At 34.9% G+C, this 72,089-nt stretch overlaps 1 protein-coding gene across 1 annotated transcript; it reads left to right on the forward strand.

Moving 5' to 3' along the window:
- The first annotated feature begins 12,318 nt into the window (after nucleotides 1–12,318).
- On the forward strand, nucleotides 12,319–32,275 carry RGS18 (regulator of G protein signaling 18). The gene is made up of 5 exons (XM_032422335.1): nucleotides 12,319–12,614; nucleotides 13,316–13,417; nucleotides 14,436–14,497; nucleotides 29,203–29,369; nucleotides 30,846–32,275. Exons 1-5 carry the CDS (start codon nucleotides 12,496–12,498, stop codon nucleotides 31,101–31,103), a joined length of 708 nt encoding a protein of 235 aa, XP_032278226.1. The 5' UTR covers nucleotides 12,319–12,495; the 3' UTR covers nucleotides 31,104–32,275.
- Nucleotides 32,276–72,089: the final 39,814 nt, after the last annotated feature.

Consider the following 72,089-nt stretch of genomic DNA (forward strand, 5'->3'; position numbering starts at 1 on the left):
GTATGAGTTCTAGTAATTTGGTGGTGGAGTCTTTTGGGTTTTCCACATAAAGCATCATGTCATCTGCGAAAAGAGAGTTTGACTTCTTCTTTGCCAATTTGAATACCTTTTATTTCTTTTTGTTGTCTGATTGCTGTTGCTAGGACTTCTAGTACTATGTTGAACAATAGTGGCGAGAGTGGGCGTCCTTGACGTGTTCCTGATCTTAAGGGAAAGGCTCTCAGCTTTTCCCCATTGAGGATGATATTTGCTGTGGGTTTTTCATAGATGGATTTTATGAACTTGAGGAATGTTCCCTCTATCCCTATACTCTGAAGAGTTTTAATCAGGAAACGATGTTGTATTTTGTCAAATGCTGACAACTGAGAAGACCATATGGTTCTTCTCCCTCCTCTTATTAATGTGTTCTATCACACTGATTGATTTGCGAATGTTGAACCACCCTTGCATCCCGGGGAAAAATCCCACTTGGTCGTGGTGGATGATCCTTTTAATGTATTGTTGGATCCTATTAGCTAGGATTTTGTTGAGGATTTTGGAATCCATATTCATCAGGGATATCAGTCTGAAATTCTTCTTTTTGATGGGGTCTTTGCCTAGTTTGGGGATTAAGGTAATGCTGGCCTCATAGAATGAGTTTGGAAGTTTTCCTTCTGTTTCTATTTTTTGAAACAGCTTCAGTAGAATAGGTATTATTTCTTCTTTGAATGTTTGGTAGAATTCCCCAGGGAATCCATCAGGCCCTGGACTCTTGTTTTTTGGGAGGCTTTTGATCACTGCTTCAATCTCGTTACTGGTTATTGGCCTATTCAGGTTGTCAATTTCTTCCTGTTTCAGTCTTGGCAGCTTATAGGTTTCCAGGAAGGCCTCCATTCCATCCAGATTGCTCAGTTTATTGGCATATAGTTGTTGATAATAATTTCTAATAATTGTTTCTATTTCCTTGGTGTTAGTCGTGATCTCTCCCCTTTCATTCATAATTTTATTAAGTTGGGTCCTTTCTTTTTTCTTTTGGATAAGTCTGGCCAGTGGTTTATCGATCTTATTAATTCTTTCAAAGAACCAACTTCTAGTTTCGTTGATCCAATCTTCTGTGTTTCTGGTTTCTAATTCATTGATTTCTGCTCTAATTTTAATTATTTCTCTTCTCATGTGTGGCTTAGGCATCATTTTTTTATTTTTCTGTAGTTCTTTAAGGTGTAGAGTTAGTTGGTGAATTCGGGATTTTTCTATTTTTTTGAGTGAACCTTGGATGGCTATGTATTTCCCCCTTAGGACCGCCTTTGCAGTATCCCACAGGTTTTGGACTGATGTGTTTTCGTTCTCATTGATTTCCATGAATTGTTTAAGTTCTTCTTTGATTTCCTGATTGACCCAAACATTCTTGAGCAGAGTGGTCTTTAGCTTCCAAGTGTTTGAATTTCTGCCAAATTTTTTCTTGTGCTTGAGTTCCAGTTTTAAAGCATTGTGGTCTGAGAATGTGCAGGCAATAATCTCAATCTTTTGGTATCGGTTGAGACCTGATTTGTGACCCAGTATGTGGTCTATTCTGGAGAAAGTTCCATGCGCGCTTGAGAAGAATGAGTATTCTGTTGTTTTAGGGTGGAATGTTCTGTATATATCTATGGGGTCCATCTGGTCCAATGTATCATTCAAAGCTCTTGTTTCCTTGTTGATTTTCTGCTTAGAATCTCTGTCCATTGCTGAGAGTGGAGTATTGAGGTCTCCTACAATTAACGTATTGTTATCAATATGACTCTTTTTTTTGGTTAACAGTTGGCTTATGTAGATGGCTGCTCCCATGTTGGGGGCATAGATATTTACAATTGTTAGATCTTCTTGTTGGATAAACCCTTTAAGAATGATACAGTGTCCTTCTGTGTCTCTAATTACAGACTTTAGTTTAAAATCTAATTTGTCTGATATAAGAATTGCTACCCCAGCTTTCTTTTCAGGTCCGCTGGCATGGAAGATGGATCTCCATCCCTTCACTTTCAGTCTGGATGTATCTTTAGGTTCAAAATGAGTCTCTTGTAGGCAGCATATGGATGGGTCCTGTCTTTTTATCCAATCTGCAACCCTGTGCCGTTTTATGGGAGCATTTAGGCCATTCACATTGATAGTGATTATTGAAAGATATGAATTAATTGTCATCATGTTGCCTGTGAAGACATTGTTTTTATAGATTATCCCTGTAAATTTCTGTTGTATATCACTCTTGGGGTCTTCCTCCTTTTATAGAACCCCCCTTAATATTTCTTGCAGGGCCGGCTTAGTGGTCACATATTCTTTCAGTTTCTGCCAGTCGTTGAAGCTCTGCATCTCTCCATCCATTCTAAATGACAGCCTTGCCGGATAAAGTATTCTTGGCTGCATGTTCTTCTCATTTAGTACCCTGAATATGTCTTTCCAGGCCTTTCTGGCTTTCCAGGTCTCTGTGGATAGGTCTGACGTTATTCTGATGTTCCTCCCTCTGTACGTAAGGAATCTCTTCCCCCTAACTGCCCTTAAGATGGTTTCCTTGGTTCTAAGATTTGCAAGTTTTACTCTTATATGCTGGGGTGTTGGCCTGTTTTCCTTGATCTTGGGAGGGGTCCTCTCTGCCTCTAGGATGCGAATGTTTGTTTCATTCCCCAGATTAGGGAAGTTCTCAGCTACAATTTGCTCAAATACATCTTCTAGTCCTCTCTCTCTCTCCACTCCCTCCGGGATTCCAATTATTCTGACATTGGAACGCTTCATGGTGACACTTATTTCTCTGGTTCTATTTTCATGGATTCTAAGTTGTTTTTCCCTGGCCTCCTCTTTTCCCTTTTTATCTATTATATTGTCTTCCAGGTTGCTTATTCTCTCTTCTTCCTCACTTACCCTAGCTGTTAGATTATCTAGATTGGATTGGATCTCATTGATAGCATTTTTAAGTTCTGCCAATTCACCTTTCATTTCTGCCCTTAGAGACTCTATGTTGCCATTAATTGATTTCTCCATTCTAGCCATTGTCTTCACAAATGCTAGCCTGAATTCCATCTCCGACATCTTTTTTTTCAAAATTTTATTTATTTATTTGAGAGAGAGAGAATGAGAGAGAGAGCACATGAGAGGGGGGAGGGTCAGAGGGAGGAGCAGACTCCCTGCAGAGCAGGGAGCCCGATGCGGGACTCGATTCCGGGACTCCAGGATCATGACCTGAGCGGAAGGCAGTCGCTTAACCAACTGAGCCACCCAGGCGCCCCCATCTCCGACATCTTGGTTATATCTGCATCCATTTGTAAATCTGCAGCATAAGTCATAATCTCTGAGTCTTTTCTATTTTAGGGGTTCCTCCTCCTCGTCATTCTGTTGATGGGTGTTTGAAGGAATGTATAGAGTCCAAATTATTGACCAGAACCCAAGCAAGATGCACCTGTTTTCTTGGGACCTTAGGGTTGCTGGCCTCTTGTTTTCCCAGCCTGTCTTCTGGGGGAGGGGCCTGCCACACTGTTACTCAGGCAACCCTGTTTGGGTGGAGTTGCCTTACCCCCCTGTGGTGGGGGATGGGCTCAGCGGGAATCAGTTTTGGGGGCTTTTGTTCTCTGGCAGCTTTCCCTGGCGGCTTTCCGCGTTTCTTCCACGAGTCAGAGCAGAAGAGACCGTTTCCAACCCTCTGCCTCAGAGCAGAGAGACCGCAGTCTGTTCTTCAGTGAGCTCTCCAGGCCACACCGTCTCCGTTTCTGTCCGTACTGCTATGAACTGCAGCGGCCTGGGTTGTGCGCCCCTCCACAGCGCTCCCAGTCCTGCCTCCAGGTCAGGGCACGTCTCTACCCTTTGTGCTTCTAAAACCACCAGCAATTCCCGGTACATGTGCGCATGACCCTGCCGCTCTGGGTTTCTGCCCTGGGGGCTGCCCTAAAGTCCTTTCCCCGCTGTTACCGGTCTGCGAGTCTGTGCCCGTCCCCAGCGCGCGAGGTGTTGCTCACCGGCGGTGTAGGATCCCCACGGCCAGGCACCCTCCTGCTGCCGTTTATCTTCCAATATCTGCCCGCGGAATCAGGGCTCCCCGCTTGTACCTCGAAACCAACCGCCTGCAATAATCTGTTTGTAGAGATCCAGATCTTCTTACATCTCAGGCTGGTTTCGTGGGTACTCAGAGTGGTCTGGTAGATATCCAGCTCAATTCCAGGGACCAGTTGAAATAGGGTCCCCTATTCCTCTGCCATCTTTCCTTCTCCAAAAATCTGTAATTCTATGAGCAATAATAACAATAATAGAATTCAGTAAGGTAACTGGACATATATATCTCAGGTAAAAGATGGCCACGATTATGATGGATTAGCTATTAAACACATTACTTTCTGCCATAAACAACTAGAAAACTGAAAAAAAAATGTAATACAACTGCATTTAGACACTGAAAAATCTGCAATCCATTAACAGATGAGAGACAGGTGAAGTGAGCCATACAACTTCAATCACTTAAAAGACTTCAGTGCAGGGGAGAAGTATCAGTCTCACTTAGAGACTGAGAAGTTTACAAGGTACTCCTTAAATAGAGAAAAAAATATACTATTTTAAATTGAGGAAATAGTGACAGCAAGAGGACTGAAATTTGCAAGACAAAGTATTAGAAAGAGTTAAAGAAATTTGTGCAAGGTTACCTTTGAGTCTGGCTTAATACCAAGCAGCTCATATGCATGATAAAACTCCATGAGTATTGGCAAAGAATACTTACCATAAGATATAAGTTAATAATTTTCAGAGCTCACACAGGGCTGAGGTACATTCAATATCTTAATATTCAAAATAGGAAAGTTTTAATGAACACCCTGGGAATTAATTATAAATTTAGGAGTCATCATACTTTAATAATTAAGGCTAATCAATGTCTACCATATCAAAGTTTAAATAAAAATCTTTAAAGACAAAGCTGATACTTAAATAACTGCTGGTCAATGTCAAATCCATCATCATTAAATGAAGACTAACAAAATCCTGATATTTCATATCATTAAATTCAAATGTCCAGCATCCAATAAATAATTTTTGGACATCTGATGGATTAGGAAAATGTGCTGTCATCAGGAAGAAAATCAATGTGAAAGCAGACCCAGATCACAGAGATGAAATTTTCAGAAAAGAACTTTAATGTAGGTATTTTCAATATGTTCAAGTAATACATAAAAAAATGAAGATAAAAAATTCAAATTATAAAGAAATCAAATCTCTGCAGCTGAAATAAAAACATTACTGGATAAGCTTAACAACAAATAAGGCACTGTGGCAAAAAAAGATCTGTGAATATTCCTGTGAAGACATTGCAATGAAAAATGTCTGAGAAATAGAGAGAAAAGAAGCAAAAAATTGAATATTTCCTAAGTGACCAGTGGGGCAGCATCAAGGGCTCAAACGTACCTGTAATTTGAGTCTCTGAAAATGAGAGAAATGGCAACAAAAAATGGAGAGCTGATACCTAAAAGTTTCCAACTTTGACAAAAACTATAAACCCACAAATCCAAAAAACTTAACAAATCCCAAGTAGAATTAGCAACTTTCATATCTTAACCAAATCTTTAAAAATCAGAGATAAAGAAAAAATCTGAAAAGTGGTCGCAGTCTTACATTAAAATGTAAGACTATTAAACAAATTACCAGTGACCTCTCAACAGGAATAATGGCGGCCAGAAGACAACAATGCAATGTCTTTAAAATTGCTGAAGAAAAAAAAAAAAAGCAACTGTCAACCTAGAATTCTATCCTGTGAAAATATCCTTCAAACTGAAGAGGAAAAAAAAAATTAAAAGAGATATTTTCAGAATATCAAGAGCTCATCAAATCTGTTTTCAGCAGACCCTCACTTCAGAAAATGTTGAAGGTCGTCAAGCTAAAGGACAATGTACCAGATGGACCTGTGCATTTCTGCACAAAATGAATAGAGCTGGAAATGGTAAATATGTACATAAATTTAAAAGACAATTTGTTCTCATTTAAAATATATATTTAAGAGATAATTGTGCCCAAGAGTGATTATTATCTGGTCACCCTGCAGCATCCACCAGTTTTCTTCCTCTCCTGCTTCCACCTCTTTGCATACACAAGAGTAAATACACACATCTTCTATTTCTTTCTCTTTTTCTTTTTTTTATTAACGTAAAATGTATTATTTGTTTCAGGGGTACAAGTCTGTGGTTCATCAGTCTTACACAATTCACAATGTTCACCATAGCACATACCCTCCCCAGTGTCCATCACCCAGCCACACCATCCCTTCCACTCCCCTCCACTCCAGCAACCCTCAGTTTGTTTCCTGAGATTAAGAGTCTCTTATTGTTTGTCTCCCTCTCTGGTTTCATCTTTCATTTTTCCCTCCCTTCCCCTATGATCTTGTTTCTCAAATTCTTCATTATCAGTGAGATCATATGATACTTGTCTTTCTCTGATTGACTTATTTCACTTAGCATAATACCTTCTAGTTCCATCCACGTCATTGCAAATGGCAAGATTTCTTTTTTTGATGGCTGCATAATATTCCAGTGTGTGTGTGTGTGTGTGTGTGTGTGTGTGTGTGTGTGTGTGTGTGTATACACTACATCTTCCTTATCCATTCATCTGTTAATGGACATCTTGGCTCTTTCAATAGTTTGGCTATTGTGGACATTGCTGCTATAAACATCAGGGTGCACTTGCCCCTTCGGATCACTACATTTGTATCTTTGGGGTAAATACCCAGTAATGCAGTTGCTGGGTCTAAGGGTAGCTCTATTTTCAACTTTTTGAGGAACCTCCATACTGTTTTCCAGAGTGGCTGCACCAGCTTGCACTCCCACCAACAGTGTAGGAGGGTTCCCCTTTCTCCACATCCTTGCCAACATCTGCCATTTCCTGACTTGTTAATTTTAGCCATTAACACCAATGACTGGTGTGAGGTGCTATCTCATTGATGTTTTGATTTGGATTTCCCTGATACTGAGTGATGCTGAGCACGTTTTCATATGTCTGTTGGCCATTTGGATGTCTTCTTCACAGAAATGTCTGTTCATGTCTTCTGCACATTTCTTGATTGGATTATTTGTTCTTTGGGTGTTGAGTTTGATAAGTTCTTTACAGATTTTGGATACTAGCCGTTTATCTGATATGTCATTTGCAAATATCTTCTCCCATTCTGTCGGTTGTCTTTAGGTTTTGTTGACTGTTTCTTTTGCTGTGCAAAAGCTTTTTATCTTGATGAAGTCCCAATAATTCATTTTTGCCCTTGCTTCCCTTGCTTTGGAGATGTTTCTAGGAAGAAGTTGCTGTGGCTGAGGTCGAAGGGGTTGCTGCCTGTGTTCTCCTAAAGGATTCTGATGGATTCCTGTCTCACATTGAGGTCTTTCATCCATTTTGAGTCTATTTTTGTGTGTGGTGTAAGGAAATGGTCCAGTTTCATTCTTCTGCATGTGGCCGTCTAATTTTCCCAACACCATTTGTTGAAAAGACTGTCTTTTTTCCATTGGACATTCTTTCCTGCTTTGTCAAAGATTAGTTGACCATAGAGTTGAGGGTCTGTTTCTGGACTCTTTATTCTCTTCCATTGATCTATGTGTCTGTTTTTGTGCCAGTACCATACTGTATTGATGATTACAGCTTTGTAAAAGAGCTTGAAGTCTGGAATTGTGATGCCACCAGCTTTGCTTTTCTTTTTCAACATTCCTCTGGCTATTCGGGGTCTTTTCTGGTTTCATACAAATTTTAGGATTATTTGTTCCATTTCTTTGAAAAAAGTTGATGGTATTTTGATAGGGATTGCATTAAATGTGTAGATTGCTCTAGGTAGCATAGACATTTTTACAATATTTGTTCTTCCAATCCATGAGTATAGAACGTTTTTCCATTTCTTTGTGTCTTCCTCAATTTCTTTCATGAGTATTCTATAGTTTTCTGAGTACAGATTCTTTGCCTCTTTGGTTAGATTTATTCCTAGGTATCTTACGGTTTTGGGTGCAATTGTAAATGGGATCAACTCCTTAATTTCTCTTTCTTCTGTCTTGTTGTTGGAGTATAGAAATGCAACTAATTTCTGTGCGTTGATTTTATATCCTGCCACTTTACTGAATTCCTATATGAGTTCTAGCAGTTTTGGGGTGGAGTCTTTTGGGTTTTCCACATAAAGTATCATATCATCTGCAAAGAGTGAGAGTTTGACTTCTTCTTTGCTGATTTGGATGCCTTTGATTTCTTTTTGTTGTCTGATTGCTGAGGCTAGGACTTCTAGTACTATGTTGAATAGCAGTGGTGATAGTGGACATTTTTGATTGCACCTCATTAATAGCCTTTTTGATTTCGACTTCGTTAGATTTTAGTTCTTTATTTCTCCGGAAAGGGATTCTCTAGTATCTTCTACGTTTTTTTCAAGCCCAGCTAGTCTTTATAATTGTCACTCTGAACTCTGGTTCTGACATCTTGCTAATGTCCATATTGATTAGGTCCCTGGCAGTTGGTACTCCCTCTTTTTCTTTTTTTTGAGGTGAGTTTTTCCATTTTGTCTTTTTGTCCCGAGAAGAATAGAGGAATAAGAGAACAAAATGCTAAAGGAATAACAACAACCCCAGAAAAATATACACTAAAGAAATCAGAAGAGACCCAAAACTGGGGGGGATAAGAAAAGGAAAAAAAAAGAAAAGAATATGATCAGGCTGGTGAATAGAACAGGGCCACACACTAGTTTTGGGTGTATTTTGGTTTGTTAGAAGAAACTGCCTGCCAAATTTTAAAGAAAGAAAAACATATACATATATACACATATGTATAATACAAAAAAAAATAAGGGTAAATACGATGAAGGGATGGAATATGACTGTAAAGATGAAAATTAAAAAAGATTTTTAAAAAGGAATTGATAAGAAGTTGGTTGAAAAAAGAAAGAAGAAAACTTAAAAAAAAAAAAAAAGAATGTGATCAGGTGGGAGACTAGAACAAAGCCATACACTAGATTTAGGGTATATTTTGGTCTGTTAGAAGAAACCGTATCCCAAAATTTTAAAGAAAGAAAAACTTATATATATACAAAAAATAAGGTTAAATACAATGAAGGGATAGAATATGACTGTAAAAGTGAAAATTAAAAAAGATTTTAAAAAAGCAATTGATAAAATAATATGTTGGTTGAAAAAGGAAAGACAAAAATTTCAAAAAAAAAATAGAAAAAAATAAAGAAAATTAAAAAAATTAACTTTGAAAGTTAATCATTGGAAAAAAGCCATGAATTCTATGTGCTGTATTCCCCTTGCACTGGAGTTTTGCAATTCTCATTGATGGGTAAACTTGGTCTTGGCTGTTCTTGCTGATCTTCTGAGGGAGGGGCCTGTTGCAGTGGTTCTCAAATGTCTTTGCCGGAGGTGGAATTGCCCCGCCCTTGTCAGGGGCCGGGCTAAGTAATCTGCTCGGGTTTGCTCTCGGTAGCTTTTGTTCCCTGCAAGCTTTCCATACAGCTTTGGAGGAGGAGAGTGAAAATGGCGGCCTCCCAATCTCTGCCCCAGAGGAGCCGAGATCTCGGGCCCCACTCCTCAGTGCACCCCCAGAGAAAAGCAGTCAATCACTCCTGTCTCCCTGGTCTCCGGCCGCACTCTGTGCTCACCTGGCCTGTGACCAGGCATTTCTAGCTCTGGCACCAGACCCCGTGTGTAGGCTCCAAACCCAGCAGATTCCTGTGGTGTGCTCCCATGCCGCTCCTCCCGGGGGAGGAAGGGGAGTCTCCCCAGATCTGCCACTTGTTGGGTCCCTGCTGGAGGAGAAGTGGCCCAACTGTGCCACGGATCACTGTTTATGGCAACCCCGAGCTGAGAGCCCACTCCTCTGCTCCCTCTCTGCAGCTGTCTTCCCCGCTCCGATACCTGGGAGCTCTGCTGCCCTCAGGCACCCCTGGTCTTTCTGTGACCCCAAGGGTCCTGAGACCACACTGTCCCAGCGAGGGTTCCACCCCCTGCTTAGCCACTGGAGCAATGTCCCTCAGTGGAGCCGACTTCTAAAGATTCCAATTTTGTGCTCCGCTGCCCTATCACTTGCCGGTAGCTGGCTGAGGAGGCTCCCTCCCCCCGCAGTCTGTCTTCCCAAATATCACCTCAGATTCACTTCTCCACACATCCTACCTTCCAGAAAGTGGCCACTTTTCTGTTTAGAGAGTTGCTGCTATTCTTTTCTTCGATCTCCTGTTGAGTTTGTAGGGGTTCAGAATGGTCTGATAGCAGCTCTCTAGCTGAATTCCTGGGACCAGACCAAAATTAGGTCTCCTACTCCTCCACCATCTTGCTCCTCCCCCCATTTCTTTTTCACACCATTATACAGGCCTTTATTGCAGTTTCCTTGTGTCCATATTTTCACAATACATCTCTCCATAGTTCTATCAGCTTGTAGATAGCACATCTTGCACACAATTTCAACCAATCTTATGAAAAGCATCAGTAAGTTTCTGTCTCTCCTCTGGATATGGTACTTCAAATATAGTCTTTTTACAGTCAATTTTCAGCCAAGGTGAATTTAAAAATATGTTCAGAGTGAAAGTTATAGAATCAGGAGGGAGTGTGTATAAATATATACTAAATATTCTGTAGGGGTGCCTGGGTGGCTCAGTTGTTGAACATCTGCCTTCAGCTCAGGTCATGGTCCCAGGGTCCTGGGATCCAGCCCCACATCGGGCTCCCTGCTCAGCAGGAAACCAGCTTCTCCCTCCCCAACTCCTCCTGCTTGTGTTTCCTCTCTCGCAGTGTCTCTCTCTGTCAAGTCAATGAATAAAATCTTTAAAAATATATATAAATAAATAAATATTCTTTGATTTCAATTCTGCAAATGTTTTGAGCTCCTAGGTGGTATCCCTGACAACTATTTTCTTGAAATCAATAACTGGAGCAGGCTAAAAATAAGACAGGTTTCCTTTACATTTGTTAACTTGTTTTTCAATATATACAATTTTAGAGGAATTAAAGTATTCACTCCTGCAGATCAAAGGCTCTTTTAGAAAGACTAAATAACATGCTCCTGGTTATCAAAGGCTCTGATAATTCCAGATCTTTTATTCTACTGGCCTCCCAGAATTTGCAAGAATAAATCACTTAATATCTATCATTCTTGGTTTCCTTTTCTACAAAATGTGAGTTATGGACTACATCAATATTTCTTAGATATTAGAGTTGTCAAGAAACAGTAAAAGAAGCAGAGGTTGAACCAAATTTGAATTGCCATTTCTTTTTCAATAAGATCATAAAATAACAAACATACAAACTGCTGTCTCTAGTTAAAATCTTTCCTCAAAAAGAACATTTTAACAATAAAAAAAATAGAAAGGCAAATTCAAAATAAGGACTTCCTTCATATTAAAATATGTGTAGTTTAAGAAGAAAATTTACAGGGCACCTGGGTGGCTCAGTCGGTTGGGTCTGACTCTTGATTTCAGCTCAGGTCATAATCTCAGGGTCCTGGGATGGAGCTCAAGGACGGGTCTGAAGGAATCTGAGGATTCTCTCTCTCCCCCTCTCCTTCTGCCCCCCCCCCCGCCTCCAGCTCACATGCACTCTCTCTCTCAAATAAATAAATCTTAAAAAAAAAAAGAAAAAATTTACATATTATCTTTTTTCCCCGTTTTCACCATGGACTGATAAAAATTTCTCAAATGTCTAAAATCATTCTATGAATCTGTGCTTAAAAAGTATTGAATGAAATGCTTTCTACTGTCTCTTTCAACTATAAAACTCCCTCTATATTCTTACTTTGATACAATCTGTTAAGCAAATGTAATTTACATTACATAGCAATATGTCAATTAAATGTAACTTACTTAATTCAATGTAATTAAAATAAGTAAAAAAAAATTAAAAAAAAAAAATTTAAGAACAATGGAAAATATCTCCTAGCATTCAATATACTACTTCACCACAACATATTTTAATACACACTATACACATTTAAAAACTTTTTTGGGGCACCTGGGTGGCTCAGTCAGTAAAGTGTCTGTCTTTGCCTCAGGTCATGATCCCAGGGTCCTGGGTTAAAGCCCTGTGTCCAGCTCCCTGCTCAGTGGTGAGTCTGCTTCTCCCTCTCCCTTTGCCCCTCCCCCTGCTCATTCTTGCTCTCTCTGTGTCTCTCTATCAAATAAATAAATAAAATCTTAAAAAAAAAGAAAACTTTTTAAAAAGTTCCTGTGGGAAATGACAGTGTCATTTGGGTCTATTAAAGCATCATTCTGGTTGCACAAACTAGAAAGAGAAGTTGCACTGTGGTAATACTCATCTTTATCTTAGAGACCAAGAGTCATTTTGCAAATTTGTAATATCATTTCCCTAAACAACTCAGGACCAAACTGTACTTCAGTTCCTCAGTTCTACTTTTTTGTGGAGACAGAAACACAGCTCTTGACTCCATTTTTACTTTATTTTTTTAAGCACTGCTGACAGAGTTAAGATAACTTTTTATTGTACCATGTATAACTATGAAATAGCATTAACAGGTGAAGGATGTAACAAATTAGACATCTCTTCATTTTAGAGAGAGAAGATGGAAACATCATTGGTTTTCTTTCCTCAATTAAATATGTGTGAATCAAAAGAAAAAACTTTTTTCAAGTTAATACATGGTTCAGGAAAAGAAGAAACAAGCAAAGAAGCCAAAATCAGGTAAAATCATAATTTTTAAAATTGGTTTTATACTTTTAAAAACATGATTAATGTTGAATATTTGTTAACACTTTTTAAAAAATATCTGGTTGAAACTATATTGAATGTAGTGTTATAATTGGGGAAAAATGTCTCTTTGTTTATTAGGAGTAAATACCTGTTAAATCTCAAGTGTTTTTATTTATTTTTTTAAGATTTTATTTATTTATTTGAGGGAGAGAGAGAGAGCTCGAGCAGGAAGAGGGGCAGAAGGAGGGGCAGAGGGAGAAGTAGACCCCCCCCCCCCCGAGCAGAGAGCCTGATGCAGGGCTCGATCCTACGACACTGAGATCATGACCTGAGCCCAAGGCAGATGCTTAACCAACTGAGCCACCCAGGCGCCCCTAAAGTGTTTTTATTTTTGAAAAAGTGCAACAATTTAACCACACAGAACAACTAGTGACAATCTTGATTGAAATATAATCTCAAATACATTAAAATCACTGAGGGAAAAAACAAAATATATTTCACATATGCTATCCTAATTCCTCCCCAAATTGAATGAAATTCACTAGGAAAACCATTGTGAGTGTGGGGGGGGTGGATGGTGGGTGAGAAGGGATGTTCAGGTGATGACCAATCCCAAATTTGTTTAACAGTCAGAAGGAAAGATTTTAATTGTCATCCAAATTGTCCTGAAGCTAATGCCTTTTCATTTTCAGAGCTAAGGAAAAAAGAAATAGGTTAAGTCTTCTCGTGCAGAAACCTGAGTTTCATGAAGAAACCCACTCCAGTAGATCTGGGCACTTGGCCAAAGAAACAAGGTGAATAACTTTTAATTATTTGAGGGAAGATTTTCTTATTCTATCATTAAAGGTTTAAGAAAGAGGAAATTAGGAATTTCCATTTTATTGGAAATTACACAGTAATATAAGGAAGGTTAGAGATCTCATTTCAAAAAACTAGGAATATTCCATAAAATTAAACTACTTTAATACCTTGAATTAAATAACCTTATAAAAATTTAAAAGTGCTCTTTTAAAATTATATACCTGTCAATTTTAAATGATGTATTTTACTCCTTATAAACTGATGAAATACTCATTAAGAGTTTCACAATATAATATTGTCATAGAGGAGAGCTATTCATCTCTTCCCTTAGTAGTTTGAAAAAAATGCCTGTAAGTATAAAAGCAAAAAAGCACGAAAAGGGATGTTTTGTCATTTTTAGCCATTTCTTTAATTCAAAGAGAAAATGAAGTGGCCTTATATAGTAGTATAATACAGATTTGTCCAAAAATGAAATATGACCAATAAAAGGTCCAAGACAAATATATTCAACCTTGTAAATTAGAACTGTAATATATTTGTTGTATTGCAACTTTTTAAATATATTTCTTATCCCTTTAGAACCTCATTAGCCAAACTTCCTGTATCTGTTTAAAAAAAAATTGCTGTGTATTGTGGTAAGAGCTTCAAGGAAATTGCAGTTAAAAAAGAGTTTGGCTAAAAGTTACTGTCAGTTTAGGTTCTTCTATTTGCTGAATTAAACTGGATATGCAGAGATGAATAAATTGTTTTCTCAAGAAAAAAAAAGATAATGACCTGATTTCTTTAATATTTAATATTTATATGTTATTTTAACATATTGTTTGGTAGGCAAAATCAATAAAAAATTTGACCAATGTTTTTGAAGTTTCTAATGTAAATACAACTTTCATTACATAATAATAAAAGAAGAAACCCTATAACTGAAAAGAGCAGTATTAAAGAGTATGTTAGAGCAGATCCAGAAACAGTCTTTCTGCATACTCCATTACAAACATTCTGTCTCTTGAACAGAGTCTCCCCTGAAGAAGCAGTGATATGGGGTGAATCATTTGACAAACTGCTTTCCCATAAAGGTTAGTGGTGTTTTTCCCAAATGCTTTACGTCTTAATGGAAAATTACGCAAAGTATGCACATAACTATATAAAACAGGCTGTCATAGAAATGTAGTCTGATTGGTAATTTACAGCAATCTGAGTTTCTGATCAAGAGAAATAACTAAATAGTAGAATAGTCAACAAATGGAAAATGTTTTTTAAATATTCTGATTTTACTAAAAAATATTTCTTGTGGCTGAAATATTATCTCTTTGTGCTGTGATTAATAGTTTCAAATTTTTTAATTTATTGATTTTTTTTTAATGAGATCCTTGGTTTTTAAATACCTGATTACCCATGTTATTTTTATTGTTAAGTGATCTAAAATTTAAAGTAGTTCTTTTATTGGAAATTCAGGTAACCCTCATGAAAATACTTTTTTTTTCAAATTTTGTAAATATTTCACTCTTCATATCAATCCTCTATTTTTAAAGCAGAATTTTGTAGAAGAGTTGCGAATCAGATGGATATTTAAGATGGAGCTTTGTAGGTGAGGTGGAAGGTGAGGACAAATATTGAGTCCTTGTTTGACTATTCAACACTGATAAAGCATGAGTCAGAGGACAGACTGCCTAGATTGTTACTCTTTTTTTTTTTTTTTTAAATTTGACGGTTTATTATAAGGAAGCAAATGTCTTTTCATCTGTGGCTGCTCAAACTCAGCACATCACCTGATAAATATTAAGTGCTCAAATAATATAACCAAATTTGTTTCTAGGAAAAGGTTAGCCCACTGTTCCTTTGAGATCGGAGTTCTATGGCTGTATAATCTTAGTTAAGCTTCCTGATTTCTCTGACTTTCAGCTTCTTCAACTGTAAATGGAGATAACAATGTCTTTTGCTCCAATAGGAATGGATTTCTCTCAGGATTAAATGAGATGATGAATAAGAAACCAATAACTGACACTACACAAATGTAAATTGTTACTTCTATTATGAAAAATAATAATTATCAACCATAAATTTCATAATCTTTTTCTATTTTCCAGTTTATTCCCAACTGGGTAAAATCACTTATGGGGTGAAATTTCAATTAAAAGAAAGATATAGGCTGTATTTATTTATTGAACTTAATAAATTGGTACATAATAATTTCATCATACTCTCACAACCCACACAGAGAGAAGAAAGATTCAGCAAGGGTAATTAGTCCTACAGAAAATTTTCCCCTGGCATTCTGTAATCATTGTGTTTTACAAGTAGTCAAAACTGAATGGAAAAAATTAAATCTGCTGCTCTCTCTCTTTTCTCTGCTGGTGGAAATATTAAAGAGCTGTAAAATAGCAGTAATTTGAGGGCGCCTGGGTGGCTCAGTCGTTAAGCGTCTGCCTTCGGCTCAGGTCATGATCCCAGGGTCCTGGGATCGAGTCCCATATCGGGCTCCCTGCTACGCGGGAAGCCTGCTTCTCCCTCTCCTACTCCGCCTGCTTGTGTTCCTGCTCTCACTATGTCTCTCTCTGTCAAATAAATAAATAAAATCTTTAAAAAAAAAAAAAAATAGCAGTAATTTGAATCAAGAGAGTTCAATGTGATAACGAAAGTCAGCACTGATCCACTTGGACATTATTATCATTGCTCTTGATCAAAGAGCTAATTAAATTATATTGAATTCACAAAAAATTATGTTACTAGTATTCTTTTAATCAATCCCCCTAAAATCCAATTATTTTTAATTGCAAAGCTTATTATAATATTAAATTATAAAGCTTAAAATAATCAGCTAAAAACATCTTTGGTTGCAATGGTTAAATTCAGCTCATTTCTACTGTCTTGACTCCAGGCAAACAAAATAAAAGGAAGGAAAGATCTTATACTCATTAGTACACATACACACACATACACATGCACGCACTTCAAGAAAGACCTTACTCTATCAAATTTTACAGAATTCCCCTTTGGTTAAATGAGTAAGTTTCTCAAATTCTGTATGTCATCTATATAAAGGAAAAGGAAATTATATTAAATTTAGTCAAATGGGAAATCAAACAAAATACAAATCAAAATACAATAGAAATTTGAGTATTTAGTTTGACAAAAATGGCTGATATTAAAAGCAGTCTGTGCTGATTATTAGCATCTTTAGAAATGGAGCCACAGAATAGATGGTTCTTACTCTAGATTTTAGGGGTTTAATCAAAATTCACTAGCTGGACAAGGAGAGAAACCATCCAAGTGGAGAGCCAACATAGGCATGGGGCATTAACCAATGCAATTTATTTAGGGAACTAAAAATAAAGTAATTCTCTGTTGAGAAACAATTTGAAAAAGGAAGAGTGGCTTAGGGTGACAGACAGTAGACAGATGAGACTAAAACAGAAAGAGCATGGTTTTTGCTGTATTTCACAGAAGTGACAGAATCCACAGAGTGTTTTGATAATCCCGCTATTTTATCTAAATTTCATTCTTCAAATGTAGTTTAACTCTTTTAAAAATTAAAAAAACACACAGAAGATAAAATCCAAGAAAATCTAAAAAAGTATGGACTTTAGTTAATAAAAGTGTATCAGTATTTGTTTATCAATTATAACATATGTACTTTGCCAATATAAGCTGTTAATAATAGGAGGAAACTTGGTTGTGGGATATAAGAAAACTGCACTATCTTCATAACTTTTCCATAAATCTGAATCTATTCTAAAATAAAATGTTCCTCTTATTTCTATACAGATATTAGGATACATTTTTTCCACCATCCCTGTTTATTGACAAATTTGTCTGAAATTGTGAAATGAATCATAAAAATTTATAATTTAACTACACATATAAAAAGTAATAATTTCTAAATGCTATTTAATAGAAACAAAAATTATGAATAAAAAAACCAATATCAGATTATCTGTGATTCACTGATTGACTTTATAAAAGTAAATGCTATCAATACAAAGTTAGCAAATCAATTCTAATAATATTATATGTATATGTATATTGCACTTACACATATATGTGTGTGTTTGTATACATATATGTATATGGTTTCACATAAGGTATCTTTGAAAGTAAAATAATGCTGCTCAATATGTTTGAAAATAATTAATTAGTTTAAAAAATTCTATATAACTTGCAATGTATTGTGTAACCTTTCAAAAATTGTTAAAAGAGATTATATAGATGTGTGCAAGATTTCAACAGGCAGAAGAAAAAATAATTCCTGAGCTGAGAAAAAGGCAGGAAAATGGCTAGAGAAATAAGAGATTTCAGTATAACTTGGAAAAGCAACCAGTTCCCTTTCACTGGGGCAGAGTAGTGAACAAACACAATGGAAAGTCGAGTTGGGGACAAACTTTGGAAGAGTTTGTTAGAAAACTGATGGACAGAAAAGTAGAATTCTATACATGTAATATGGACTACCTACAAGATTGATACGAATATAAAAGCTAACCTCAAGGTAAGGGCTATTTTGGAAAGAAAACAGATGAACTTGGTGACTGAATGTGTGTATTGTAAAGTGAGATGATGAAGAGATAGGAGATGAAGAAAAAGGATGAGCCAAAGATCTCTAGATTTTATTCCATATTAATAGGAAGATGACAGTGCCTTTTACAGATGAGAAAAAGATGTGGGAGAACAAGATTTGTGAGAAGGTAACAGGTCAGAGTTTGAACTTATTTAGTTGCTGGTAAACTTTATCAGAAGTTTTGCAGGGTTTTATAGGCACACATGTAGAATATGGAAGAGTGATTGATTGTAATTAGAGATTTTTCTAACCATCACATCTTCAATCAGTAAAAGATGTGAAAGAGGATGTTATTTTCCTGCAGGGAGTCTCTGTCAATAAGAAAATCTTCCAACTACTACATAACTGTGCATTTTCCAGTCATGGCAAATAATTCCAATATTTTTTACCCTTTCATTAATGAATATTTGCTTGGACTTTTTTTGCACCCTGTATTGTGGTTCTACTAAACTTAATTCTGAGAATAATTCATAATAGATGAGAGAAGTAGAATATGTAAGTCATGGCACCCCCTTGCTTTAAAAAGATAAACTGATTATACTGTGGAAAATATTTACTACTGACTTTGAATAAAGGCTGCAAGGAAATGATACTTCACTTTTGCAGAAGGAAATGAGTGCTTCTCCTTACACTTTTTATGTTGTGGCTTTTCAACTTGCCCTTCCCAATTTTCAGTTACTGATTTTCTGCAAGATAAGGGATTCCAGTGTTCTGCAAAGTTAAATTTCTGAATCAGTCTGACCCATAACAAACACTCAATTTCTTAATCTGTCTCAGGATAAAAGTAAGTAAAATCCAGTCTAAATTATAAATGGATCACATAAATACATCATTATTGCAAAAGTAACCACAACATTCTGTGTCAGGTCAAGAGCTATGACATAGCCAAATATTTAAGGGGAAAACATGCAACCTAGTAATACTGTACTTGAGTTTCCAACCTGAGAGTTTTTTGACTTTTTTGTTTCATTTGGTTTCTTGGCATCAGAAGAATTCTCCAACAGATGCCAGAGTTTCAATTTAGAAACATGCAATCACAGGCGTTTCATATTTGTATGACACATTGAGCCAGCTTCTTCCAGTGTGGATTCTAATCGCAGGTTCTATCAAGCACTTTGGGCAGCTGCATTCACCACTGCTGCCTTCTAAAGGACTGTTTGGTAAGTTAATCCTTCTGTGTGCAGAACGGTTCCATTGTGACCTGACTTAACGTAGCTGCCCAAAGTGAGTAAGAGAAACAGGAAGTAACTAATGTGCTGGGATAATCTTGCACAATATTGCATATTACTTTTTAAAAAATAATTTACTTAAACTTTTAAATAAATGAACTACTTTCTCATTCATTATTAATCCATTTCTTGAATCAGTATTTATTCTTCCTTATTATATTCATATTATGCCAACGGAATCCATTCACTCTGATTAACCCATCATCAGCACTTTTAGCACATAGCACTTTTTCTAATATTAGTGCTGTGACTTCATTCTGAATGTCTGTATCAAACTCAAGACTAATCATGGTAACCAAGGCCTTTTGCATGATATTCCAGAGCACAGTGGCTGGCACAGAGTTGACACTCATATTTTGTGAATTAGTAAAGGGCTATATATTAAGAAACATTTATGTTATTTTTTTTGAAGGATTTCTATTTGAATTCCATGCAAATTGATTTTCCTCCGCTGCTCCAAACAGAATAAATAATTCCCACAAGTGTCCTTTGTTAGTCCTTGGTATATAAATGCCTGTCTTGCCCACCCATTGACCTTCATACTCCTCAGCAGTAGGGACTTTGTTGTTTTATGGCAGCTTATAACTTTGAACAAAATACATCTGGGTTCAAACTTCTGCACTGTATTTTACCAGCTGTAAATTTAGGGCAACTTAACCCTTTCTTTGAACCTCAACTTCTTCATCTGTAAAAATGGATTACTCCAATAGGGTTGACATGAAAACTAAATGGAGCTGTGCCAATAAAAGGCATATAGCAATGTGCCAAAAACTTAGCAAACACCTAAAACTTCTATTATAATTAATATTACTGCATTTTCAGTATATAATATAGTCCTCATGTTCATACTAGGTGTTTTATAAATAAAAGATAGGTGAAGAAAGTTATTTTTAATATGTAACATTTTCAGTTGCCTGGCATATGGATGATTCATTTTAGATGTTTAGCGCAAAACACTTTTTTATAATGGAGATCTATTAATAGGAAAAGTAATGGTCATATTCTCCCAAAATTGTGACGTTTATTAACTCACTTTAGGAATAAATTGGCATGTAAAAACTGATCAATCATACTTATACATGACATATGGGTAGAAGAAGTTGAAACCAGAAAAGTTTTTTCTACATTGACCATGGGGTCAATGTAACTTTATTCACAGACTCAATAATGCTTGTACTTAATTTCCTCTTTCCAAACTAGGTTTAACCTGGAACAGACTATTGTCTCATTGCAAGATTGCAGGCATTTTTTTTTTTTTTTGACTCTGAAACATATACATTTTTAGGTATTTGAGGAAAATCTGTGCATCAAAATGCTCCAAAAAATCATTACCCATTTATCTTTCCCTTCTACATTCAGAGAAAAGCACACTATGCAGCGTTAAGAAATAAATCTTGAAAAATCAAACACTAAATGAGCTAAAAAATAAAAGTTGTTAAATATCCTACATTGATCATTCTTCCTTATTCTCAGAGTTTGTAGACTCATTCAGGAACTGCTTAGCACTAAGACCTCTTTAAAAAGGTTGTACTTAACCAGTAATTATCTTATTAGCATCTAATGACTATAGACAAATTCTGACTTGTCAGTCTTAAATGATAGCTTCTCAAATTCTTGTAAGCCTGACCTTTGCTTGTCTTCCTAGTTCCTTCACAAGCATTTAACCACTAACACCTGGTGCTCAGGGTTAATTTACGGAGAAAAAAAAATCTCCCCTTATTCCAGTGAAAACGCCAATTCCAGTGAAAACGTCAATTCTATCCCCTGCCAAAAGCAGTGGGATAGAGCTGCATGATTCTTTTGTCATGGTAGTGGCTAAAGTCATCCCATATTCAGTATTTTGGATATGTCTATAGGTTGTCATGTTATTTCCTGTTCCTGTATCTCTAATATATTTTTAAAAATTTCTTACAACATAAAAAAAATTGTGCTTCATGACAAAGAGGACAAGTTCTATATATAGGAGAAATAAATGGTGAAATGTAAAACATAGTTTGAGGATTGTATTAGTTTCCCCTTGCTGCTGTAACAAATTACCATAACTTTAGTGACTTAAAACAACACAAATCTATCTTACAGTTCTGTAGATCAGAAGTACAGTATGGGTCTTATCGGGGAAAAAAAAATAAGGTATGGTTAGGCTGTTGTCCCTTCTGGAGGGTCTAGGGGAGAATCCCTTTCCTACCCATTCAGGTTTTAGCAGAATTCAGTTCTTTGCAGTTTTGGACCAAGATCTCCATTGTCTTGCTGGCTCTAAACTCATAACTATTTACACCTTCTAGAAGCCACCACATTTTTTGGCTCATGACCATCTTCTTCCATCTTCAAGATAAGTAACAGTCATTCTCATGTTGTATCTCTCTGACCCACTCTTTTGCCTTCCTCTTCCACTTTTAAGGACTCATGTGCTTAGACTGGATTAGATTATTCACCTAGATGATCCAGGATACTTTCCCCATTTTATGGTGCTTAACCATACCCACATCTGCAAAGCTCCTTTTTTCCATGTAAGGTAACATATTCACAGGTTTTGGGAATTAGGACATGGACATCTTTGGAGGACTGTTACTATGCCTACCACAGAAAATGTTGCCTTCTTAAGAAAGATACACTTCTACAACTTGTTTTGTTTGTTTGTTTGAAAAGTGAGATCTGGGAAGATTGAACTTACCTGAAACTCAGTTTCCTCATCTATGAAAATGAATATAGGACATATTCCTAGCATCTGTTGTAAAGATTGAATGTGGTAGTGCATATAAGCAGCACTTAGCCCTCAGAATATCTAAATATGTTATAAATGCAAAATCTCTCAATTTCCATAATTCTACCAATAGAGATTCATTCTTCTTGCTTCACTCTGTATGGAATTTTTTATATTAGAAGCCATCACTGACCATAAGGAATTATTCTATAGAGTAGTAAATACAGGACACCTGGGTGGCTCAATGGGGTAAGGGGCTATCTTCAACTCAGGTCATGATCTCAGGGTCCTGGGATCAAGTCCTGCATTGGGCTCCTTGCTCAGTGGGGAGCCTGCTTCTCCCTCTGCCTGCCTCTCCCCCTGCTTGTGCTCTCTCTCTCTCTCTGACAAATAAATAAATAAAATCTTAAAAAAACAAAACAAAACAAAACAAGAGAGTAGTGAATATAAGAAATGAATATAAGTAAAAATGAGTTGAGGAAAGAAAGCTATCATTTTATTTCACAATTCTTTTAACCATAATGTTAGAATGTTTGCTTCTCCTTTCATACATTGCTAAATTTAAGTCTTTAAGTCTTTTTGTTCAGAATCTTTGCATCTCTGATCATGATGGATATTGGTCTGTAGTTTTCTTTTTCTGTCTTTCTTAATATTTATTTTATTTATTTCTGGGGAGGAAGCAGTGTCAGGTTTGGTATTTAAATGATGTGGAAAGTATTCATCCCTCCACTGTTTTCTGGAAGGAGTTATATAAGATTAGAATACTTTTTCTTAAGTGTTTGATAAAATTCACCAAATCTGGACCCAAAATTTTTAGGGGGAGGGGAGAATATTTTTATTATAAAGTCTGTATTAATTGGATTACGGCTGTCAGATTTTTCACTGCTTCAGTGTCATTTGGGGTAGGTTTTTTTTTTTTTTTTTAACAGTTTTCCTATTTTATTTAAGTTACATTTATTGGTGTAAAGTTGTTCGTAATATTTATTATCTTTGTGATATCTGTCAGAGATGTGGTAATATTCCTGATTTGCTTTATACTATGAAACAACCTTGCTCAAGCTTGCTAGAGGTTCTATTTTATTAATGTTTTCAATGGACCAACTTTTTGTTTTTGCTAATTTCCTCTATGCTTTGTTTTCTTTCATATAGATTTCTTCTCTCTTTTTATTATTTTTCCCTTCTACTTATTGTGGCTTTAATTTGTTCTTATTTTCAAGCTTCTTAAGGTAGAAACTTATATCTTGATTTTATGCCCTTCTTTTTTTACTAGTATGCTTTACATGCAATGAATTTCCCTCTAAATACTGTTTAAACTGTACCCTTCTAATTTTGATGTGCTATATTTTCCTTATAATCCAGTTGTAAATATATCATAAATTCTCTTGTAATTCCTTATTTGACCTATGAATGTATGTGTGTTATTTTATTTCCAAATAGTTGGAGGCTTTTATAGCTATGTTACTAGTATTAATTTTTTATTAAAACCCTTGTGGGCAGAGGACATACTCTATAAGATATCATTCTTTTGAAGTTTAGATTTATTTTACATCCTACCTACCATGAGTCTATCTTGGATAATCTTCCTTGTGCTTTTGAAAAGGTGTTGGGTAGAGTGTTTTATAATTATCAATTAGGTCAACTTGGTTAATAATTTTAAGTTTTATATAACCTTATTAATATTCTGTCTACATGTTCTATAAATTTATAAGTGAACAGAATTAAAATCTACAACTGTAATTGTAAAATTTTCTACTTCTTTTAGTTCTGCCAGTTTGCTTCTTGTATTTTAGAGCTCTGCAACTAAGTCCATATATATTTAGGATTATTATTTACTAGTAATAGTTGGCCACTTTATAATTATGAAATGGAAATACTTTCTATTTTGAAGTCACTTTGTCAGGCCACATCAGATTGTTTTTATACAGATGCTAAATACCTATGTTGTGTACCATTTTCATTTTTTTATTTCACCTTCTTAATATTTTATTTTTAACATGTGTCTCTTGTAGCCAATATATAGTCTAGTTTTAATTTTGAGTGCAGTCTGATGATCTCTGACCTTTAATTGGAGTATTTAGTCCATTTAAATATAATGTCATCATTGATATAAATTAGATGTAGCTAACATCTTATTTTCTGGTTGTCCCATAATTTTGTTGTTGTTATTCTTTACCTCCTTTCCTTTTCCTCAGATTAAATAATTTCTATTCAACTCTCTTCTAGTTGACTCACCCTTTCTTATGTAGTCTTTAATTTGTTGTCATGTCCATTCAATGAATTTTTTACCCCAGGTATTTTCTATTCTAGTTCTAGACTTTCCATCTGATTGTTTCTATAGTTTCAGTTTCTCTGCTGAGTTTTTGCATCTATTCACTCATTATGTCTTTTTTAACATTTATATTCTTCAACAAATTAAATAATAGCTTTTTTACTGTCCTTATATGCTATTTCAAATATTTTGGATACCTCAAGGTCAGTTTCTATTGACTGCCTTTGTTATTGATAATGGGTCACATTAGACATTTCTTTGCATGCCTAATAAATTTTTATTGTATGTGAGCATAAAGGAAGATAGAGGAGTCTAGACTATGTTGTCTTCCTTTAAAGAGTTTTGGATTATTTTTCTAGCAATCCATTATATCCCCCATGGACCCATGGATCCTCTTTATTTTTTCCAGCCAGTTTGATCCTTTGGAACCAATCTCTTTCTGATTTGCCTCAATACTAGTATAAGGCCCTTGCTGTTAAGTGTAATGTTTGTAACAAAAACATAGACTTTGTTGAGCCACAGTTCCAAAGTTTGGTGGCAAATTAGACAAGAGTCTTCATCTCATGAATCTTAAAAAGTAACATGAGAAACACAAGTGAGCAAGCAACTGTAGCACAATGTTTTTAAGTACATGGAGCTTAGAGTGTGAAAAAGATAGTGGAAAGAGATGAAAGGCACTACTGGAAATTTTTAAAAAGTAAAGAAACATGATGAAGTCTGTATATAGAAAGATATTACTGACTAGAATGTGGATAATAAATTAAGAGGGTGTGGGAACAAGTAATGGAATCCAAGAGTAAGGGTCACTAATTAGAAGGTTGTTATAATAATCTATTTGAAAAATAATTCTGCTCAAAGTGAAATAAATTTTAAAAACCCACTTCTTTATGTTTTTCAATGGGTAAATAGTTAAATAGTGGTATATCATTATCTTACTTGTGATATTTTATTGGAGTTGACCCTTGAACAACTTGGGTTTGAACTGTATAGGTCTACTCTTGGATTTTGTCAGTAAACACAGTACAGTACTATAAATGTGATTACCATTAGGTTTTAATCTAACATTTTCTCTTCCTTATGATTTTCTTAATAATAGTTTCTTTTACCTGGCTTACTTTATTGTAAGAATACTTTATACAATACACATAATATACAAAATATATGTTAATTGACTGATTATCTCTGAGGTTTCTGGTCAACAGTAAACTATTAGCAGTTAAGTTTTTGAGGAGTCAAAAGTTATAAGTGGATATTTGACTGCATGGAGTGGGGGGTTGGCACCGCTAACTCTTGCACGGTTCAACAACTCTATAATTTTACAAGATGTTACATTGGTGGAAACTGGATAAAGAGTACATGGGATCTCTATTCTCTCCTACAGCAACATGTGAATTTATAATTTTCTCAAAATAAGGAAGTTTAATTTTAAAAATGTGTATAAGCCAAAAAAAAAAAATAATAATAATATCATAAAAAGTTGAATGAGCACTAGTTTTAAAGTCAGTTTGTCTTAGGGATGAATTCTAATTCTGCCACATTCTAACTATGTAAACTCTACCTGACTGAGCCTTAAATAAATGATAGTCACTAAGACCATTAACATCACCAGCAAAACCCACAAAGTATAATACTATGTGCCAGTCACCATTTTAAGCACTTTGCATGCTTTAAAATTTTAATTCTCTCCTCTCTTGCTTTCTTCTCTCATGGTTTGATGGCTCTCTTTAGTGATATACTTGGATTCCTTTGTCTTTATTTTTTGCATATTTATTTTTGGTTTTTGATTTGTGGTTACCACTAGGTTTTCATCAAACATCTTATGCATGTAACAGTCTATATTAAGTTGATGGCTGCTTGCATTTGAACCCATTCTTTACTCTTCTCCCCAACCCTCCATGTTTTAGGTATTTGGTATCATACTTTGCATCCTTTTAGTTTGTGAATCCCTTGACCAATTTTTATAGATATACTTAATTTTACTGTTTTTGTGCTTTCTAATTTTCTTATTCCTACTTATGGTCTTTCCTTTCCATTCAAAGAGCTCCTTTTAACATTTCTTGTAGGAATGGTTTAGTGGTCATGAATTCTTTTAATTTTTATTTGTCTGGGAATCTCTTTATCTCTCCTATTCAGAATGATAACCTTGCTGCATAGAGTATTCTTGGTGGCAGGTTTTTTTTTGTTTTGTTTTGTTTTTTCTTTCAGCACTCTGAATATATCATGCCACTTTATTCTTGCTTGCAAAGTTTCTGCTGAAAAATCAACTGATAGACTTATGGGGTTTCCCTTGTATGTAACTGTTTTCTTTTCTCTTGCTGCTTTTATTTATTTATTTATTTATTTATTTTATTATGTTATGTTAATTACCATACATTACATCATTAGTTTTTGATGTAGTGTTCCATGATTCATTGTTTGTGCATAACACCCAGTGCTCTAGGCAGAATGTGCCCTCTTTAATACCCATCACCAGGCTAACCCATCCTCCCACCCCCCTCCCCTCTAGAACCCTCAGTTTGTTTTTCAGAGTCCATAGTCTCTCATGGTTCGTCTCCCCCTCCAATTTCCCCCCCTTCATTCTTCCCCTCCTGCTATCTTTTTCCTTTTTTTTTTTTTTTTTAACATATAATGTATTATTTGCTTCAGAGGTACAGGTCTGTGATTCAACAGTCTTACACATTTCACAGTGCTCACCATAGCACTTACCCTCCCCAATGCCTATCACCCAGCCACCCCATCCCTCCCACCCCCCACCACTCCAGCAACCCTCAGTTTGTTTCCTGAGATTAAGAATTCCTCATATCAGTGAGGTCATATGATACATGTCTTTCTCTGATTGACTTATTTCGCTCAGCATAATACCCTCCAGTTCCATCCACGTCATTGCAAATGGCAAGATTTCATTCCTTTTGATGGCTACATAATATTCCATTGTATATATATATATATATATATATATATATATATATATATATATATTTCACATCTTCTTTATCCATTCATCTGTCGATGGACATCTTGGCTCTTTCCACAGTTTGGCTATTATGGACATTGCTGCTATAAACATCGTGGTGCATGTACCCCTTCGGATCCCTACATTTGTATCTTTGGGGTAAATAGCCAATAGTTCTCTTGCTGCTTTTAAAATTCTATCTTTATCTTTACTTTTTGCCATTTTAATGACTGTGTGTCTTGGTGTGGACCTCCTTGGGTTGATTTTATAGGGGGCTCTCTGTGCCTCCTGGTTCTGGATTTCTGTTTCCTTCCTAGGATTTGGGAATTTTTTGGCTATCATTTCTCCAAATAAATTTTCTGCCCCCCTTTCTCTCTCTTTTTATTCTGGGATCCATATAATGATAAAGTTATTACACTTGATAGTGTTGCTGAGTACCCTAAGTCTATTTTTCTGTTTTGTCCTGCTCTTTCATTTGAGACATATCCCCCATCTCTTCATTTTGTCTCTCTGTGTCTGTTTTTATATGTTAGGAAAGTTGGCAACATCTGCTCTTGAAAGTAGTGGCCTTATGAAGAAGTCCTGTGGTGTCCTGCAGTGCAGTGTTCCCTATTCACCAGAATCTGTCTCCTATGTGTGTTATGTGTTCTACTATTGTGGCTGAGCCTGGGGTGCCTGTCAACAAGGGTCTGTTTATCTCCCCTCTCAGTGCCTGCAGTGTCCCTCCCTTCTGCAGACAGTCTCATGGTTCTGTTTGGCTCCCAACTGTGTCTCCGCCCTTCCTATCCTCTTCAACATGGCCTCTTCTCTACATTTAGCTGTGGAGAGTCTGTTCTGCCAGGCCTCAGGTCATTCTCTGGGTTATTTACACTGATATGGATGTTATCTAGTTGTATCTTTGGGACAAGGTGAAGGTCCTCCTACTCCATCTTTCTTGGATCAATGCTTTTAATTCTCTAAACAGCCCTATCAGGTAGGTATCATCATTATCTTAATTTTAAATATTGAAAAACTGAGGCACAGAAAGAAAAGTATTTCACTCAGGACTACGTAGTAACTAGCTAAACATGAATTTGAACTCTGGCCATCTTCCACAAAACTTTATACCAATGCCTAGCATTGATGGAGCTCAGAACAAATGTAAAAATGGAGATCCCATGCTAACTATCTAAATGCTTAAGAGCTATAAATCAAGCTAACAAACTGTTAAAAATATATATTTTATCTTTTTATTTATACAAATATACTGTGTAACCATTAGGTTTGAATTTAAAATTCTCAGACTCTTTACAGCTCTATTCTATCAAGTTGCCTACCTTCCTTCTCTTTCTATTCATGGTTTGGTTCCATACTGTGAAAGTCCTCTTTGCACATTTGGGTGGACACCCCAGCCTTCAAATTGAAGTCTTATTCTAAGGGTATGCATACCATTGAGTCAGTGTGCCTTTAGTGGATGAACTTGGGGAAGAGGACTGTGCAAACCCTGGCAACATAGAGCTTTTAGACAGGGAATTCCAGGGTCCTGAGTATGGAAGCATAGTCTGGAAGTCAGGGGGCATGGAGAGAATGGACACCAGGTGGAATAGTTTCTTGGCTCTGTAGAATAACTCCCACACCCCTGAGAAAGGCACTGAGGGACCTGAAAGAGACCCAAAGGAAGATCCGGAGTAGGGGTTTGTCCCTCTTCCTCAGGTCTGTGTATGATACCAACCTCCTTTCAACAGGACTGATACTTACTTTTCATAATTGTGAATATTACAGCTAATTTATATGAGGTTTCCCATGTATAGTGTGCATATGTGTGTTTCTTCACTGCATTACAGGGAAGACATAGCTATAATATCAAGTAGTACAATACAGGAGGGGAGGTGGGCGGGAGGATGGGTTAAATAGGTGATGAACACTGGGTGCTGTATATAAGTGATGAATCACTAAATTCTATACCAGAAACCAGTATCACACTGCATGTTAACTAACTGAAATTTAAATAAATATTTGGAGGAAAAAAATATCAAGTAGTACAATTCTTCAGCATTAATATTGTGTAGTTAAAATGTATCACTTCTTTTCCTGATAGATGGACTGGAGACTTTTACCAGATTCCTTAAAACAGAATTCAGTGAGGAAAACATTGAATTTTGGGTAGCCTGTGAAGATTTCAAGAAAAGTAAGGACCCTCAACAAATTATCCTTAAAGCAAAAGCAATATATGAGAAATTTATACGGAATGATGCTCCACAAGAGGTACAGTAAAGATGATTGTAAAAATTTAAAACTGCTTGAAAAATTTTTGAGAGAATCTGCCTTTATCAAATCTGTATCCTCATATATTCTACCAGAAAGGTCAAGATTTTATTGAAGCAAAAATGGATATTTCTATAAATTCCCACATACAAACAGAATACATTGTAAGACTTTGCCATGAAAGTAAAAGTATAATTGAAGTCATTCCTTGGGGTTATTTTTTATTCTAGACTAAGAGTAAATACAATTACTTGCAACATTTAGATTCATTCACTTATCTATATTCATCACCTAAGCATAAGCAATGTCTCTAACTAACAATTTCTATAAGTGAGGAAGGCAAGACAAATTAAAAAGATTGTATATTGTACCATTTTAGTGTGAGCTCATCTACCTATGCAAAGTTTGATTGCCCCAAAATAATTATTCTCCACTTTAAGGTAGACTAAAAGAAAATTTCATAATTGTTAGATGAGGGAAACCTAATTTGACAACAGCTCAAGTGAAAAAACAAATGTGATTTTCTTTGACTGCAAGCTCAGGGTGAGATAATTGTGTAATACAACTGCTAAAACTCTAGCAATAAAACTATAAAACTAGCAAACATTACCTGACTGCCCTCAAAAATAATTTAAATAGAGTTTCTGTAGTTTTATTACGTGTTCAATAAATAGTGTTTCTCTGCTGAAGTGGTAGAACTGGTAGGCTATCAATGTTTAGAGTTCTGTTTCACTATAAATTAGTATTGTCCATGAGGTAGCATTGTCTATGTGGATATCATTTCACATGGAATGATGATTGTTTTCTTGTTTCACTATGTTTCAATCTATTCTGTGTTTTAGTGCATTATTCTGTTTTTCCCATAGCCAATTTTATAAACAGATTTTTAAAAAGCAGCTAGTGGTATGGTGTTACCCGTGAGGGAAAAGGAAGAAACCCTAAATGAAAACTTACATTTATCAGAATCAGATACAGCAGTAGTGCTTTGGTAAAAACATGAAAGGATTTTATATCTTTAAAAGTTATCCGTTTTCAGCACACACTTGCTTGTAATAAAGCATCATAATAAAATTAAAAAAGCACGGGGATAAGACAAAAGCCCCACATTGAAATCCTAAATATGCCCCAAACTCACTCTTTGCCCTCACTCAAAATAATTTAATTTCTATGAAGTTTTGTTTCCACTTTGAAAATGGGTTAACCTAATGGTCTATATGATATTTACAATGTTTCATTATTCTAAATTAGCAGAGAGTGAGAAGGACTGGGAGCATAGGAAGAGAAGAGTCAGATGAAATGCCAGCCCAGAGTAAATCATTGGATCCCTAGGCTTATAACAAAAAAAAAATCACAAAAGCATCCAAGTGCCTTATGCCCATTCCAACATTGGATCAGTCCTGCACTGTTTGTTTTTCAAAAGTGTTTACTTAAGTAGATTGACCATAATCATACTTTTCTGTTATTATTATCATCCAGGTTAACCTTGATTTTCACACCAAAGAAGTCATTACTAAGAGCATCACCCAACCTACCCTACACAGTTTTGATGCTGCACAAAGCAGAGTGTATCAGCTTATGGAACAAGACAGTTATACACGTTTTCTGAAATCTGACATCTATTTAGACTTGAGAGAAGGAAGACCTCAGAGACCAACAAACCTTAGAAGACGATCACGCTCATTCACCTGTACAGAGTTCCAGGATGTAAAGTCAGATGTTGCCATTTGGTTATAAAGAAAATTAATTTTGTTCATTTTGATGGCAAACTTGTAATCTGCTTTTAATATACAGCATGTTTACTTCTAACAAATGAGTACATCTTTTAAAATAAAATGCACCATGTCAAAGGATTTTAAAAATGTAAATCAAAACTTACCTTATAACAACACCTACTATATCTGCCAATGTATTCTGTAAAGCCTTCCATTTGACTTCATTCCATTCATAGTCAGAAAAACTTATTACTTAATGGAAGGAAAGTAAAGAAGTAATAACAATGTTTTATAAAACCATAGTTGAGTTAAAGTTAAGCTTTTGCAAAATTGTCAATAGTTAGACCAAATATCTAGTTTGGATATTTTTTTCTACATGTAAAAAAGTTAAAGCTCAGATATCCATATATTCAGAACACATTTTCCATAATTATGAAGACTCTTTCTTTCTCTCTCAGGCATAGAGAGAGTAGAAGAGGTCCATTTCTTACAATAGGAGAGGACAATCATTTGTTCTTGGATTACTAACCCTGGTTCAAGAATAAGCAATGTATCACTTCTAGTTATAAGCTAGACACAGGAACTTTGGGGAAGACACATAGAACTTCCAGGTTAAACATAACCCACATTGATAACTGAGAATGGGAACCACGTTTGGGCTCATTCTTAAGTGAACATGGACTTACCCAGTAAGTGGAGCACATTTCTAATGGTCATAAAAACATGACCAGATTATACATAGCTCTAGGTTGGGACTAGGGGCATCTTCTCATCTGTTAACAGAAATTGCTACTAAAGTAGTGGGCAGTCAGTGGTTTGAATGAGGCCCAGAGGAGGTTTATCCCAAAAGTAGTTAGGTTTCATTTTTGGACTTTTAGAACTGGGATAAAAATTAGAAATGAAAAGAGGTAAAGAAGCAAGGAGTCCAAGGCCCTGGAGACTCATGCATCTGCTACATTTGTTCCTATAAATAAAGTATTCTCCCATTGATTGTGTTCTTGTTCCAAGTCTCATTGAGTCATTTAATACTATATTATTCAAATAAGATTATGCTAAGGAGTATATATGTCTCTACTTTAGGGAAATATTTAATTTTAGATGTGTGTTGCATGTAAATGTCTGTATTTAAATATGCCATACATTTGGCTTTGGCAAATGTTATTTTAGTTGAAATGTAAAATATAAAAACTGCAGATAACCTATAGTAATAAATATTTTTAATTTCTTTATTCATACAGTTAATGTTTATTTGATCACTAAGTGCTCTTGCTGATTGTTGATTATCCTGTCATCAAACTACACATAGACATATTTTCTTATTTTAGAATGATATTGAGATAGAAAATATTAATTAAAGTGTTTTGTCACTGATCTTAATGCTAATTCAATTCTTTATACTGTTATAAATATGAAAACAAATCCATGCATTTCAAAATCAACTAAGAAAGTGATTTTTAATTTTTCTTTGGCTGATTTGTATTTTCTTTTTCTGTGGAAGTGTCTTTTCTTCTTCTTCTTTTTTTTTTTTTGGAAGTGTCTTTTCAAAGAGTCTGATTGCTTCATGCACAGTTAAGACTTGATATATGAGCTTTCTGGTCTCATTAGAAAAATCGCGGGCTGATTTTAACAGCATTGTTCTAGGACCACAAATACATATTATGTAGCTTTTTCATTTGTAATACTTTTCAGACATGTCCAATATCTTGTTTAAAGAATTCAATGGGACACTTCAAAAACATACCAGGACTTTTTGATTAAGTTAATGCCTGACTTCAAAGAACTTGTATCCATGGGAAGGACAACGTGGTCACAAACAGGAAACAAAATAAACAATTAGAGAAGTGAAAAAGCCAAGTAAAAATGTGTGGACAGTACTGAGCACTGGCTGAAGGCATTGCAGAAATACAATGAAAGCCCAAGAACTTAAGAACCTCAGTGCCTGGACTCCCTAAACAGATGTGTGAGCCTCAGAAATTCATTTAACTTCTAAGCACCTTTACCTTACACATTTTTTTTTTAATATAAGGACTCAGAGTTTCTAATTCTAATCCTCTATCCTCTATGGTCCTTACATTTACTGACTCTAAGTAGGCAACCTGCTATTCTCCAAAGCACCTCTTGATTGATGCCCGAGCAAGGAACAGAGGCAAGTAAGTATGGTTAATGAAGGAAAACTTCAGACTAAAAATTAATATGAGATATTGATCTAATAGTAAAGTGTACTTTTGTAGAAAACTTAGAAATACGTGAAAGGAAAGAAATCATGGGAAATGTAGCTAACTTTTTTTTTTTTTTTTTACTGGTCATATATGTCATATATATAAAACAGAATCTTTAAATGGATTGAAGAAGATAATTTGGAGTATCTTGAAGCCCACAGACAAAAGTCAGTACCTATGCTGTCGTATTTTGTACATGATAGAAGCTCAATAAATGACTATGGAATCAAATGGAAGCAAAAGGAAGCATTATGAGGAAAGTTCACATTTCAGCAAAGAGTAAACACCTACTTTTATTTGAATGTGGCATATATTTATTTGAATCCTGGCTCTGCCACTTATCAAGTGTAGTATGTTGGGAAAGTTACCTAAGTATTTTGAACTTCAGCTTCTCATTTGTAATATTGAAATAAAACATTTACAGTGATCTTAAGATGATTAAATTTAAAAATTTTGTCAAATACCAAGTACAGATTAATTGACCTTTAGTGCGTGAACAGAAATGATGAGAATTATTCTTCGTATTTAAGGATCACATTTTAATTATAATATAAATTTTCCTAATGTTTATGTTAAAATCAAATAAATGTCCCTTGAGAATAATGAGATTTTTCTTGAATAAACTATGGGGACAGCTCTTACTCTCACCAAGTCTTTTATGATTTTACACTGATTAGAAAAGTAAATAATGACATTTTAGCCACATAAAAAAATATTGGAAAATTATAAACTTAAATATTCTTCTAAAGACAAAGCTGAAAAAACTTAACTTTTTAATTATGTGCAATGCTGCCCAGAGGGGGGAAAAAAACAGGACAAAGCATATTCAAGATATATACTCCCCAAAATACTCCCCAAAGCCGTAACATTAACTAAAATTTAAACACATTAAATTTATTTTCACTGTATTACACCGACTGTATTTAATTTCCTTGCTTTTTAATTATCATTGGTCTAAAAAGGGGAAAGAAAAACAAAAATCCTTGCCAATTTAACCACAAGTTTGTTCATTTACATTACCTGAAGTCTTTTCAATATTGAAAATGAAAGGTAATATAACCCAGCCAAACCCATCTTCTGTAGCATGTTGAATGAATGAACAAATATTTATTGAACACTTTGTGTTTGATTGGTACTGTTAGCTGCTGGATATTCATAGGTGAATTAAATAGAGTGAAAGGGAGAGAGAAAGAAACTTTCTTCATGGTATGTTCCCTGATAAAGTTTGCATAATACAATAGTCAGCTGAAAGCTATGCTTTATACAAGAGATTCCTTCATATTTATCTCAAGTAAGTAAATTCATCTATGACTGATAATGCAGGTATCATTTATCTTTTGAAGTTAGGAGTTGAGTAGCTAATTCCTTCCTTTGTTTAAGAGAAACACAGTAGACCCACTAATGTGCACAAACTTTGTGCATCTTGCATAAAATGCAAGCAGAACAAACAAAAATCATTCACACATCTATAAACACATTGTGTTTAAGATTGAGGGGTTTTGTTAATTTCATTTGTTTTTACTTTATAAATCAACCAATTGTACAAAAATCCTTCAGAGAGTAAATAAAATAAAAAATGAAGCAACATTTAAAAAAATCATATCATTTGACAAATAGAGAAAAATTAACAGCCTATAAAAATAAAGAGCCAGTATGAACTGTACATTTAAAGGATATAACCATTTTAGAGAAAAACACATATTTTTGTGGAACCTTGCCTTCAAATTGAATTTTGTAGAGTGGAAATGAAACTCTTAGAAGTAACAACCAAAGGAAATACCATGAATTTAGCAAGAACAACAATATTGACTTTCAGATAGTCTCTTTGCAGTCCCATTTCTGATATCATTAGCAATCCACAGAAAATAATTAATAATTGTGGGAAAAACAAAAATTGAAACATTAAATTTGAAGCTACTAAAAAATATGAAAATTGTGCTTAATAGATTCTCTTTACTAAAGCAAGGAAGTAGATGGAAAGCATTTGGAAAGATTGTCATCAATATGTGAAACCAACAGTTATTTTCTGAACACTGAACTCTTGTTACTTGCAGAGAAACTAGAATATTTGAACACAAATTCAAATGATGTCAAATCAGTTTTAACAATACCAGTAATACTTTATTTAATATCCTATAGCTTGGAATATTCTATACCTAATTTATCTTTATTTAATCCTACAGAACCCCTGCAGTTCAGTAAACATTTGCTATGCTTCACCTTTGTTCCAGTCATTGTATGGTAGGAATGCAAAAGTGAATCACACAGTGTAGACTGTATTGTTGAGGATACTACATTGAATGATATTCCTAAGAAGGCAAACACATAAACTAGTTATTTCAATACAACATGCAAAACATTCACATATATCTTTCCTCATCTATCTCTAAAAAATAGCAAGACACTTTCATGTGATGTAGCAAAACACCAGAGTTGCACCTTTGTGTCTTCACAATATGTCTGAATATACCTTGTAGTATGAGGTTAGATATTGAATTATCTTTCCATTGAAACCTGCTTTAAAATGCTTATCTCTAGAAACTTGAAGAGATCTCATGGAAGAGATAAATGGACTTCATTCACACTATAATTTGATTCATTACAGGCTCCCTTTAAGTAGGAGTTTTCAGAAATGTATTTAGGTTTTATTGACAGAAAATTACTTAATATAGAGGCTTTGGAAGGAAATCTTTGATAGAAAATTGACAAGCAGTGTATTAAGAGACCCTGGTAAATGAATATCAACCAAAAAAATCAAGTGAATGATATTTGAAACTATGAAATAAAATTTCATTGAAAAATCATGATTCAAACCATAAAATTTTATTTATTTACCTATTATTTATAAGCATATTTATTGTGGAATAAAATTAAAATATTCTTTTAAAAAAATCACATGCTCGTGAAGGAAACAACGCCCTTGCAATTTGGTCCATTAATTTATTATTTGCTAGCCAACTTATGGTATATTTTCTTGTTTGTTTTTTTCTCCAGATGGCTATTTTGCTAAGAATTTGTAAGTAAAAGAAGATTTCAGGATGCTATATACATATATAAATTTATATATCAGTAGTGTGATTTTTAATAAATAAGTAATAATTACAATTATTTTTCGGTCTACTGGGGAAACTGTATTTTCTCTGCCCACAGTATCACTGTTTCTTCATCATTGAAGAAAATCCATAGGCCCATGTTTGGGGTGATGTAATAAGACAATATTTATGCTTTGCAAATGATTTTGATTTGAGAATTAGAATTATTAATAACAGATGAAAATAACTAGAGAGAAATCAATGAAATAGTAATTTTTTGCTTTAAAAATCATGTGAAAAGAAGCATTCCTTAAATCCCTGAATATCACAAATAGTATTGATTGTGTTTAGCAACTGTCACTATTTGCCTAAGAAAGGAAAAGATATAATTTAATCTTCATTTTTTTCATTTTTCATACAGAATCTATGAAACCTTTAGAAATTTAAGAGTAACTTAGATTGGGGCCTCCATTTTCTTGAATGGCTAGGTCAGAAAATGCATCTCTAAAGGTAGAAATTAAGTAATTATCATAGAACATATAATATTCTCAGCTAATAAATATAGTTCTCAGCTGATTTGCCAGAAAATATTTGAGACATGTCCAAGTGATCTTGAAGTCATCAGTTAAAGTTACATAGAAAAAAAATTCCTTAATTTCAAGAACATATATATTGGCAACAAAAGCAATATATAGATTGTGGACAAAAAGAATGTATTATAGAAAAATGAAAATTATGATAATCTGAATCACAATCTCTGATATCACACTATGGTTTTTAAAAAGTACTATAAACATATCCAAGACAAACCATTTTTAATTCCTCATATGATTTAAAGACAAATATAATATATGAAGAGCATAAAAAAAGACCTTTAATCTTTCAATTCAGAAATAAGCATTTTAGCACACATGTATATTTCCTTCTAATCTTTTTTTTAAGAGGGGGGATGGACAGAGAGAATCTTAAGGTTCCATGCCCAGTGCAGAGCTGGACGTGGGGCTTGATCTCACAACCCTGAGATCATGACCTGAGCCTAAATCAAGGTCATGTTAACTGACTGAGCCACCCAGATGGCTCACGTGTATATTTCCTTCTAATCTTTTAAAAAATCTATTTAAAATTGTCATCTTTCAAACAATGGATTATAAGCGTGAATAATAGTTATCAGAAAATTCTGTTTACTGATTACAAAAAAATAAATTTTAAAAACTGTATTGTTTTGAAAGAATAAATTCTCTTTATTTTAAAAATACAATTTATGATATCAATTTGAACTAGAGTAAGAAAACCATGAATAGAATATAGCCAAATCTCAAAAATGGCAGGTTATAATATATTTGAAGTAAATCTTAAAAAGAGTATGCAAAAAAATAATTATTGCATTACAAAAGGTATGAGGATAAGGGATAAGGAGGAGTAAAGGAAGTCTAAAAACAGAAAAAAAGACACTAGGGATATAATAGTGGCTTTTAAAAAAGTCAACATCTTATTAGAAATAAAGCATTGTAGGGCTGCCTGGCTGGCTCAGTTAGTGGAACATGCGACTCTTGATCTCAGGGTTGTGAGTTTGAACTCCATGTTGAATGTAAACATTACTCAAAAATAAAATCTTAAAGAAAAAAAGAAAGAAAGTATTGTAGGGTGTTTATGAATAAGAAAAAATTGTCAAGATTTGAAATTTTCTATTCAAAACATCCCATTGTTCTGATAAGGGAAATCCACTTCATTACTGGGAAATCTGCATTAGATAATCCGCAGATATCTTACATTTTATTCCATCATTTAACACTAGTGCTGGAAGGAGATTTAGAGATTGTGTCCATCAACTTTCACATTTATAAGTCAGGACAGTGAAGTCATCTCTAGAATATTTAGAACAATAATAAAGAATTTGAGTGAAAACATGACTCAGATATCAACCAGTATCACTTATTTATTTATCTCATCAATAATAATTTATTAGTGCCAACTAAGGATCAGGATTTTCTTCAAAAAAAAACACAATATAAGATGAGTATACCAAAAACACCATCTTTTCAAAGAAGTCATCTTGTTTTTTTAATGGGAAATTAAACTTTAATCAGAACTCAACATAAAACTAGATTATTTCCTTCAAATTTATTTTTGCTGATTTATATAAATATATAAATAAATATAAGTATATAAGTAAATATATAGAAATGTTAGTGAATATACACGTACGTACATAATTGTTGAAAGAAATATAAACTGTATTAAATCAATTTTTATATTTTATTTATAAAATTCTAAAGACATTACAATTAAATTGAATGGTAATCTTTAAAGCAATGAAAATTCACATAATTTTATTTTATGGAAGAAATGCAGTAAATTAATTACAGGCATATCTCAGATATTGCTGGTTCAGTTCCAGACTAGTGCAATAAAACAAATACCACAATAAAGCAAGTCAAATGAATTTTTGGTGTCCTATTCATATACAATTATGTTTACACTATACTGTAGTCTATTAAGTGTGCAATAATGATTTAAAAAAACAATGTTCATGCCTCAATTAAAAAATACTTTATTGATAAATGCAAACCATCATGTGAGCTTTTATTAAGTCATAATCACTGATTACCATAACAAATATAATAATATAATGAAAAAGTTTAAAATATTGGAAGAACTATCAAGATGTGATACAGAGACAAAAAATGAGCAAACACAGTTGGAAAAATGATGCTGATAACTTGTTCAACACAGGGTTGCCACAAACCTTCAATTTCTAAAAAAAACCCCACAATATCTGCAAAGCATAATAAAGTGAAATGCAATAAAACAAGGTAAGCCTGTGCATTTATTGGCATAGTATCTGAATTTGTCAGTCATAATTCAGAACTGTATTAAAATTTTAATCATATGTATATGCATATATTTGTGCAAAATTCCCAACTTCCAGACCCTTGGAAGCACTGAGATACTTAACAATATGCCTTATATTAAAATTGCTTATTTAATTTATATAACTACTCAGTTATAAAATACTAAGTTTAGGTAGTTTGGTATTTGGCTTTTATACCAAGGATGTGTGTCATATATTGAATGAGTTAATCTCTTAAATTCATTTTTAAATAGAAGCTACCTTAATTTTTGAACTTTTGGTTGAATCATTTTAATAAAACTTAACTGGAGCCCACTGATTTATTATTTTGTTTTATAAAAAATCTCATTGCTTCTTTCATACTTTATATATGCTACATATACTTAAATACTAGAATGAGTAATGGAGGTTAAAATTAATGATATAAAAAGTGACCATTTAAATTGTAAGTTTTGACCACAGAGGTTAATTTTTCTCTTCCATGCTATAAGGCTAAGTCTTTAGCAAAGATATAAAATAGGTTGTTTGCTCAAGTCTCTTCAAAGGATAAGTGATAATTCAGACCAGACTTGACATCAATGAGAAAAAAAAGAAGGGTTCCGATATCAAATGTAAAATCACAATTATACATTTGAAAACTTTTGATGAATAGATCCTCTTTAAAACCTCTAATTTTGCCACATAAGTAAAAGAGCATTTAACATCCGGTAAAACAATGGATCATACAGAAGGAAATGTAGGCTGTGACAGAAACAGGAAGTAGGAAAAGGGATGATGGAGAAACAGAAAATTAATCTCTATGAAAAATTCCTCAAATGGGAAATAATTTTGTATATTTATTAATATGTTACATGTAAGGAGTCATAGAATTTATTAAACAATTATAGAATCTATATATTTTTTTGTTTTCTACCCCCGAAGTCAACAGGCTTGACAATTTCATGACTTTATATGTTGTTATTCTTTCTTCTACTTCTTTTAAAATTAAAATTCCTGAAAAAGAAATTGGGTCTCTTGATTTTATAGACTTGGTTATTTTATCTCTCAGGCTTCATCTTCCTAAACTAAGTAATAATTTATTGAGATTATTCTAAAATCTATAAACTCTGTCTTTATAGGTGTGTTCCCTTTAAGCCTGGCATACAAACAAAACTTTCTGGGTGTGAAAATAAACACCAATGCTTCTATTTTTGATTCCATGCATGATGTTACATTAAAAAACACTTTAATATGAAAATTGAATCAGGATGTTTAGATAAAGGAAGTAAAGTCCATGTAATATGATTTGAGTGTTGAAAGATAAGATGCAATGTGAATTTAAAATAAACCGTGCACAGGAAGCCCAGTTTTTCTCCTTCTTTAGTATACAGGACATCAGTGCCACCAGGCATCATAAGGTTACATTTGTAAATTTTAGGAGGCAGCTGAGATTTTGTGAATAGAAAATGCATAACCTGTAATTTTCTTTTCCTCAGAAATCATCAGAGATTAAAAACTATTCTGAAGGGGCACCTGAGTGGCTCAGTCAGTTAAGCGTCGGACTTGGTTTCAGCTCAGGTCATGATCTCAGGGTCCTGAGATGGTCCCCCCTTCAACCTCCCTGTGGGCTCTGCACTTGACTGCAGGGGGTCTGCCTGTCCCTCTGCCCCTCCCCCCACTCATGCACCCTCTCTCTCTCAAATAAATAAATAAAATCTTTAAAAAACTACTGTTCTGAAAGCCCTCTCAGATAAAACAGAAAATAGTTTATTATTTGTAGTAACATGCAAAATTTTGTTTCTAGGTATTTAAGGTATTTTATATTATTGGAAGTACAAATTGAGGATTTTCAGATATTTACAGAATCGACATGTCTTTGTTTCAATATGTGTTTCACCAATTTCAAGCAGCCTGAGGAAAATGTCAAATAGGCCAGTATATGGTTAGAAAAGCATCTTGAAATCCTAAAATATCAAGAGCTAATTGTTACAGTTACTATTTTTCTTTTCTACCATATTCCAATATTTTAAACATTGTTATTTCATTTTAACCCTGAGAAAAACAAAATATTTTAATTTTCTATCAATTATCCAGATTTTCATTTCATTATATAATAGGATTGATGAATTGGAATGCTAAAGGCTTCTGTTGAACCTCAACAATGTAGAGGAAGAGACATTTTTTTGAAAAAGATTTTCCTAAGCAGATTCATTTTACAATTTAATTTCCTTCAATGAGGTAAAGGTCAGTGTGAGGCTATAAGAAAGTTAATCTCCATGAGGTATGCACATGGAATATGAAAATAATATAATATGAAATATTCATAATTCAAGCTTAAAAACCAACCTCAGGGCTAAAAAAGCAATTATTATAGGAAATGGCTCAACAATTACAGCAAAGTTTTTGTGATGATGTCAACTAACATACTTTCATTCTGAGAGACATGAGGAGACAATCCTGTAGGATAATGACAAAGTCTGAGCGTTAGCAATTGTTTTTATTGACTCTTGTATATGTTCATCAATGCTAAGTTTGTCAACCACTAACATAATTCTTTATGCAATTCTACTAATCAAGTAATTCTATGTCAATTTTATATTTATGCTGATTGTCTCTTTCCCTCTCATCATACTTACAGTATTTTTTTGACCATGGCAACCAACACACATGCCTTTAGTGACTACACTCCATGTGCATCGATTTGAACAAGATTAAAATTGCATTATTAACAGTAGTGTGGTAGATGTCTGTTGATTTGTTTCTTTTTTATCTTGAAATCAAGTTATTTTAATAAAAATATCATAGAATTACAGCCTCTCTTCGGGTCACTCAACTGATTCCTACCTGGTTCCCTTTAAATCAGAATAATAATAACAAATAAGGAAGTCTGATTTTCATGAACCTTACTGAGCATGTGAAAGAATTTCTTGAAATGATATAAAAGGTCCTATAAAATATTAATTCAGAAACATGATCCCATTTCTCTGCTGCTCAGAACTGGCATAATATTTCATGACATATCTTGCCCCCAGCTTTCTTCTTACGGCATTAAGTCTTGGTTATTAAACTTTTTAAAATGCCTCTTCGCCTCCCATAGTTTCCTCTCTCCTTCTATAGCCACCTCCACCTGCTAGAGCAAACCTGACATAGAGTCAGATTCCTAGTGACTTGTTGGGATTTGTAGTCTCTGCCCAGATGGGGGAAAAAAAGCTGTATTGGAGGGACAATCGATATTGGGGGGCAGGGTATGTGGTAGTAGGAGATGAGGAAAAAACGCAGTACTGTTGCCACCTACAATCAGCCTTTGAGAACTGGAGAGGACATTGCCCAGATTTCTGTTGGAACAGCCAAAATCAAGCTTGGAGAGAAACAAAGTCTCCTCTTGCATGATTTTAGTTAGCTTCTTTACCATGGGGTCAAAGTTAGGGTTACACCACTAAATGAAGCCTAGGTAAAATGTTTTTCATTCACTATCTTTTTTTTCTTAAAACGAACAGATATCTTACCCTGTGGTGGTATGCTTCTGTTTTCGTTTTTATGGTCATTTTAAGCTTTTGTCTTTTTTTTTCCTGGGTTCCCTTGGTCAATATACTGAGAAGCTAGGCAGGACTGCAACAATCACTGCTAAAGAGAAGATACTCTGAATTAGGAGTTCTTTCTCAATTTGAAATTTTTAAAGATTTTTGTTTGTTTGTTTGACAGAGAGAGAGAGAGAGAGAGCACAAGCAGGGGGAGCGACAGCGGAAGAGGCAGAAGCAGACTCCCAACTGAGCGGGGGGGCATGTCTGAGCATGTCTTGCTCTCAGGACCCTGGAATCTTGACATGAGCTGAAGGCAGACACTTAACCAACTGAGTCACCCAGGGGTTCCCTGATTTGATTTTATTCTCCTCTGGGATAGGTCCTATCCTAGAGCAATCCTAAATTAAAACAGCAACAGTGCTAGTTAAGTGAATGTGTGTATCTGTGCCCTTTTGGTTTTTCTATAATTTTCTTTTCTAAAAATCCTAAACAATAATGAAATTAATAGCTATTTTTTGAGTATAAAATATGTGTTAATCGTAGCATCCTATTATTGCACTTACCAGTGTTTTGACTGATGATATCTTTGTGCCTGTTTTCTATTACAAAAAAAAAAAGATTGGTAATAATGTTACCTCTCTTACAGAATTTCTGGAAGGTTAAATGAGCTATCTAAAAAATTTAGGTGAGTGTCTGGCACATAATAAGCACTCAGTACATGTTAGCTATTATTCCATGAAACAAGTCAATTTCAAATAGCTGAACTACAGGTAGAAAAGAATCATCAATCCTGTTTCCTTCTCTCTATTCCTAAAAGGGGAAAACAGTGAAAAAATGGTAACAATATTTAAATGAAGGATCTCTTTGATTTTGCCTCAGGGTGTGTGTGTGTGTGTGTGTGTGTGTGTGTGTGTGTGCTTATTTATTATGGTGGACAGAATTCTAAGACGGTCCCCAAGGGTCTCAAGATTCTTGCTCCCTGGTGTATAGGCCTCGTATAATCATCTACACTTGAATGTTGGTATAACCTGTGCCCGTGGTAAGTACTCACTCCCTTGGTAGTTTATATTATATTGCAAACTATGATGGGATAGTCACTCCCATAGTTTTACAATCCTGGCCAATTCCTTGATTTCAGCCTGGTAAGACCCTGGGAAGAGAACCTTGTTGAGCCCTAACCAGAATCCTGACCCACTGCTACATTTGTGGTTGTTTGTTATGAAAATAATAAAAACACGAATACATTTCTTTAAACTTCCAAACCCTTTATGTATACACCTTTTATGGCAATTACATAGTAATCATCTGATATTAATTCAGATATTAAGTATTTATTGAACAACTATTACATATCATAGACATATAAGAAATGCTTGGGATACATGAACTGATAAATTAGACATGCTCAATTATTCCTTTTTAAAACATTACACCTAAAATTGATCAAATACATCAGATGATTTCAGACCAGTGCAAAGTTCAATGGGACCATTGATCTGACTGTACACTTTGTGGTAGACAAAGGGAGCAATAGATTTTCAGCGGCTATTTATTCAATGTTAGGTCATTTATTCCCATAGAGAAAATTCTTTTTACAATGACATTTTTAAAGAGATGTTTCATTTTTCACAGAGTTACGGTGAAGCAGTACAAAGATATTTAAAAAGCACTTTTCAGCCTCTTGAAAGAAGCACACTTTGTAAATGCAGAAGATTACTATTAACAAAAGGTATTTTAGTTATCTTATTTAAAGTCACCCTTATCCAAATATGTTGGATACATAGTGTCCTATTTATTTAAGAACAGACTTAATTTTTAGTGATTTCATTAGGTCAAATATCTTCCTCCATCTTTTAAAAAGCTAGGTAATTATTAGTGCTAGAAATGAATAATAAATTACATTTTTATCAGCATAATTTTAATTTTAGTTTCAACAGACATCAGACTCAGTTGATTATGGTTTTATAATTTCAAGTAGTATGGTAAATTAAAATACAACCTTATATTTAACATTCACATTTAGAATTAATATTCACATTAATATTCACATTTAGAATTCCTGAGACAAATGTCAGACTGGAATATTGTCTAACCTAATCATTTTATTATTGTTTTACCACCAATTCCTGTAGGTCTCCAAAAGAGACAATTGTTACATTGAAATTCTAATGTCCAGTTGCCTGCTGACATACTTAATGACCATAGGAAGCAAAACCTTTGAGTCAGGTTGCAACTAGAGATGGAAAAAATGGGCACAACAAAAGAATAGACAAACACTTTTTTTCAGAAAGTCCAATGAAACCTATGATTTTATTTGAAAAAGAACATTGGTAAAAAATACTTGCTTTTCATATCATATATATACACACCTATCTGTCTTTAGCTTGCAGCAAAATGGTAAAATGCCAGTTAGAGGATACTATTGGTGTTATGGAGTGAATCTAAACCTGAAAGCAGTGGACTTTTCTAGAAACATCTATTGAAATTGTGGTTTGGAGATTTATGCATAGTAAAAACTGTTTTATAAACAGCTTGCATGGTACTACATATTTGAACTTTTGAACAATGCTTTAATGTACATTAGAATTACTAACATTTAAAATAATGTTATGACCCCTGAAAACAAAAATACAAAAAAACAGGCATGAATTTAGGAAGTAAATACCTTTCATGTAAAGACCTGTGGTTTTTCTAGCCTTTTTGATCATTTTCCCCTCTTTATCTTGTGACCAAATTTTGTCTCACCCACTGGGAAACCCATTGCAAGAGGATGAGGGGAGGGTTTGCAACTCGTAGGAAAGCAACTGAATTATTCCAAGGTTAGTGCCCCAAAGTCCAGGATGCTGTCAAAAAGAATCATATATGGGGGGAAAAGTGTTTGTGATACTATGATTATTAACAATAATATCCTGGTCTTCATGACTCTGACTGTTTATTTTCCCGTCTTTGCCTGTCTTTCCATGAAATCTACGAGTTCCTTAAGGATATCAACAGTTTGGCAAAATAAAAAAGCATACTGGTGTTGGAGAACTTAGCCCCATGTTTTGTCCTAGCTTTTCACTTTCTACCGGTGTAATTTTATTAGTCAGAAACTAACAGCAGCTTAAAAAAAAATAACAGCCTCATTTTTCTCATGTAATAAGCAGGCCAGGTCTGTCTGTTGGCTCAATCTGACATCTCTGAGCTAGGTTCCATTTATCTTATTGCTCTATTGTTCTTTTTGAATGCCTTTTGTCCTTGTGATTGCAGTGTGCTACAGCAATGTAGGCCTGAGGTCTGTTTGTCCAACAGAGAGAAGAGAAGAGAAAGGTGAAGGAAGAACGCAAGGGGCTTCCACTGGGTGCAACCATCCTTCCTGTCTGAAAGGACACCCTCTCAAGGGACCTCTGCCTAACCCTGTAGGTCAGAATTGTGTTTCATGTACACAGGTGGCTTAGGGACACTGAAATTTCAATTTTATAATTTTAATATGGGTGACAATTAAATGATATATATGAAAAACTTATCACAGCACCTGACTCATGCTGATACTGACACAAAATAAATATCACTCGCATAAGTGAAAACAGAGAATATGCTTATTTAGAAATAAAAAATATTTGCTGAAGTACTGTTGTTTTTTCTTTTTTTTACCTATGGTGAAAGTGTGGGTGTCGGGATAGGGTATGGTGGTTTCTATTTCAGAATTTCATTAGTAAGCTGAGTTTTTAGAACTAGAAATAGATTTTCCCAATCACACAGTTCATTGAGTAGCCTATTTAACACAAAATATGCATGCTTCTATTTAACCTATAATATACTTGAACTATGTTTGCAGAATTATGTACATGTTGTTCTGAGTCATTGGTAGCTGAGTTAAAATGAACCACATCCAGATGTGGGGGAGGTATCTTGGAATGTGTATATTGAGGTACTTGTACATTTGTTTATGGAAATTCTTATATAATTTGTATAATATTTTTATATATGGTATATATTTATGTGTTTATATGTATTTAACTGTTTAAATGGCAGTATCTCAGTTTTCATTTAAAATGTAGATTCCATTCATCTCAATTTATTCTTATATTATCTTTGAGTCAGGATAAATTAATAGATTTATACCTAGTAGATGGATTCTAATGAATCAGTTAAGGATAGATTGAACAGGGACACCTGGTGGCTCAGTCATTAAGCATCTGCCTTCAGCTCAGGTCATGATCCCAGGGTCCTGGGCTCGAGCCCCGCATCGGGCTCCCTGCTCAGCGGGAAGCCTGCTTCTCCCTCTCCCACTCGCCCTGCTTATGTTCCCTCTCTCGCTGTGTCTCTCTCTGTCAAATAAATAAAATCTTAAAAAAAAAAAGATAGATTGAACAGAACAGGTAAGGAGAACTCTTTACAGAATGACTCAAACTTTTATTTCTCTACAAATTAACTCACTTAATGAAGATACTGTGAATTTGAGGATAATAATTTTGGCTATTCTAGAATTATTTACAATAGCCAAATTATGGAAGCAGCCTAAGTGTCCATTGATAGATGAATGGATAAAGATGTGGTATATATACATATATATACCACATATATATGCTATATATATATATATATACATATACACACATACATATATATATATATATATAATGGAATATTATTGAGCCATAAAAAATAATGAAATCTTGCCACTTGTAACACATGGATGGAGCTCCAGAGTATAACGCTAAGTGAAATAGTCAGAGAAAGACAAACACCATATGATTTCACTCACATGTAGAACTTAAGAAACAAAACACACGAACAAAGGGAAAAAGAGAGAGAGAGAGAGAGAGAAAGCAAGAAACAGACTCTTAACTATAGAGAACAAACCAGAGGAAAGGTGGGGGTGGGTGGTTGAAACAGGTGAGGAGGATTCAGAGCACACTTATCGTGATGAGCACTGAATAATGTTTAGAATTGTTGGATCACTATATTGTACACCTGAAACTACTATAACACTGTATGTTAACTATACTGGATTTAAAATAAAAACTTAATCTAAAAAAACAATTTTGGCTGTTCTAATTGCCTATCTAGCTTACTACAGAGCTTAACTATAAATAGGTGGAATACACTCACAGGTCAGTGAATTATCAACCCCACATTAAATCATTCTTGTGGTAGATCTGAAAATGACTTTGGTATGTCATTGGCCTCAATTGATTTCTCTGCTTTACATTCTAGTTCTTTAGTGACAGATACAGCTTTGGGCCTACAAATATTATGGTATTTGAATTCCCTTCCCGGGGTACACAGGAATATACACTGGTTGAAGTATAGAAACTGAAATATAATGAAGCCGACTTTAAATGTCTGTTCTAAAATTTAATTATTGTATAGATTTGCCCAAGTTGCTAATGGCTTTTTACTGATAAGTTTTCTCATCTATAAAATGAAAATAATCATTCCTACTTCATTTAATTGTTTGTAGAACTAAATGAGATAATAAATTTATCCAATTAATATTTGTTTAATATCTACAATGTTCAAGGCTCATATTACTTACTTAGTACAAGAAAGCTTTTTTAGTTTACCATCAATGATTTTTTTTTTATCATCTGGTCTACTCAATGCCTCTTGATTTTGTTTTTTGCTGTGTACTGGTGGAAGTTTCATATTCTTTCTAGCCTTATATAACATTCTGATGCAGTTATCCTCTACACATGTTTATGGTTATTTCTGTTACATCCCTCTCATCCTCCCTCTGTGGAAAGCTCATTGAAGATTCTAAGTATGGTTTATTCATCTTTGTATCACCACATGGTCTCATACATAGTAGTAATTGAAAAAAGTTTGAATCAATGAATGAATGGGCCAAAAAACAGAAACAAACTTTTCTAAAACTTTACACTAAAAACTTTTAAATATCCAGCCCTGTTTTAACCACTTTAAGATGATAGCATTTGAAATGCGATTAGAAGTCAGATTCCAGGGGTGTCTGTGTGGCTCAGTTGGTTAAGCATCTGCTTTTGACTCAGGTCATGATCCCAGGGTCCTGGGATGGAGCCCTGAGAGGTCAACAGGCTCTCTTCTCAGCGGGGAGACTGTTTCTTCCTCTCCCTCTGTCCCTCCCCACCCCTCATGCTCTCAGTCTCTCTCTCTCAAATAAATAAATAAAATCTTTTTAAAAAAGTCAGATTCCAACTCAAATCCAATGACAATGTCCTTCCCTATTACTTTCCTAATCAAAACGATAAATGATATGTACAAAGTTGGAAACATTTATTTATTTATTTTAAGATTTTATTTATTTATTTGACAGAGAGAGAGCACACACACAAGCAGGGGGAGTGGCAGGCAGAGGGAGAGAGAGAAGCAGGCTCCCCGCTGAGCAGGGAGCCCCATGTGGGACTCGATCCCAGGACCCCGGGATCATGACCCGGGCGGAAGGCAGTTGCTTAACTAACTGAGCCACCCAGGGGCCCAAAGATGGAAACATTTAGAGCTACAATTATACCATTGATGAAAGGGCTTATTTAGGGTTTTAAAATCAAATTAATTTTATATAAAATATTTTTAGTATTGTATTAAATTAAAACTACAGAAAAAATACAACCAGAACTTTTTTAAAAAGGGGAAAAAATAATAGGTAATTTTATATGCATTGTCACACATCAGACCCAGCATATTTTGTTTTTGAGACTTTTATAATGTGGAGGTGTCTGATATTCTTGTTCGTATTCTGCCCAAACAGTTGCCATTCACCACCTGCTGTGCAAATCCCACTCATACTTTTTAAAAGCCTCTAGAATTATGTGAAAAAAACCACTTCTTCCAAATCAGTTAACCATACTTCAAATGTCACCCACACCTTTGCTTGGCAGTCAAAAAAAGTATCAAAGTGAGAAGGTAAATAACACTAAGATTTACTTCTTACTCTCATCCAAACCCACAAAATCTTTCACAGGCTAGCATAATTTACCTTGAATTATTCTGAAGAGTTAGAGAGTGAAATGGGCACAGGAGAAAAATGTGTGCAAGAAGCCACCTATATTTTTACAGTCATGTCTACCTGGAAGCCAAGTTGTTAATCCCCAGAAGACATTAATGGATCCTAATTTTAGGACTGATGCCAGTTCTGAGGAGGAGACCCTTGTATCTATCAGCTTTACAATGCTTGTACTACTGAAGCCAAGTGTATATTTATTTTCATGGAAATGCCTGTACACTTCTGCAACATCTGCTTCTCAGGGACAATCCAGACACTTCCACCAACATCTCAAAGCTGGGGTAGGCACAGGTTGTGTGGGCTCTGGGTTCAGCTTAGCTACTCTATCCCAAAATGAATAGTACATGTTTTTAGGAACATAAAAGGATTCCTTTCTCTTTCACAGTTATTACACTGCTGCTTCTTCAAGAGCCTTCACATGTCTGGGAAACAGAGAGGCAATAGGTGGTCAGGTCAAGAAGGCTTGTTGTAGAAGACACAGTGGCAATTTATTTTAATGGATACACACACATACACACAAATCTATATAAATTTGAGGTTTTTATAAGGATAAATTTTATATTGTTTGCTCAGTTTCCCAGGACAGGTGGCAGCAGGGAAGAGGAAGATGACCCAGGACACAGTAGCTGCCCTGATACATCTTTACTAAAAATGTATCCATATTATTCTGTCACTATCTCATACACATGACATCTTACTTGCAGTTTAGAAACTAATAGAAATCCACTTCCTTTCACACTACAGAAGAATTGTAACACTATATGGATAAGGAAGCTAATTTAAGAGGAAAGTTTTTCCTAGAATTTCAATTTTCAGAAATTCAGATATCCGTTCCCATAATTTCCATAGTTCTACCTGGGCAATGTTGACTCATCCCACTGTGGAATTTTTATGTGGTTGCCAAAAGTTTTGGAAGCCCATTAAATTGGTGAAGTCCTGACAAAGGGAAAAATAATAACCATAAAGAGTGTTAATTCTGAAAAGTAATTTCCTAGCAAATAATTTAATTACCTTTTATAATATCAAAGGAAAGGACACACAGTTTTCTTTCATTTCAAATTTGCTAATAGGCACAAACTGCTGGAAAAAAAAAGATTTAATGCTCTTTCAGTCAAAGAAGAATGATTTATTTTTAACCTAATGGGAAGTTATTTGAGCCATAAAATATGATAAGAATGACAAAGAATGAATAAAACATAGGCGCTGTACACTCACAAAGTTGTTGTCATTAGTAAGAGTTGCTAAACATGCTCAATGTATTGGGTCACGCGTATAAAAAATATTGGACCACATCTTCCTTCAGAATTTAGGAGGTGACAGTTTATGCCTTGCTTCTACTTTCTTTTATCTATGGGCTATCTTTTATCTATGGACTGTATCATTCTTTGTTCTTACTGCTTACTATGTGCATTCAGAACAATTATATTCTATTTCTGCTATAAAAGTTTCAACAATTCAAAACCAAGGTGAAAGTGCATAACTATTATAAATTAAAGCTACCAAGAAGATAATAGGATGCATAACAGAAGAGAGTCAAGGAAAACTGATGAAAACAGGTGGCCACCTTCAGTTTTAGCTAGTTATTATGGATATAAGGCTTTGTAACCACAACAAAAAATAAAGGTGCAAGTCGTCACTGGACAGATGTAGATTACATCTGTTAAGTCGCCTGCCTTCTTTACCTAAGTTCACAATATCTGCAGTCAGAATCTCTCTTAAGTATGGTAATCACAACTAATCTCTTGGCACAGTAACACAAAACCCCTCTATAATACTTGTAAAAAGTGTGTTTTTACATTTATCTTGAAGAGCCTGTCGGTATTACAGTACAGACATCAACATCATCATTACGTGAATACTGGAAGTATAAGAAACTTTCAAGACTGTTTCAAAACCAAGGTGGTATTTAAATACATCTTGGATAATGGGCAGAATTGTATAGAGGTAGAAGATGAAAAAGGGGCATTTCAGGTGTGTGAGGAAAAGACAGCCCAACTCCAGACATCTAAAAGTGCTTATCATTTTCTAAGAATGGCTACGACTGGATCATAATGGTACATGAAGCAGGAGGAGGGGAGTTTTGTGGATGGCGCAGCTGCAAAGAGACTTAGGGACAGATTGTAAAGGCATTCAGTTGTTGTTGAGTTTTAGAAAAGATGAAGGATTTTGGACTCTGATTCTTATTATCACTCATTTAGAAAATCTTTTGGGCATCTATTAGGTGTTAAATATTATTTCAAATGTTCAGATCCAGCAATTAAAAAAAAAATCCATAGTGTTTTACAGAGGTTAGAACGTGATTGGAATGACAACAATTAGGCTATTAATTAAAATAAATTTTGATAAGTGTATGTGCCATGCCAGTCAGCAATATGAAGACACCCAACATTTGAGGGTGTCAGGAACAAATTCTTGAGGAAATAACATTTACACTAAGAATTGGAGGATGAATCATGGTCTTCTGGAAAAGGAAGAAGGAGGCTGGCATAAAAATAAAACTATTGCAAAGACAAAAATAATAAGTATTGGTGAGGATGTGGAGTAATTGGAACCCTTAAACACTGCTGGTGGAAATGTAAAATGGCACAGCAGTTTTGGAAAACTGCCTGGTAGTTTCTTAAAAGGTGAAACATAAAAGTTACCATATGACTCAACAGTTTTATGAAAATGATACATCCAAGAAAACTGAAAACATATGTCCACACAAAAACATATGCACAAATGTTCATAGAAGCACTATTTATAACAGCAAAAAAGTGGAAACAACCCCAAAAACCACCAACTGAGAAACAAATAAAGTGTAGTAATATCCATACAATGGCATGTTATTTGACAACAAAAAGGAATGAAATTATTCATGCTACTATATAGATGAACCTTGAAACCATTATGTTAAGTGAAGGAACACCGACACAAATCATAGTTATATGATTCTATATATGACGTGTCCACAGTTCCCAAGTCTAAATAGACAGAAAATAAATTAGTGGTTGCTTGGGTTGCAGGGGGGAGTATGAAGAGGAGGGGAGTCAAGGGAGATAAGGAATGATTGCTAATGGGTATGGGGTTGCTTTTGGAAGTGATGCAAATGTGCTTAAATTGGTTGTGTTGATGATTGTACAATTCTGTGAATACACTAAAAGCCATTGAATTGTAAATTTTAAGTGGGTGAATTGCATGATATGTGAATATTATCTCAATACAGCTATTGAAACTATTGCAAAGCTCAGGATGAAGGAAAAACGTAAGTCCTTCAAGAAACAGAAAAATCCAATATAGTTAAAACTAGAGTATATGCTAGGTAGTGATACTAGATATGTGAACAAGGGTCAGATATTTCTGGACTTACAAGGCATGTTAAGAAGTTTGGATTTTATTCTAACATTCAAAGAAAACATTAAGTTTTATGAACTACAAGAATGACATAATCGAAAAAATTTTTTTAGAGAGGTCATTAGGGCTGGCATTAAGAAAAATAGATTAGAAAAAAATAAGACAAGAGACAGAGAGATCATTAAAATGCTGTAGCAATAATCCAGGAAAAATGATGGTGAAGTGGTCGAATATATTGGCAGTAGAGACATAGGAAATGGATGGGCTGGAGAGCAATTTAGAATTAGATACAATAAGACTCGGTAATTCCTTGGAGGGTACAGTGAGGAACACAAAACAGTTACAGACTAAACTTTGGTTGCTGGCTTGGCTATTTGGGTAGATATTAATATCAATCACAGAAATTAAAAATTAAAGAGATTAGGTCTTGTGATGCTGCGTAATAGAAGGCTACAACATTACACATACTAACTTTCAAAAACCCATTAAATAACCAAACATATAGGTGAAATAGGAAAATAGCCAGATGGCTCCAGAGCCTATTGATTCGAGATGCATTAAACCTATAAATACTTACAAAAAAATCATGTCTTTACAATTTTACTCTTCACAAGAACACTTGTTTTAAAATTTTCTTTTATATTTCACAATAAGATTTTGTATTATTCTTTATAAATAAGTCATAGAATCTGTAAAACTTTCCCTTCCATTTAGAAAGCCCATTGTAAATGTAATTTTTTTTATTATTTTGTTGGGTCTACAAGACTCTGTAAATCACATCTCAAGTTGACATCAACATGTACAAACAAGGCAGTAAATTAAACATTCAACATTTGATATCAGGTGCTCGCTTCGGCAGCACATATACTAAAACATTTGATATCTGTAGGCATTTTTAATACCATTTGTTTTTCTATAAACCTAACATATATCTGGCAAGTTTAGCAATCTGAAACAATATAAACACCTTGTTTATTTTTACTTATTCAAGTAAAATATCAGTAAATAGGATTTTACTGAAGCATAATGATAAAATTCTGCCACATTAAGATCTTGGCCAATTTCATAAATAGCAAAATAATAGTGGAAAATGCCTTCCAAGTCTAAATTTAAACCAGTAAATTATACTTAATCTCTGAGCCAATGTATTTGATATTAAAAATATTGATTCTACTCTCCTGATAAATAAGGATAATCACTATGTAGTATGGTGTCTTAGAAAAGAATGTTTAAATAAATATAAAGTTTTAAGAATGAGTCTCTTCTATTTGATGATTGACATACAAATAAAATTATAAACATAATTATTTTTTAAAAACAAGAATAATTTTAATATTACATGAGAGTAATCTGCTTAAAGGCAACATAAAATTAAGTGCTTAGTAAGTACTACTGCAATCTTAGTAATAATGACTGTGGTAACATGATCGTTTGAGCACCTATTATGTACCAGGAATTAAACTACATAATTTATGTATATATATTCCTGATCCCCCAAGAACCCTAAAAGAAATGTACACTTTACAGCTGAAAAAACTGAGTTGGGAGAGAACAGCAGAAGAATCAGATATCTAAGAAAAGTAATTGGGTCACAATAGCAATATTTACTCATTCATCCTCATCTCAAATTCCAGAAGACTACGTCTCCTTACATTGCATTATAATGTTTCTAAAAAATAGTGGCGCGGATTCTTTTTTATTTAATGTAAAATTGTGAGCACAGTTATATCTCTGTTGTTGAATATACTTACTATAAACTTAAAATCATGTACTTTCTTTATTCAAAGTCTTTTAGAGCTTTAAGTTATGGTAATTTTAATACCTTAAGTGATGCCTAGTATTCACATTTGAATTGCAAACTTTTACCAAACCTAATGTACAGTTTGCCCATCTTTTAATTGTTAAAATTTCTTGGTATTTGGTTTTGGGTATATATGTGTATGTGTAAGCACTGGTGCTAAAATGATCTTCTTTTCAAACCAATCTTGACAATCTTTGTTTTATAATAGTAAAATGTAAAGTAAAATAACTTGTTTTTATCCTGATTACTATTTGGATTAGTCCCATTTCAATTCTTTCTATTTTTTGTTTGTGTCTTATGTATGATACAAGCCTTCTATAATATGGAAAGTGATCTATTTTCTATGCAAAAATAATTTGAGAAGTAGATATCATTTAATTTCTTATTTTCTCCTTTCAAAGAATTATATTTTAAGGCTTTAAAAAGTTTGTTCTTTTAAAATTTTATAAGCATATTTACATTTATTTAATCTTATATTTAATTCTATGGAGATGTTAAAATCTGCTAGACTTTAATCTTGTGAAAGAGAACTCTGAGGCCAATCTCATTTTTACTTTTTTGAATATTTTTTCTTTTTGCTTTTTTACCTCTAGAATTTTTAAAAATTATTCTTAGAAAGCAAAATATGTCTACTGTACAATAATGGTGGACTAGGCAATTCAGAAAACTTTTGAAAACATTTAGAAAATATAGAAGTATAGAAAGCATCTTCCTTAAGTCATGGGAAAGCCTCACAAGGCAGTAAAAAATTATGTGACTCAGATCCATGAAAAGAAGAAATCCCAAAGAGGATAAATTCAACATTTTAGGGTCTTTTCCTATATGAACTTCAAGCCTGGTGTAATGTTCAAATAGTAATAGGCATTTTTAAGGAGCTGTACAGACAGAAATGAAATCTAGGGCACTAAAGGAGGGTAAGCTTGATAAAACAAATTTCACAGAGTTTGCACCCTGAAGGCCTACACCTACCGGTAAGGGTGAAGGCTGAGCTAGGAATAAAGTGAACACTAGTTTCTAGAAGCTTCAATCCCAAAACCTGAATTAAGAACATCTGAGATGACCAGTCCTTTAGCTTCAGATCAGAAGCAAAAATAAATCTTCTCTAGGGGCAGATAACATCATCTTAACTCTCAAATTATCTTGACAAGTTTTGACATAAACTTTCCATAACTCAATTCAAAATAAGAGGATATTGTTAAGATAATAAAAGGATGAAGAAATATGAAAAAAGGCCATGGAAATAGATCAAGAAACAACACCAAAAATTGAGATACTGTATACAATGATTTAGTGACTATCTTCAACATGCTCCAAAAGATTAAAAAATATATATATGGGCAGAAAATTGAGAATTACAAAAATATCAAACAAGAATTCTAGGGCTGAAAAAAATGAATGGAAAAAAAAAGTGAACATTGATGGGTAGATTTAACAGCAGATTAAACACAGATAAAGACAAAATTATTAACCTGAAATATGAGTCAGAAGAATATATCCAGATTGAAAGTTGAAGAGACAAAAATAAGAGAAATTTCAGAAGACAATTAAGAGATTGAAGAATAGAGTAAAATGTTCTAATGCTTATTTTAATTAAATTACTAAGAAAAGAGGATAGAGGAAATAGGCAAGACAAAATATTTGAAGAGGTAACAACTGAGAATTTTCCAAAGCTAATGAAAATAATCCTATATATCTCAAGCCAGGATTATTACAAAATTAACCTAATTATGCCACAATGGAACTGCTGAAAATCAAAAACAAAGAAAAAAAATCTTAAAAACTTCAGCAACAAAACAAAAACACCATTGGGCGCCTGGGTGGCTCAGTCGTTAAGCGTCTGCCTTCGGCTCAGGTCATGATCCCAGGGTCCTGGGATCGAGCCCCACATCGGGCTCCCTGCTCCGCGGGAAGCCTGCTTCTCCCTCTCCCACTCCCCCTGCTTGTGTTCCTGCTCTCGCTATCTCTCTCTCTGTCAAATAAATAAATAAAATCTTTAAAAAAAAAAAAAAAAAACACCATTGTTGGTGGGCATGAAAAATGGTACATTCTCTTTGGAAGACAGAGTTTTGCATTTTCTTACAAAGCTAAACGTACTCTTACCTACTATCTAGCAATCGCACTCCTTGGTATTTACCAAAAGGAATTGAAAACTTATGTCCACACATAAGCCTGCACACGTATGTTTATAGGACAGTAGGTAAATGGATAATTGTAGTACATCCAGGCAATGGAAACAATGGAATTTTATTAAGTACTAAAAAGGTATGAACTTTCAAACCACAAAAACGCATGGAGGAACCTCAAATGCATATGCATATTGTTAAGTGAGAGAAGCCAATCTGAAAAGGCTGTATACTATATGATTTCAACTGTATGACATTCTGGAAAAGGCAAAATTATGGAGAGAGTAAAAAGATCAATGGTTTCCAGGAGTTTGGGAAATTTTAGGGCAGTTAAACTATTCTGTATGATACTATAAAGGTGGATACATGTCATTATATATTTGTCAAAACTCATAGACCATACAACAACAAGGGCCAACCCTAATGTAAATTAATGACTTCAAGTTATAATGATGTGTCAATGTTGGTTCACCCATTTTAACAAATATACTGGTGTGGGACATTAATTGAGGAGGCTGTGTGGGAAGGGGCAGTATACGCTAACTCCCTGTACTTTCTGCTCAATTTTGCTGTGAACCTAAAATTGTTGTAAAAAAAACAAACTTTGTTTAAAAAAAAAAAAAAGATCCCAGATGGAAAGTCAGTGTATTAACCAGTTCTAAGATACAGAAAGTACATAATCATTTGAATAGAGAACATTTAGTCTAAATAACAATTAACTGTAACAGGGGATTGGAGCAATGAAGAATTGGCTGAGAATAAGTAAAGAGAAGTCTAAAAAAGCAGAAAGAGCAAATATAAGGAACAGCCACTATAGTAAAAGACCGCTTTCCCCATACTGAGATCAAGGCCTCCCTGGAGAGGGTGCAGGTTTAGCCCATGGAATAGTAATGCTGTTAAGGTGTAGGGCTGGTGGAACTGGCTAGAAATCTACGATCAGGAAAGCTGAGGGATTCAGAGGCGTCACACCTACAAACTCCATGCAAAGCCACCAGACAGGTGGTAAGTCACTAATGGAGAGGTGGCTCTCCAGCAGCACTCCACTGTGAAGTCACCCGGTGGAGTGCGGGGAGCTGGGCTCTGACAGCTTCCGTGTGCACAAGAGAGGGTGCTGGAGAAGCTGTGCGGGCTGCAGGAGCCAAGCACTGGAGAAGCCCTGCACCATGCAAACGCTGGCCAGACAGAAGGTCACCTTGGAACCAGGAGGAGAACACCTCCATTCCCCACCGTCTCTTCCATGCCTCAACATCACATCAGCTGCAAAGATAATTCCAGAGTTTGGCCCTGTGATCCCAGAACAGGCAACAGTGAATGGGTTTGGAGCTGAAAGACAATGAATCAATAACTGGCACCATCAAAGATGTTCATAGGAATCCAAAGCAAAACAAAGAGTAAATAAGTAAATATAAATCAATATTGACCGTACAAACTATAGTAATCCTTTATTTTGAGCTTCAAATTACACAGAGAATGAAAATAGCATCACTTACAGTAGCATATATGCTCCTGGATATGAAATATGATAGTAGTCCGCTCACTATTAAAATAGTAAAAAGGAGGGCGCCTGGATGGCTCAGTTGCTTAAGTGTGGGACTCTTGATTTCCTCTCAGATCATGATCTCAGGGTCGTGAGTCTGTGTGGGATTCTCTCTCTTCCTCTCCTTCTTCCCCTCTCCCTGCTCATGCTCTCTCTCTATCTCTCTCTAAAATAAATAAATAAAATCTTTAAAATGGTAAAGGAATATCTAATAACTGTAGTAACAGAAGGAGAAAACAAAATTGCTTATATATATATATATATATATATATATATATATATATATCTCAAACAAAAAGCTGAAAAGCTAAAAGAAAATACCAAACAAGACAGTACAAATAAAAAACACATAGTAACATGATAAGTTTAAGCCCAAATATATCAAGAATTATGTTAAGTAAGTAAATAAATAAATAAGTGTGAACAAATTAAATATTGCAATTAACATTGCTAGATTAAAATTATTTTAAAAGCAAACCTATGCTGCTTTTAAGAGACAAACCTTAAACATAAAGTACAAAAAGGTCAAATGTAGAAAGATGAGAAAAAACAACTAATAAAAATTACCCCAAAGATGCAGTAGCTATATTACTATTTCATAAAACAAACTTTAAAGAAAAAAAAATTAGAATATAGAGAGATATTTCTCAATCAGTGAGAGTTATAATTAACCAGTATGATACAAAAATTCTAACTTTTTATGTTTCTAATAACACAGTTTCAAAAAACTAAAACAACAGTGACTGAATAAAAGAGCTACAGACAGGACAATAGTCATAGCAAAATATCATTATACACCTTTCAAATAAATAAGGATTAATTATTATTTATATGTGAATTTAGGAAAGTTTTTGATACAATTTCAATATAAGAGGCAATACACTCTTGAAGAAAACAAATTGGGTGGACATTCTTACCAGATATTAACTTATTAAAAATATGATAAGTGAGGGGCGCCTGGGTGGCTCAGTTGGTTAAGCGACTGCCTTCGGCTCAGGTCACGATCCTGGAGTCCCTGCATCGAGCCCCTCATCTCGCTCCCTGCTCAGTGGGGGGCCTGCTTCTCCCTCTGACCCTCTTCCCTCTCATGTGCTCTCTCTCATTCTCTCTCAAATAAATAAATAAAAATCTTTAAAAAAATATGATAAGTGAAGTATTATGGTATTAAAAGAAGTAGATACAAGTAGCCCAACAGTAAAGACTGAAAAGACCTTAAGTGGTCTTTTTATTAAATATCATTTAAAATAAGTTAGGCCCAACATTCAACCTTAAACGAACTTCAATTTCACATATTCCATTTATATATGACAGGTAAAATAATAAAACAAACAATAGAGCTACTAGACAATAATACAGTAGAATATCCTCATGGCCTTGGGATAGGAAAATATATTTTAAATACGGCAAAAAAAATTAACTGTAATAAATGTGGATATATTTGTGAACATTAAAATTAAGATTCTGTTACTCACAATACCCCTAAGAGAGTGAAAAGGCAAGTCAAACGAAAAGGAAAATACTTTTTTAAAAAATTTTATTATGTTATGTTAATCACCATACATTACATCATTAGTTTTGATGTAGTGTTCCATGATTCATTGTTTGTGTATAACACCCAGGGCTCCATTCTGTACATGCCCTCTTTAATACCCATCACCAGGCTAACCCATCCCCCCACCCCTCTCCCCTCTAGAACTTTTGATACATAAAGGCTAAAGAGCTAACATCCAGAATACATATTTTTTTAAAAGAAAAGAAAGTCTATCACTTCATAAGACTGAAAACCCAATATAAAAAAAAAGGCAAGAATCATGACATATAAACACAATAGATAGTAGCCAAATAGCAAATAGACATAAAAAAGTGTTCAACATCATTTGTTATCAGCAAAATGCAAATTTAAAATACAATGGCATATACGTGTAACATGTGTGTGTGTGCCCACACAGGTGTTTATCCACCAGAAATATGGCTAAAAATAAAACTAGTGAAAATATGTAGGTAAAAAGTAATGGAAGCCTTCACATAGTGTTGGTAAAAGTATAGATTTGTAAGTGTAGTCTTTTAACAAATGCTGAAAAAGAGGTGCTGATGGACAGAGAAGCACTATTTCAGGAAGAAGTTTTCATGGAGAAATTGATACGGCTTATTAAATGTTGTTTAGTGTAGCACTCATTTCAGCCAGGCCAGATCCTAGAGGGCTGAGTGTTGGCCTCCAATGGTGGATCTTCTATTAGGGTGTTTTATTTCAGATTGGTAGAAAATATAATGACTGCCATTTATATTCCTTACTTCTATGCCAGAGAGCTTTGATATAGGAATAGTTGTTCCTGGTTTCTACTTCATAGATATTTTATTCTTTGTTTTCAGTATATTTGAAAGTCTTCTTTCCTTTATCTTTCCTTATGTGAGTTTCTTTTTCTCCCATTATAAATGTCTTTTTGTGCATAATATACTATTTGAAAAAAAGTCATCAAGTTGCCTTAGCTTGTTGGCAATTGCTTAAAACATAAGTTACCTAAACACATTTCAAAAAACCATATTTTATTATGTTTTATAATCTCCTGAAACCCATGAAAACATGAAGTGGACAGATAACATCTCTGGTTTCAAATTTCCTTCAGTAGTGAAAGCTAGGAACACTTCAAATACTGCACATACTATCTTTTCTTATTTGCTAAGAAACTGCTTATATTTTTTTTAAAAAAAGCTTTGACCCTATCAAAATAATGGCCATGCACACTAATCATACTAGTAGATAAGTATAATTAGTTGTATTTCATTCTAGATTATTTCTCTTTAGCTGAAAAAATTGATAGAGTGGTATCTAACTAATATCATATGCTCCTTTTAACAGGTTAAAATAATTATTCTTTTGAGAACATTTTTTAACTTCATTTATAGAGATATAAATTCCATCTAAGCCAAAAATACGATAGATAAAAAAAAAACCTAGTGGAAAAATAAGTTGGTGTTTTTATGTTGTAGAAATAGACTTTAAAATAAAATTGCAATTTTGTAAATTTATTGACCTTCCCTTTTGGTAGGATATGTGTGGAACAAAACTCAGTTGTCAGATGGAGGTGAAAAGAATGTGATATATAGAAATAGTGAAGTCTGTGGCTGGTCCTCAAGGGACTGAAGCAAAGAGAAGCAAAACGTTCACAGTGTCAAACACTGCAAATACAATGAATGGCATTTAAGACAAAAGAATAGAGTCAGGGTGTGTTTTGAGAATGTGAACAGCAGTGCTATGCATGAAACATGTTCTGAGAAAGACTAAACTGCTTATAGGATCTTTACAATTGGTTCAGAAAATTCCCCAAACAACCTGGGCTGAATAAACTTATTTTCTCTCATTCAGATATCTTTACACATTTCTTTTCATTGTGGTATATATTTTTAAAATTTTATTTATAGTTATATAAATCATCTCTTGTGTTATAATTTTTTCTGAAGAAAACTTTCCCACATATAGCTATTAGCTTCTCCCTAGTGGAAGGTTATATGCCAGTTCTCTGGTTGATTTTACTCTCCTCTTTCAATTTCTAAAACAGTGAACATATTACAAATGCAGAGGAGAATTCATTGGAAGCAGACTGTCATCCTTAAAGACGATGTAAGTGAAAGAAATGCTAGCGTCAAGCATGATAACATTTACAATCGTTTTGACATTTTATTTTGCATCAAGAAAACGTAAAATCAAAACACATATCTTTCTCTTATTTTGCTCAAAAAACCCAATTCAGTTTATTTATCTACTTGCTATTATTACTCCAAAAAGTACCCAAAATATAGAAAAGTACAATAAATTGAAGGTTATTTTTATGAGAGCAATTTTGTGATTAAGTAAAGCATATGATACTATGATATAAAAACTGTGGACTGCCCAACAAAACCAAAAGACAACCGACAGAATGGGAGAAGATATTTGCAAATGACATATCAGATAAAGGGCTAGTATCCAAAATCTATAAAGAACTTATCAAATTCAACACCCAAAGAACAAAGAATCCAATCAAGAAATGGGCAGAAGACATGAACAGATATTTCTGCAAAGAAGACATCCAAATGGCCAACAGACACATGAAAAAGTGCTCAACATCACTCGGCATCAGGGAAATCCAAATCAAAACCTCAATGAAATACCACCTCACACCAGTCAGAATGGCTAAAATTAACAAATCAGAAAACAACAGATGTTGGTAAGAATGTGGAGAAAGGGGAACCCTCCTACACTGTTGGTGGGAATGCAAGCTGGTGCAGCCACTCTGGAAAACAGTATAGAGGTTCCTCAAAAAGTTGAAAATAGAGCTACCATATAATCCAGCAATTGCACTACTGGGTATTTACCTCAAAGATACAAATGTAGTGATCCAAAGGGGTACGTGCACCCCAATGTTTATAACAACAATGTCCACAATAGCCAAACTGTGGAAAGAGCCAAGATGTCCATCGACAGATGAATGGATAAAGAAGATGTGGTATATATAGATATATACACAATGGAATATTATGCAGCTATCAAAAAAGATATCTTGCCATTTGCAATGACATGGATAGAACTAGAGGGTATTATGCTAAGCGAAATAAGTCAATCAGAGAAAGACAAGTATCGTATGATCTCACTGATATGAAGAATTTGAGAAACAAGACAGAGGATCATAGGGGAAGGAAGGGAAAAATGAAAGAAGATGAAACTAGAGAGGGAGACAAACCATAAGAGACTTTTAATATCGGGAAACAAACTGAGGGTTGCTGGAGTGGAGGGGAGTGGGAGGGATGGGGTGGCTGGGTGATGGACATTGTGGAGGGTATGTGCTATGGTGAGTGCTGTGAATTGCGTAAGACTGATGAATCACAGACCTGTACCCCTGAAACAAATAATACATAATATGCTTATAAAAAAAAACCTGTAGACTGCCTTCATTCAATGCGCAAAAGTGTATTCATTGTTCTACTCTGGGAATTAACTTTATACAAAGTTCTTGAGAGCAGAGCCTCTAGGTTTTTGGTTGTACTTGGAAAATTTGTTGAAGATTTTAGATGTCTTATCATAAGCTTATATCCTGAAAATAGAATTTAACAAATTAAATAGAATGAGAATGTTCAGTTTGTTGTTGTTGTTTTCTAAGCTTTACCTCTTTTTCTTTCCTCTTTTCTTTCTCAAAAGTTGTCATTTCTGTGAGATTATTTGATATAGGTATTATTTTAGTCTTGGTTGCTCTAAGGACATCACAGGTAAATGAGAAAGCAATAAAGATCCAATAACTTGGCAAAATATTTATAAATAAGACATCTGGTTCCCACTCTGACATGTATAAAGCTTGGAAGTCATCACTTCCATCCTTACAACAAGAAACGAACTAAACAAACTGAAAATCACAACTCTTTTTAGATTCAGCAGAAATGAAGTCACAGAACAAACTATTACCCTGAAAACTAAACAGAAGGATACAGAGAATGATAGCTTACCAGGAGCAGAAGCCCAAAAGCAGAGGCTCACAGCTGAGCCAATATCAGTAGGAACATATTAAATTGGTTTAATTGGTTGTTTAAAGTTCAGTGTAGACTAGTTTGAGAGTTAAAAAAAACTCCAAAGGGGTCCAGGCTTGAAGGAGCTCCACATTTTGCCCCAACAACTCAATAGAGTTCCTGTAAAATAATCGGGAGTTACAGATAAAAAAACTGCAAGCTTCAGATTTAACTTAAGTCTCTAGGGACACCTGAAGCCAACAGGAGAGACAAAAAGGATGATGCAAGAGAAAAGCTAAGCTTCTGACAGCAAGGCTACAGCCAACAGTAAAAACAACCTAACTTCTAGTCAGATAACCATAAAACTTCACACTGAAGGTCTATCTGCATCAGTTCCTTTTACCTGGCACATCATGCCTGGTTTCAACAAAAAATTACAAGGCATGCTAAAAGGCAAAAGCCAAAATGTGATGAGATAAATTAAGCCTGAGAATCAGATTCATAAATGGCAGAGATTTTAGAATTATCAGACAAGTAATTTAAATAACTATGATTAATAGACTAAGTATTTAAATGGAAAGTGTAGACAACATGCAAGAACAGACTGGAATAGAAACAAAGGGATGGAAACTACAAGAATCAAAAGGAAATGTTACAAATCAAAGATATTTTAAAAAATAAAAATAAAAAGTGTAGTTGAAGGGTAGACTGGACATGGCCAAGGAAAGAATCAAAGAACTTGAAGACATGTCAGTAGAAAGTTCCAAAACTGAAATGTGAAGAGAAAAAAGAATGAAAAAGATGGAATAGAATATCCAAAAATTGTAATGGAAATCCCAGGAGAAGAAAATAGAAAGGAACACAAGAAATATTTGAAGAAATAATGACAGAATTTTCCAAAACTAATGACAGCCACTAAACCACAGATCCAGGAAGCTCAGAGAACATCTAGCACAATACATACAAAAACAACAACAAAACAAAAAACAAACAAACAAAAACCCTCAAAGGATATCCTATTCAAGCTGCAGAAAATCAAAGACTAAGAGAAAATCTTGAAGAAGAAAAAGTTGTTCTGCTGATTCTTCTACATATTAACTATCTTTGACAGGACATTGGAAAAAGTGATTGAATAACAAACATAAAGTATTTAACATATGAAATATGAAACAGGTACTAAGATGTCATATGATCAAGTATCCAAGAGTACATTAGGAGAACAGAGACTCAGAGAAATGTAGTATGCATCCATAGTCTAATAAATCAGGTAAAATATGGTACTTCCTGTGGCTGATACAAAGGATTTTAGTTAGGGGTTGGTCAAGGTGTGGATATTCTAGGAAGGAGAGCCACATGATCAGTTTACCAACCAACAAGCATGTATTTTGTTTCTGTTGTTTGCAAGGTACTCGACAAAGTGCAGTGGATCATAAAAATGCTTCAGACATAGACTCATTTTTTAGTAACTTAAAATCTATTGGGAAAGAAATGGTAGCTATCATATAAAAAGAGCATGCTATAGTTAGAGTCAGAGGTCTGAGAATCATTCATATATTCTGAAATTAATCAGTTGTGTGTCTTGGGGAAATTATTCTGTCAATGAAAGTTTATTTCCTTGTAAGATAAAAATAATTACACATATCTCATATGTATTTTGTGAGGATTAAATAAAAAGATAATTTTGTGAAGTTACCTGGAAAGTGGGAGGAGATCTTGTCTAAGAGTCATAAGAAACAATTAGGAAAACCAATTTAACCTAGAATGGAGATATCATTATGAACTCTTGTGGAAGAAAAGATTCATTACTTTAAAAAGTTTATGGAAGGGGTGCCTGGGTGGCTCAGTGGGTTGAGCGTCTGACTCTTGATTTCAGCTCAGGTCATGATCTCAGGGTCTTATGATTGAGCCCCGTGACCAGCTCCGCACTCAGTGCGGAGTCTCTCTCTATCCCCTGGCTTGCTCTCTTGCTCTCTCTCTCTCTCCCAAATAAATAAGTAAATAAATAAAATCTTTTTTTAAAAAAGGTTTATGGAAATCTAAGGCAGAGAAGCATGGATTTTAATGGTCATTAATTAAAAGGTCACAATGAAATCAGATTTGGAAAGATGCATTGGTAATAGAAGATATTAATGTGCACACATTATAGGCTTATATTGGAGGAAGAAGCAACTGGAAGTTAAAGGAGGTTCCCAACCTGGGAGCTATTGGTGGAATATAAATCTTGCTGCTCTGAAAAGGTTGTATTTAATTCAGGGGAAATCATAACGGAGCATTTAGCTGGGAAATTATTGTGAACAGCAACATGACAGTAAATGCTTGGGTCAGTGATGGTCTTGCACACTATTCACTAGTCAAAGCAACTCTGGAAACTGCATTTCTAGGAAGTGACATTTTAAGAGAAAAGAAAAAGTTTACAAATGTAGTCTTCTCCACCTATAGTGAACATTTCAATGATAATTGCAGTGGTGTGAGTTTAAAAGAAGGTGGACAAAATTTCATTTTCATATGAAATGGTACAAGGAAATAAAGAGAATCAGAAAATATGTGAGCTTTATATTTATTGTAATGCGCTTATTATCTATTTTACCTTTTTTTTAAAAAGTCTTTATTTACTTGAGAGAGAGAGAGAGAGCAAGTGAGAGGGAGAGAGCATGAGCAGAGGAAAGGAGCAAAGGGAGAGGGAGAAGCAGACTCCTTGCTGAGCAGAGAGCCCAACATGGGACTCCATCCCAGGACCCCAGGACCATGACCCGAGCCGAAGGCAGACACTTGACCAATGAGCCACCCAGGCGCCCTTATCTATTTTACCTTTTGCACCGAATATTTATCAACATCTGTTGAGAATAAATCTGTGTTTTGTATTTTTTCCTACTTTTCTCAGTCAGTCCTTCTTTTAGGTAAGAAATACACCCAGGGATTTTAGGTCCTCCCCCCTTTTTTTAATTCACAGTGAATCCTGCAGGCCCACTTCATATGTGAAAAGCATGCCAAAAAGATAGGTAGATGAATTCCTTCACTTGCAAGCTTTCAACTTAAAAGCTTCCACAATGAAGAACACAACTGCACACCAGAGTAAAAGTGAGTTAACGATCCCTGACACCAAAAAAAACGGCAATACTGGTCACTTGGTCACTTTAAACTAATGGCCTTAAGAAAAGCCTTTGGGGAAAAACCTGCATACCAGTAAAAGGATCTTATCAATTACCATTGTCAGTTCTTAACTCTGGGATAGTGAGATTCATTCCTCCCAGTCTGGTGTGAGTCATTTTCTGGTCCCTTGAGCACAGCTGTTCCAAAGACTGAACACACTAAAGGCAATTGCAAATGAAGATTTGCTGCCTGAGGGTCCCCATTCCCCGATCTTGCTGCATAGAAGCCTGCCATTTTGCCACTGGCTAGAAATTAAGCAAAGGCTTCACCTGAGGTACATGCCTCATGACAATAGTTTTCCTCATTACTTTTTGCCCTTTCCTCCTTGCATTGCCTCTCATCTAATGGAGGAATCAGCTTATTCACCAAGGGAGCTGTAAGACCTGGTAAATATGTGTTAGCAGGAATAAGGAGAGTCTGTATGGGGGAGAATCTTGAGGGTATTAAGACCAGCAAGGTGATGGGCTATAAGACTGGTTACAGGAAGAATGACTGATACAGGGATACCCTCCTGAGTCTCCAAGGACTCAGTATTTAATTTACTGCCAAAGATAATCTGGAGCCAGTTTTGTCAGTTTCCTGAGATGGCTCTCAGAATCTTGGACACGATGATGGTGGTAAATTAGTTGGAAATGCTGGAACAGCTTTAAGAGATTACTGAGATAGAGATCCGGTGGCTCAGAGAGGTAAGCGTGTTTTAATGGATTTATTACCTGATATAAGATATCCCACTAGCTGGCTATGCTCCCTGGAAGGACCTGGAGGACACTTCCTTCACTAAAGCAGCAGAGAATATACTAAAGAGGTAGAGAGTGACATAATTGAGAAAAATGGTGGTTGTTCTCTGCAGGAATGCTTAATGCTATGAGATGAGGTCATGAAACGGCTCCATAGGATGGGCTCCATCCGATGGGCTCCATCAATTGTGTGGATAATAGTATTCTAAAATAGCAGGGACCAGGTAGTGTCAGAGGTAAGGTGGCTTTATTTTATAATAAGCAACAGTGTCTAGGTGGTAATTAGGATCCCAACCTTGAAGGATCTATAACAATGGTTTATGAATTTCCTGAATGCAACATAGTTGAGGAGCTATTCAATAAAGATATTGTTTGGCTTTTAACAACAACAAAAATAAATCAAGAATGGGTGAGCAGAGAATGTTGAAATCGGACCCCACAACAGAAAAACACAAACCTTTTACCAGTTTTCAGAACTCATTCCAATCTGAGATCCAGAGTCCACAATTAAGTTAGAAACTTGAGTTCCACTGAGGAAGGTCCATGAAATTCCACCACAAGTATATACAGTAAATATATCCCAAACCTGGCTATTTATCAGGGCAAATGAGAGTAGAAAAGGGAATTACCTAGTGTTTTGATAGACTTTTAGCTAAAACAAATGTTGTCGCAGTTTGTGGGGATTTAGGGGTGCCAGCGAAAAGTGAGGTCCTAGTTTCTTTCCATTTGACAAAGGATCCTATGAGTGTGTGGACCCATTCTGTATTTGCTACCCTGTCTCAGTGCATACAATTGAGATGGATATGCTTAGCAAAACCTCTCTGACCAGTGGAAAAGGAGTCATTATGGTACAAGAGGTCAAGTCAAAATCCCTGAAACTATCCCCACTGACCATAATAGTAAGTCAGAGACAGTAATGCACCTTGGATGGAATTGGTTCAAAGTAGTAAGATGAAAGTTCCCACTCTATCCCCATTCATCACACCAAGATGGTTTTTTAAAAAATGGATCATGGGGATGATAATAAATTATCATTAATTTAAGCAAACAATAGACAAGTTGCAGCTGCTGTGTTATATATGGTGGTATCCTCTGCCAGAGGTCAGCACTGCTTCTGGCCCTTGTTATGCAGCTCTTGATCTAGAACTGGAATCAGCAATATTTCTTCAAAAAGGGCAACTCAGTAAAAATTTTAGACTTGCAGGCCATATGTTCTATGTCACAATTACTCAACTCTGTCATTACTGCACCGCACAAAAGCAGCCATGCACAACATGTAAATAAATGGATGTGACTATGTTCCAATAAAACATAATTTATAAAAATATGTTTTGGGTCAGATTTGGTCCATGGGCCATAGTTTGCCAAGCCCTGATCTAGAGAATATTATTTTTTCATCGGAAAAGTTGTCCATCATCACTTGAGAAAGAAATGAAACCATATTTGCTATCTTTTTTTAGGGCTATTTTAACTCCCCTATTCTCTATTAAAAAAAATAACCATCTTGACTCTTTGTAGTACATCTCACTGGTCCATCATATTGATGACTTTATACTAATTGGACCTGGTGAACAGGAATTATCAAGAACAGAATGGATTCCCTGGTAACACACATACATGCCAGAGGGTAGGAGAGAAACCCTACAATAATCGGAGTCCTGCCCATCAGTGAAATTTTTAGAGGTCCAATGATCTTAGGGATGACGGGACATTTACTGTACGGTAAAAGATAAGTTACTACATTCTTACCACAATGAAAAAAGATATATGGTGGTTCTTTTTTAGCTTGGAGGTGGCATATAACATTCTCTGTAATACTTCTTCAAGTCACGTATCAGGTGATTCCATAGGCAGAAGGTTCTTCATCAGATTTAGGATGAAGTACACGCACTCTGATTCTGGGACCATATGATTCAGAAACCCAGTGATACAAGAGGTTTTCATGGTAGATAAGCATGCTATGTGGAATTTCTTATATGTTCCAAACAAAGTTGAAATGCAGATCTCAAGGAGAAAACTACTCATCATATGAAAAGGAGCTTCTGGTATGCTCCTTCTTTTTAGTAGAGACTGAGTGTCTGACTATGGAATGCCAAGTTGCAATGAAACTAGAGCTGTCAATATAAGCTAGCTATTATCACATCCACTAAGACATAATTTGGGTGTACATAGTGGAATTCCACTGTACGATGGGAATGGAAACCCAGTTTGATCCAAAAGACACAAATATGTTACCTGAACAAGTAGTCACATGGACCTGTCATCTATTTCTGTTACACAATTTGCTCTCCCTCAGCTCACACCAATGGCCTTGTTGATGTTCCCTATTCAACTGAAAGAAAAGAAAAAAAAAATCCTAAATCTAGGTTACAGATGGGTTACCTTGATATCTGAGGGAAAGCCAGAAATGGGCACTCCCACAGGTAGCTCCATTCAAAGATGGTCCTAAGGGCATGATGAAGACAAATCTTCCCAGTGATAAGAACTTTGAGTAATATACTCAATCAAATTCTTTTAGGGAGGAAGAAGTGGTTGAGATAAAGATACATACAGGTTGTTCAGCAATGGCAAATGACTTGGTTAGTTGGTTAAGGGACTAGAAGGAATAAGATTGAAAGATTTAATAAAAGAGTTATAGTGAAGAGAAATGTGGATGGGTCCATGTGAATGTAGCTGAAGTATGAAGATTTTTTTTTTTTTAAATTTTTTTTATTGTTATGTTAATCCCCATACATTACATCATTAGTTTTAGATATAGTGTTCCATGATTCATTGTTTGTGCATAACACCCAGTGCTCCATGCAGAACGTGCCCTCCTCAATACCCATCACCAGGCTAACCCATCCTCCCAACCCCCTCCCCTCTAGAACCCTCAGTTTGTTTTTCAGAGTCCATCGTCTCTCATGGTTAGAAAGAAAAAAAGAAGAAGAAGAATATAGCAGGAGGGGAAGAATGAAGGGGGGGAAATTGGAGGGGGTGAAGTATGAAGATTTTTATGTATCATGTCAGTGTCCACAAGAGAACATCTACTGCAGAGGAGATACTGAAGAACAAGACAGATAACATGATTTGTCCAGTAGATGTCAGTCAGCCTCTATCCTTTGCTATCCCATTGCTTGCATGATAAGCCAATGAGCAGGGTAGCTATGGTGGCAAGGACAAAGGCTATGCATAAGCACAAAGGCATGGATACACTTTTACCAAGGTATAAAAGTTACAGACACTGTAACTATAAAAGTTACAGACTTTGCTGAATATCTGAACTTTCAAAAGCACAGAACCACTGGGTAGCATGTTGTACACACCAAACCTCTTATATCATGAAGTGAGCAATGGTCCCTCCTTACTACAACTGAAACTTACTCTGGAACAATGTTTTTCTTCCTTGCACCAATACTACTATCCAAGTCTTGATGGAGTCACTGACGTAGTATACTAAAAAAAATATTGCCTTAAACCCAAGGAAGTCGTTTTATAGCAATAGAGATGTAACAATGAATATGTGCCCATAAGACTCGCTAGTCGTATCATATAGTACATCACCCAGAATTTCACACCCTGAATTTTAGAATGAACACTCAAAGGTTTATCTAAAGTAACAACTAGGAGGAGATACTCTGCTAGGTTGGAGCAATCTCTTCCAGAATGTGGTATAAATATTGAGTCAGTGACAAATACATGGCATTGTGTGTCCAGGAACTAGAACACATACAACCAAGAACCATGGGACAGAAGTAGGAACGGCTCTTATCACCACTCTCAGTGATCTCTTTGGGGAATTACTTCCCATGGAACTTTAGTCTCTAAAGTTGTCTGGATTAGTTTCATCAAAGAACTGTAGTTTGCTTCACTAATGCTTAGTTTAAAGATTTTTAAGAGATTGTAGCTAGCCATCATACTGGAATACCAGCAATTAAGTATTTTCATAAAGTATTTAAGAAATGCAAGGGACAAACAGTAGCAGTACTGCTGATACCTTATCTCATGTCCCCCTGATATACCTGAGTTCACCTAAAACTGCAGTTTCTGACAAGAATGTGTCAGGGATGGAGAGAATGTGCCAAGAGCAATCTTCTGCCGAGGGTGGAAGTCTGTACAGAAAGCCTTAGGCAGCCATTACCTGATAAGATAATTCAGAGGCAAGTTTCTCAGAAATTCCCTCAATGGGATTGAGTCCCAGTTGACCACAGTAATAAACCATTAATAAATGTACATCTATTTGGCTTTTCTTTAGCTCCTATTTCTGTTTTCCCTCTTTTTCTTTCAGACTTCCTAAGATCATCTCC

Source organism: Phoca vitulina, unplaced genomic scaffold (genome assembly GCF_004348235.1).
Source record: "Phoca vitulina isolate PV1807 unplaced genomic scaffold, GSC_HSeal_1.0 scaffold26, whole genome shotgun sequence".
Classification (NCBI taxonomy): Eukaryota; Metazoa; Chordata; class Mammalia; order Carnivora; family Phocidae; genus Phoca; species Phoca vitulina.

What these genes read in the sequence shown, in the direction of transcription:
- RGS18 (XM_032422335.1), top strand. Translation starts at nt 12,496, where the DNA reads ATGGAAACATCATTGGTTTTCTTTCCTCAATTAAATATGTGTGAATCA. An exon ending in AGCAAAGAAGCCAAAATCAG is followed by an intron (nt 12,615 to 13,315) that starts GTAAAATCATAA and finishes TTTCATTTTCAG; the next exon opens with AGCTAAGGAAAAAAGAAATA. An exon ending in GGAATGATGCTCCACAAGAG is followed by an intron (nt 29,370 to 30,845) that starts GTACAGTAAAGA and finishes ATTATCATCCAG; the next exon opens with GTTAACCTTGATTTTCACAC.